The following is a 69,606-nucleotide window of genomic DNA, read 5'->3' as shown; positions in this document are numbered from 1 at the left end:
CCTCCAGGACAGATGGGAACGTGGGGCTGCAGAGGCTGAGAGACTGAATGCACTTCATTCACTCGTCCAGTGTTTCTCTGTAAATACAAATTAACTCTTGCTATGTGCCAGCCAGTGTCCCAGCAGGGGACAATAGGCACAGACCTGATGGAGACAGGGAGGACTTTCAGGGAGCAGGGGGAGCGTGTGAGGGAGGCCCTCACCAAGGCGGGGTCAGGGAAGCCTTTCCTGAGGTCAGACCCGCACGTGCAAAGGCCCTGGGCAGGAGAAGCACCAGGCACCAGAGCACGTGTGGAGGCAGCCAGTCAGGCGAGGGGGAGAGGAGGGCGGTGGGGCTGAGGGGTCATTTGCTTCAACCAAATGGCGTCAGCTGAGCTGCTGCGGGAGATGCTTGTCCAGCAATTCCACAATAAAATACTCAGGGCCTCGGCCCTGGTGGCCTCAGCCCCACCCAGGTCAGTCCGCATGAGTGCCAGGGCCAGCCTGCCTGGACCTGTTCCCGTTATGTATCACAAGTGTCCAGATGTAGCTGTCGGACACCCTGCTTGTTGCTCTGGGAGTCTGTGTGGCAGGACTTGGACGGGCCACGCAGGGGTGCTGGGAGTTTCTGCTCCCCGACGTCTGGGAAGACTTGAGGCTCCCCGTCATCTGGGGCGTCCCCTGCAGTTGATGCCTCCGTCAGCGGGAATCTCGGCTGGGACACACGCCCGTGGCTCCACATGTGGCTAGGCGTCCTGCAGTCAGCACCCCAAGAGAGGGCAGGGGAGCTGAGTCACCTTCACGACTGAGACTCTGGGGTCGCCTGGTGTCACTTCCGCCACAATCATAGGCCACCAGATTCCAGAAGAGGAGACAGAGACCCTCCCCCCCCACAGAGGGAGGGATCACAGCCGTGCTGGAGAAGGGCCTGGAGCTGGGAGAGGCCCGTGTGGCCTTCTTCGGAAAACGCCATCCACCTCTTGTGTGGCCGCCCGGTCAGGCCCAGAGCCACATGCAGCCACCCATGGCCCCCACCTGCCAGGCCTTTCAGGGACCGTTTTGCTCCACCAGGCAGGTGGGCATCGAGCCCCTAAATCAGCCCTAAGTTCTGCTGTGGTCCTACCAGCTGGGTGGACTCTCTGTCCCTTCTGTTTCCAAGGTCTGTGTTCAGCAGGAGTTTGAATCTCTAGCAACTGGGACCCCTGGGATGGGGAGGGGGTCCCCAAGCAGACACCTGCGGGAACACGTGTGCACCCCACACACACCCCTCCAGGGTTTGCCCAGGACGGGGTTCGGGTGAGGGACTCCCTGCTCAGAACCTGGAGGTGGGAAGCGCGCGTGCTCCTGGCTGAGCCCCCGCAGCCCAGCCGGCTCTCGACTCACGCCGCTGCTCCAGCTCCTCCCTCCTGCTGACCTCCCGGCCGGCTCTCCAGGTAAGAGCCCCTGCCCCCTGCCCACTGCCCCCTTAGCTGTTTGGGGCCCACAGGAGCCACACTAATGACCCCCTCAGCAGGCAGGCCTGGTGCCCAGACAGCTTGGGTGGGCCTGCTGTGTTCGACCCTCCTTGAACCTGGCGGGCTCTCCCATGCTGAGCAGCCCCCCGGGGGCACAGACTTCCTGTCCCACCTGCCTCCCTTGGAAAGTCAGCTTTTCCATGGCCTCCCCTGGCTGATGGGAAAGGAGGTGGATGAAGGGTGGGAATCTCAGGCCTGCTGGGGTCTGAGGGCGAGTCCCCTATATTCACTCCAGGGAAACCATCCCACTTCCCACAGGGACAGCTGAGAGGGCAAGGGATGCCAGCCTCCCCTGGCCTGGGTGCCTCGGTGGGGTGGGGGCTCGGGGAGAAAGCCCCAGTCAGCCCTGCTCCGGGAGACAACAGCCCCTGAAGCGGTTTAGCTCCTGCAGGCAGGATGACTGAGCCCCCAGGGCCCTCCTGGACCACCTGGCCCCGCTCTCTCATTTCCAGTCAGTGAGGGGCTTTGCTAAGGGTGCCTCGAGGCTGGGCGTGCCTGGAGCCCCTCAGCCCTCCCCTCTCGGCAGGCTCTATGCTTGCAGCGCACACACCCACCCTGGGCTGTCTCTGCAGACCTAGCATCTGCACAAATAGTGCTTAGTGTCTAAAGCAGACCCAGGGCAGCCAGCTCCAGGCAGCGAGTCTCGACCGTGTCTGGAGAGTGTGAGAGTTCTTCGGGGGGCTCGGGGCCCACTGAGCCGTGCTGGGGGCAGCAGGGGAGTGGCAGGTGAGATGGGCAGAGGCGGAGCAGGAAGGGCCGTGAGTGGGAAGATGGGGCGTCTGGACCACTCCTTGGCCCCAGACACCCTGCAGCTCCTCAGGCCCCCACCTGGGACCCTTTGGGGCCCAATGCACTCCCCCAGGCCTCTGCTGCACTTCAGCACCCCTCGGAGACGGCCTGTGGTTCACTGCCAGAGCTGGTGGTGCCTGGGTTGTCTGGGATGGTGGGAGGAGGGCTGCCCTGCAGGCCAGTCTTTGTGGGGCAGTGGGGCGGCTCACAGAAGCTTCATGACGCTCAGCACTCACACCCAGGGGCCTGCAGGTGGCTTGTCAGCAGCATCATTGTGCCACGTACGGGTGGTCATACTGAATATGCACGAGCCAGTGTGGAGACCACGGTGGCCAGTGTGAATAATGCTGTCCTGCTATTGATCATAAACTTCTCTGACGTCTCCCTGTGGCTTGATTAATAGTTGGGCTGGGCATCCCAGGGAAACTGAAACTTCTCCACTTTAGGGAATTGCAGTGAAAGTTCCCTCCTCCTGAAGGTTCTTCGTCACCACGTATAACCTATTTGGATTTTATAAAATCACCACATTTCATTAATAAGGAATGGAGCACTTACAGGTGACACTGTATTTAAATATGATTAACTCATCTGGCTTTAATGCGAGTGGAAGACATCGTCTGATGTTCCATAAGGAGAAGAAGACTGCTGGATTGGAGAGAGGAGGGCCTGAAGCTGATGAAATTCCTGCCATCAAGAAAAATTCCTCGTTGGAGAGAGAATATAGCATAAAAATAGCCAACCGCAGCACAGCTAAATGCACCTCACTAGGGCGAGGAGGCGACGGGGCGGGGGGCGGGGGGCGGGAGATGCGGGCTCTTCCTGCTCTCCCGGGACCCTCACGTTGACCCTGCGCTGGGAAGTGCTGGGCTGGGGGCCAGCGGAGCACTCTCGAAGCGGAGAGCAGGCCCATTTTTAACTGGTGTTATTCATTAGCAGTTTTACTCAGCCGGCTGGCAGAGCCCCAACCCAGCCACTGCTGCCTCCATGGCTGGGGGGACGCGGGACTCTGGGCCAACGTCCCTCAGGGCCGGGCACGGTGCACCATGCACACCTTCCTCGCTAGGCTCTGGGGGCCTTCCCTGGGGACTCCACACCCCTGGAGCTCACACCACCACTCCCCAGGCCCTGCCCAAGGCAAGGGTGTGACCCAGAAGCTGGGGCCAGCCCTCACTTCAGGAGACTTCAGAGCCTCAGACAGGGAGATGGGGTTGAGGGGCGGATAAATAATATTTGCAACAGTTTCAAAGGTCAGAAATCCCCACATGTAAATTGCGGACCCTGAGCGTGTCCTCTACCGGGGGTGACCAACGGCCCAGCGAAGCCACCCTGGAGGCTCTGCCCTGGAAACCTCTTGACCGTGTCACCAGCATGAGCAGATTCTCTGAGCTGTGCCCCAGCCTGAATCCCAGCTCGTTTCAGCTCCGTATTTACATGCTGAAGGCCGCGAGCGCCCGCGGCATGTCCATCATGGGCCACACTGATTTTAGGTGATTTGGTTTCCTCCTTAAATAGCATTCAAGGGAGCCAGCAAACTGTCACCTCCCCAAACAAATTCCTGATGGATTAAAATGGGCCTCAGATACAGCTCGCTCCAGAACGATCCTTTCCCATATCGCAAATTAAACTCTTCATGTGCACTGTGTCACTCAGCCCCCAATACAGGGCCTACCTTCAGACCAAGGCGACAATGCCCACACTTTAAAATCCTCTCTGCTTTGTTGTCTCTTGCCTGGAAAATTATTGCAGAGGTGCAAACACTACATTTCACGCCATATAATTCCCTGAGACTGGGCTAATAAAATGTCTCATAAACCTAAAAATGGGGCCGGCCCCGTGGCTTGGCGGTTGGGTGCGCGCGCTCCGCTGCTGGTGGCCCGGGGTTCGGATCCCAGGCGCGCACCCGACGCACCGCTTCTCTGGCCATGCTGAGGCCGCGTCCCACATATAACAACTGGAAGGATGTGCAGTTATGACATACAACTATCTACTGGGGCTTTGGGGGGAAAAATAAATAAATAAATAAAATTATAAACCTAAAAAAGGTGCTCCAATAACCTAGGGCACTAGGAGAAAGGAGTGGATCCTGGGGACGGTGTGACACCCGTTCCTGGTCCTGGTCCCACATGCTCCTTCCTTGTGACAAACGTGCCCTTGTGACATGAAGTGTCAGCCACGGGGGCCACTGGCGTGGTCACGTGGGACTCCTCACACTCTCTTTGCAACATCTGTGTAAATCTGAGACTATTCTAAAAGTTAAAAGTGTATTTAAACATCCAGACAACAAGTCAATAAAGAAATAGTGGACTTAAATGAAAAACGGGATGAGATGGACCTAGTAGACATATACAGAGCACTCCATCCAAAAACATCTGACTACATATTCTTCTCAAGCACACATGGAACATTCTCAAGGATAGACCATATGTTGGGAAACAAAGCAAGCCTCAATAAATTTAAGATTGAAATCATAACAAACATCTTTTCAGACCATAATGCTATGAAACTGGAAATCAACCACACACAAAAAAACTGGGAAAGTGACAAAAATGTGGAGATTAAACAACATGCTACTGAACAACCAATGGATCATTGATGAAATTAAAGGAGAAATCAAAAAATATCTGGAAACAAACAAAAATGAAAATATGCCATACCAAATCATATGGGATGCAGCAAAAGCGGTCCTGAGAGGGAAACTCATAGCGATACAAGCCCACCTTAACAAACAAGAAAAAGCCCAAATAAGCAACCTTAAATTACACCTAACAGAACTAGAAAAGAAGAACAAACAAAGCCCAAAGTCAGCAGAAGGAGAGAAATAATAAAAATCAGAGCAGAAATAAAGGAAATTGAGACCAAAAAAAAAAAAAAAACAGTAGAAAGGATTAATGAAACAAAGAGTTGGTTCTTTGAGAAGGTAAACAAAATTGACAAACCCTTAGCCAGACTTACTAAGAAAAAAAGAGAAAAGACTCAAGTAAATAAAATTAGAAATGAAAGAGGGGAAATTACAATGGATACCACGGAAATACAAAGGATTATAAGAGAATACTATGAGAAATTATATGCCAACAAATTGGACAATCTAGAAGAAATGGACAAATTCTTAGACTCATACAACCTCCCAAAACTGAACCAAGATGAAATGGAGAATCCGAATAGACCAACCACAAGTGAAGAGATTGAAATAGTAATCAAAAACCTCCCCAAAAATAAAAGTCCAGGACCAGATGGCTTCTCTGGTGAATTTTACCAAACATTCAAAGAAGATTTAATACCCATCCTTCTCAAACTATTCCAAAAAATAGAGGAAGATGGAACACTTCCTAAATCATTCTACGAGGCCAACATCACCCTGATACCAAAGCCAGACAAAGACAATACAAAGAAGGAAAATTACAGGCCAATATCGCTGATGAACATAGATGCAAAAATCCTCAACAAAATATTGGCAAGCCGAATACAGCAATACATTAAAAAGATCATACACCATGATCAAGTGGGATTTATACCAGGGACGCAAGGATGGTTCAACATCCGCAAATCAATCAACGTGATACACCACATCAACAAAACAAAGAATAAAAACCACATGGTCACCTCAATAGATGCAGAGAAGGCATTTGACAAGATACAGCATCCATTTATGATAAAAACTCTCAACAAAATGGGAATAGAAGGACAGTATCTCAACATAATAAAGGCTATTTATGCCAAACCCACAGCCAACATCATACTCAATGGGGAAAGACTGAAAGCCATTCCTCCGAGAACAGGAACGAGGCAGGGCTGCCCACTCTCGCCACTCCTATTCAACATAGTACTGGAGGTTTTGGCCAGAGCAATTAGGCAAGAAAAAGGAATAAAAGGAATCCAAATAGGCAATGAAGAAGTGAAACTCTCACTATTTGCAGATGACGTGATTTTATATATAGAAAACCCTAAAGAATCTGTTGGAAAACTATTAGAAATAATCAACAACTACAGCGAAGTCGCAGGGTACAAAATCAATCTACAAAAATCAGTTGCATTTCTGTATGCTAATAATGAACTAACAGAAAGAGAGCTCAAAAAGATAATACCATTTACAATTGCATCAAAAAGAATAAAATATCTAGGAATAAATCTTACCAAGGAGGTGAAAGGCCTATACAATGAAAACTACAAGACATTATTGAAAGAAATTGAAGATGACATAAATGGAAAGACATCCCACGCACAAGGATTGGAAGAATAAACATAGTTAAAATGTCTATATTACCTAAAGCAATCTACAGATTCAATGCAATCCCAATCAGAATCCCAATGACATTCTTCACGGAAATAGAAAAAAGAATACTAAAATTCATATGGAGCAACAAAAGACCCCGAATAGCTAAAGCAATCCTAAGAAAAAAGAACAAATCTGGAGGAATCACGATCCCTGACTTCAAAACATACTACAAAGCAATAGTAATCAAAACAGCATGGTACTGGTACAAAAACAGACACACAGGTCAATGGAACAGAATTGAAATCCCAGAAATAAAACCACACATATACGGACAGCTAATTTTCGATAAAGGAGCTAACAACATACAATGGAGAAAGGAAAGTCTCTTCAATAAATGGCGTTGGGAAAACTGGACAGCCACATGCAAAAGAATGAAAGTGGACCATTTGCTATTGCCATTTACAAAAATTAACTCAAAATGGATCAAAGACCTGAAGGTGAGACCTGAAACTATAAAACTCATAGAAGAAAATATAGGCAACACACTATTTGCCATTGGTCATAAAGGAATATTTTCGGATGACATGCCTACCCAGACTGGGGAAACTAAAGAAAAAATAAACAAGTGGGACTTCATCTGATTAAGGAGCTTCTGCAAGACAAACGAAACCAGAATCAAGATGAACAGACAACCCACCAGCTGGGACAGAATATTTGCAAAACATACATCTGACAAGGGGTTAATCTCCATAATATATAAAGAACTCACACAACTGAACAACAAAAAAACAAACAACCCGATCAAAAAATGGGCAGAGGAAATGAACAGACACTTCTCCAAAGAAGATATACAGATGGCCAATAGGCACATGAAAAGATGTTCAACGTCACTGATCATCAGGGAAATGCAAATCAAAACTACACTAAGATATCACCTTATACCCATTGGGATGGCTATAATCACCAAGACAAAAAACAACAAATGTTGGAGAGGTTGTGGAGAAACAGGAACCCTCATACACAGCTGGTGGGAATGCAAATTGGTGCAGCCTCTATGGAAAACGGTATGGAGATTCCTCAAAGAATTAAAAATAGAAATACCCTATGATCCAGCCATCCCACTATTGGGAATCTATCCAACAAACCTGAAATCAACAATCCAAAGAGGCTTGTGCACCCCTATGTTCATTGCAGCATTATTCACTATAGCCAAGACATGGAAGCAACCCAAGTGTCCCTGGACTGATGATTGGATAAAGAAGATGTGGTATATATATACCATGGAATACTACTCAGACATAAAAAAAAGACAAAATCGTCCCATTTGCAGCAACATGGATGGGCCTGGAGGGTATTATGTTAAGTGAAGTAAGCCAGAAAGAGAAAGACAAACACTGTATGATCTCACTCATATGTGGAATATAAACCGACACATGGACAGAGAAAACTGTATTGTGGTTACCAGGGGCAATAGGGGTGGGGGTGGGCACAAGGGGTGAAGGGAGACATATATATGGTGATGGACAAAGAAAATGTACAACCCAAAATTCACAATGTTATAAACTATTAAAACATCAATTTAAAAAAGTGTATTTAAAAACAAGAAAGAGGAAAATAAAACAATTCAAACCTTCGCTGAGGAAAATAGTGGTTTTCCAGAGACTTGGAGGGCTTTGCTTTAGTTGAAGTTTGTAGACTTCAGCCCGAACTCGGAAGGAGAACAGGACCCCCAGCCCAGACCCCTGCGCTGGGTCTGCCATTTTATGACGTGTGCAGGAGCCAGTGACAACAGTAAAATCCCAAAGTGACAAATGCAGGTTCCTGGGCTGCCCCCCATTAATTGGTCGGTGTGAGTGGCGGGTGGTTGTGGGTGTTGCAAATGTGCAGTGAGGGCTGAGAACACTGACTTAAGACCCCGTTGGCCACGACAAAGACGAGATGTTTAAATTAATGGGGCTGCTGTGCAGTGAACGGCATGGGAGGAGGACGTAGGGGACACTGGGGATCCCCACTGTTGGCCAGGCTGGGGTGGCAGGGACGGGGGTGGGAGAAGACACCTGCTGAAGGACTGGGGGTTGGGGAGAGACACCGAGGGCCAAGGGGCTCCCCGGAGAGGAGGGTGGACCCCCACCGCTCGGGAGCAGTGTCCTTGTGGGTGGCCCCGCCCAGTCCAGAGGAACCAGAGGGAGCATGTGGCGTGGGAAGTACAGGAAGAACCAGCACAGAAAGCACCTGAGGGCTCCCCAGGGCCTGGGTGCAGGGCAGGGCCTGGGGAGGGCTGGCACCCCCTCACCACTCTGGGGCTGGGACTGTCAAGTGGGAAGCCTCTCCAGGTGACAGACAAGAGCTGGACCCACATGCACCCCCCAGCTAGGCGCTTCCATGAGCCGCCGTGGGGACAGGCCCACGTGGGTGAGGGGCCCGGCACTGGCCGGCTGGCCTGGGAGCTCCTGCCCGCACAGAGCAGTGTAGACAGAGCCAGCGCCCTGCTGCTCCTCATCCCTCAGGACACCAGGGAAGACCATGGAGCAGCAGCGTCACCGGATGAGGTGCTGTGAGGGCTGCCTGCCTCCCTTCCTGCTGGAAGAAGGGCTCAGGCCGCAGTCAGCCGTCCAGTAACACTGCCCTCAAGCCCTGGGAGAGGACCGAGCTAAACCCAGAGGGGCTGCTGGCGTTGTCTCGAGCTCTTCCTTCAGGCGGGCCCCTGAGAGTCCGAGGTGGGGAGTTCAGGGTGTTGTATCCCACAGACCCCCAGAATCACTGGGGCCCCCAATCAGGGCAGATCAGGGCTGTAGTCCAAGGCCCTCAGGGTGATGGTAGGACCTTCTCTATGCTCTGAGCATCATCCCTCCACTGCACAGAGTATGCAGATTGTCGTGTCCTGAGCTGCCCGTCCATTCAGCACATCTCCACTGAGAGCCACCTCTGGGCCAGGCCCAGCTGGGTGTGCGGACCTGATGAACAAAATGGGCAGGGTCCTCACTCATGGGCCCAGAGTCCAGTGGGAGAGACCAGTTTTAATCAAATGGTCACCAGCCTTAATGTGACATGCAACTGTAATACCTGCTTTGAGAGAATATGACAGAGAGGTCATGCCTAACCAGAGGTCTTCCTGGAAGAGGCAACATTTTAGCTGAGAATGGAAGGATGGGTCGAGATTAACTGGGAGGGAGGAGCGTGGCTCAGTCCAGGAGGTCAGTGTGGTCAGAGGCTGGAGAGAAGCAGGGCCAGGCCAGGGGAGGTGTTTGGTCTGTTTCTAAGAGCAACAGAGAGCCGTTAGCAGGCTTTAAACTCGGGGGGTGGGGGGAGGTGATATAATCAGCTCATGCTTGCCAAAGATCATGGCTGTGGAGGCTGGATTGGAGGGGGGCAGGCAAGGGAGGGAGCAGGGAGACAGGGGGCTGTTATGTGTTCTGTGCTGGTGAAAAAGTCTTGTACCAGGAAGGGGGAAGGAGATGGAGCATAGTGGACAGACACCAGAGATGTTTAGGAGCTAAATCAGTAGGATGAGCACCAGCCCCTTCTCAGTAGGTCACTGTATCCGTGACCGCGGCATTTCCTCTCATTCCCATGTCTGTGGGTTTGTTGGGCTGGTCCAGCTGGCTCCAGGCCATGGGCTGGGCTCTGCTCTCCTCACGGGGTTTCCAATTCTTCTGGGACAGCAGGCTACAGAACAGTCCTCCTCGCAGTGCTGGCAGCCACCTACGCACAATTGAGGCCTCTGCTTTTGTCAGGTTCACCCAAGTCCCACTGGCCGACAGAAGTCACACAGCCAAGCTCCCACCGTGAGGTCCCCACAGAGGCCGTGGGATTATGATGCTGCCACTGGGGACGAAGAAGTTGGCCCACCCCAGGGTCTCTGACCGGGAGCATGTCCCACTTCCTAGTCATTCAGAGGACTCTGCAGGAGGGAACTAGCAACCTTTATTATAGGTAAGAGGAAAAGTTTCGTAAAGTGGAGGTATTGGCATCAAATCGACTCATGGGGCAAATGTTCATTAGGAAAATAAATCATCTTAAAAGGCCCCACTCCCCTGGGTTTGTCCAACGCCAGCGCAAACCCGGGCCAAATGAACCAAGAAATCCTGGCGAGAGCAGCTGAACTACCGGCCCTCTGAGGCTGTTTGTGTGGGAGAACAGGCCTGTTGAGTTCGAGTCCAGCTAAGAGGCTTGGAAGGACGGCTGCCTCAGCTTTCACTCCAAGGGGTCGAAAAAGGACCGAGATTTCCCATCAGTCAAGATTTTAGGAGCAGAGCAGAGCCAAGGAGGGGTGCCAATGTCAGTCCCCAAGTGCCCTCCCTCCGCGCCTGCCCACCGGGCCCGCAGCGGCCGCGGCCTTACAGTAACCACCCGATGATGCTCGACACAAAGAGATTGCTTTCCGGGAAAACTGCTGACACGCAGGACTCTGGCAAAGAGACAGCTTGAGGGAGAGGGGCCTCCTGGATCCATACGACACGTGATGGCTCAGACTATAATCAATTTCCAACTCTTGAAACGAAAATAGTCTTGATTTATGAAATTCCACAAGTCAGGTCTTTTCTTCATCGCCTGGCATTATGAGCAGTGGCGTCTTCCCAGGCAGCCCGCCTGGCGCAAGGGTAGCTTCAGACAGTCCAATCCAGACCCTCCCAGGCACCTGCCCATGCCAGCCCCTCAGTGCTGACCTCCAAACACAACAGAAGGCACCCGAGCATTGGTGTCCCTGCGGGAACCCAGCCACGGCCACATGCTACGTTTCAGGGACACCGTTTCTGTGCTTTTCGTCACTTTCATTAGCTCACTTCTTTGAAACCTTGTGTGTGCCAGCTGGGGTCAGCAGTGGTCTGAGACTGACTCTGACCTCAGGGGGTCGCTGCCCAGCACGTGGAAAGACGACCGATTAACAGAAAGCAATTGCCTCCACTCCACTGACCGGGACAAACAAGTTTGTATCCGGGGGTCTGATGAAGATCTACGGGGAACATCGGCTTCTACCCCTTTTAAAACCATCTAATGACATTCCATCTGCAATCTTTGGTCACTAATGTGAGCCCGTCAGCTCATTATAAATCAGCTATTTGAAGCAAAGTTCAGACGACTTATGTCAACACATACCCAGATCCACCAGACAGATAAAGTGGAGGGAACACGGATGAATCATTTTATTACCCTAGGGTGGTGAGGCCTTTCTGAGCGCCACAAAGGAAAAGATTGATATATTTGACTACGCAAAAATGTAAAATGTCTGTATGGTTAACGATACCATAAACCAAAATTAAAATCAAATGGCAAACGAGAGAAAGTGTTTCACTATATAGAAACGGCTGTCAGCGCTCTCATGAAGCAACCAGCTTTGACAGACAAGTGCACCCACAGAGAAACGTGCAGAAGACTTGAACAGGCATCTCAGCAACTATGTTACGGCCAATAAGCTTGTGACAAATGCTTGACTTCACTTGAGTCAAAGAAATGCAATGAAAGCATCCATGACATTCCATTTATCTTCTGTTAAACTGGCAAATAATGTTTTAAATTGGAAAACCAATTCTGGGCAAAGAACAGAGAAAAGCCGCCCTCAGCACCCTCACCTGGTAGAAGTATCAATTGGCGTGGTTTTTTTTGGAGAGAGGGAGACAGGGCAGTGGGGTGCATTTTTGCACAATGTACCCAAATCCCAGTAAGGGTCATAGAAATACGTCCTAAGAAAGTAAGTTTCTGCATGACGATTTTTAGGCAAGAATAGTCATTATATATAGTACCCAAAACTGGAAACAATCCACACAAGTTAAATAAGTTATGGTAGAATGGTCTGTAGCCACTGAAAATACTGTCGAAGAATACTTATTGGCACGGAACGGTATCCACAATGCACTGCTGGGTGGAATACGAGAGAGCTACAAAAGCAGTGGGCACCACGTGCACGGTTTCACAAGAGAGGAGCGAGTAATTACACACACAGATCGGCAAGGGCTTGTGGACACCAGTCATCCCTGAAAACGTGCTCAGGTGACCAAGGGACCTTCGTAAAATTTCTGGCTGCAAACCTGAAGAAATCACGAGATGAGGTGGTCAGTCTCCTGGCTGACATGCTGACTAGTCATCTTTCCGTCCCCATTGATCTTGCTCTCTGAATCACTCTCAATTGAGTGGTTTGGGATCATAATGCAGAGAGGCACGCACTTGATGGCTGACAGACGAGAAAGTCAGGCACCCGCCTCTCAGCTGGCACCGGATCCAGCAAGTCCATCTCTGCAATAACAGAGGAGACAGCAGGGAGCAGGGGCAGGACCACGGCCACAGTGTTTCCCCTGCAGTTAAAACGGACTTTTTAAAGGTGGTGCGAGTGGTGGAGAGGTATGAGGGCAGCCTCCTCCACCTGCCCTTTCAGATGTGTCAAGATGGTGCACGCCTGAGCACCCGGCCCGCCCGGGTTGGAATTCCAGCTCTGTGCTCACCAGCAATGGGCCCCTGGGCAAGCTGCTTAACCTCATTGTTTTATCCTGATCTGTAACATCGGGGAAATAATCATGTCTGCCCAATATCACAGGGTTAGAGTCCACTTTGCAAGTATTTGATAAACACTCGTGGCTACTGTTAACCTCAGGGTTGTTACTATATTTATTCAAGCACAACACAACCTCTTTCCAAGGTAATTTTGCTTGTTGGATAAAGATTATAAAAATCCAGTTGTCATACGCATACCCTAGACCCATCAACTCTGCTGCACCTCCCGCACCCATCAGAAGTGCACACAGAGGCTCAACAATGCATGCACCCCAAGGTGCGTGGCGGCACTATTCACAACAGCCCCAGACTGGAAACAGCCCAAACGCTATGAACAACTGAATGGATAACTTATACAATGGCATACAATACAGCAATGCAAATATACAGCCTTCAACTGTATGCAACAACCTGGATGGATTTTGCAAACATAAGGTTGCATGAAAGAAGCCAGACACACAGCATGAACATTGAGTGATTCCACTGAGATAAAGTACAAAACAGGCAAAGCAGGAAAACAGTATGGTGGTTCCTTAGAAAATTAAGCATAGAACTACCCTATGGTCCAGCTATTCCACTTCTGAGTATACCCTCAAAAGCGTGACAGCAGGGTCTTGAAGAGATATCTGCACACCCATGTTCATTGCAGCATTATTCACCAGAGGTAGAAGCAGCCCAGTGTCCATCAACAGCTGAAAAGATAAAGTGTGGTATATCCCTACGATGGACAATAATTTAGCCTTAAAAAAGGAAGGAAATTCTGATATATGCTACAATATGGACGAACCTTGAAGACATCATGCTCAGTGAAATTAGCCAAACACAAAAGCTCAAATATTGTCAATTCCAATGCTCCAAGGTTACAAAGCAAGGTCACTTTCCACGCAGAGCACCCGGTGCTTGCCTCGCTGTCCAAGGTTCTGGAGCTCAGCAGAGTGCGGGACCAGCAGCAAGCCAGACGCCTCTGTGCTTCTGCTCTGGGCCTTCCCTCTGGGTCCCGGGGCCCTGACCAGGTTCCTGCCCGTCCCCTGCTGACCTGCCTACCTATCCACGCCTGCAGACACCAGCAAAGATGCTCCACTGTCCTCTCACTGCTGCAGCCAGGATGGCAGACAGGACCCAGCCTGGGCAGCCTTTCTCAACAGGCTCTGAGGCCCAGGGTGGCCGGCGCACCCCTGAGCCAAGGGCACAGAGAAGCCGGCTCCTACCCCATGTACACCTGCTCCTTCTTCCCCAGAGCCCCTTCCTCAAAGGGCAGGCTTCCTTCCTGGCCACACCTCCCTGGCCTTTTTCAGGGACAGAGAAGGAGGGGAGGAGGGTCCTGGGCAGCCAGGCGATTTCCTCGCCTTCCTGGCGTCATCCGCCTTCTCAGCTGCGTCATCTCTGAGCACTTGCTCCTCGTCAGCTACGAGAGAGAGGCCCGCTGTACAGAGATGCAGACAAAGTTTCCAGGGATTCTGCTGACTTTAGCCAAAAGAGAAGGAAAAAGAGCCAAGAGCTGAGGGCCAGCAGCAGGATGCAGAGAACCGAAGGGACAGCAAGGCTTCGCTGCAAATGGCAGGTGGATACAGAGGTCACTCCTCCCTGTGCCCCAGCATCCCGGGGTCTCTGGGCCCATCCGTCCACCTGCTGCTCCCCCTGCTCAGGGTGCGGTCAGGGCCGTGGGGGCCATGCGAATCCCAGACCTCCCGCTCCTCCGAGAGATACTGCTTCAGGGGAGTCCCGGGAAGGCAATGTGCGCACAGCGGCAGACACGAACCCTCTCCGGGCGGCTGGTCTCAGCCAGGGCGCGGCTGCCCTCTCCTGGCCCAGTGAGGCACTGCCCAGAGGGGCTCAAGGACAGGGTCACTGTTGGGTTCTCCGTGTCCCTGGCACCCCATGTTCTTATGACAGAAAGGGAAACTTTTTAAAAGGATGATGGGGCTTTAGGGTCCAGATCCCTTGTTTTCAACATGCGGAAACTGAGGCTGAGAGAATCTAGGAAACTCGGCAAGGGCAGGCACAAGGCTCTGATGCCTGAGAAAGGCTGTGGGAGAAGCAAAAACATGAATGGCGGTGTCAGCGCAGGGCCCCAAGCTGCAGTTTGCCCTCACCCAGGGCGCCCGGCTGGAGGAGCCCGGCCCGAAGGCCAGCCGGCTGAGGGTCAGGAATACATCCACGTCATTCCACCGGCTGTCCCTGTGCTGAGTCCTGGACACGACCTGGCCGTACCTCCTCAGGGTCGTGTGGAGCGGGGACCTCACCGCTCTCAAAGCCCCAGGGTGCCTGAAATGTGCATGTTCCCTGGACTAGGAACCCGCATTTTACCGGCTCCTCTGTCTCCCTGCATTCAGGAGCTGCAGGTTCAGGACTCAGTGGCCCCCGCTTGGCACGCCCGAGGCTGCGTCTGTGGATATGTGACCCTAGACTGGAGGGAGTGACCCCCAGGGGGGCTGTTTGCAATGGAGTCTTCCCGGGGCCTTGTCCTTGGTCTGCGGTGCGAGGCCCCGCCCACCGGGAAATGGGCAGCGGCTCCCCCGTGGGTGTCCTGACCCCAGGACTCCTGTTATTGCCAGGATGGGTGTTGTGTCACAGACAGCCCAGCCTTCCCAGCACCCCACTCCTGACCTCTCCACGGCCGTTTCTCACTGTTGGAGCAGAGCAGGCCCCAGGTCTGCCCTTGGGGACGTCTGGCGCAGGAGGGCAGCCCCACCATGGCCCGCGCAGGGAGGAGGCTTCGCCGTTCCAGGTCTTCCACCAATGGCGTTAGGATTCCGGGCACAGGCACCCACAGCCCGTCTGCACCCCGAGGCTCACCCAGTCCTCTGTTACAGATGGTCCTGGTGTCAGCGCAGGTTCCCCTCGGCCCAGGACCCGTCACTACTGCTCCCAGAATCCCCGCTAACTCCCGAACTGCCAAGTGGCCTGCACACCAACCTCGCCCTCCCATGCCCCTCTCAGGAGCAAGGCCTGTGAGCTGGGCATCAGGTCTCCTTGGAGCAGCACCGTGGCCTTATTTCTGCTGCACCGTTAGAGCTTCATGTACTAACAAATGATGCTCGGGCCAGACTCCAGCATGACCAAGACGTCACACAGTTCTGGATCACATAGGGCAGCTCAGTCTCCAAGTGGACGACATTCGATGGGGGGGGCTGTGTTGGGTTTAGTTGGATTCGCTGCATATAGACCCATTAGAAGAGGAGAAAAGTGTTTTTTGATAGACTCTCGAAATATCAGCTTCTGCAGCTGCAGCTGTACCTTCCAACAGGAGAACAGGCTCTTTTCCTCAAGAATGACGGAACACTGCTTAAGAAGATGTTCTCTTTCAGCGGATCCCAACTGAACCAAGTTACTGAGACACCTGTCCCAGGGCTGGGCCTGCCCACGGCCTTCCCTCCACGGTGGCACAGAGACGGCTGGGGTCCTGTGTGGGTTCTCCAGCGGGCCTGTTGGTCAGCTGGGCGTTGCTCAAGGCGCCTTTCTACCCTGCCTAGACTGCGGGCCATGGCCTCTCTGCTCCCCAGCCTGAGGGCGGCCTGGGTGGGCCCGCAGATCCCCCTCTTTGATTCTCCTGGCCCCTCCCTTCTGGGCAGCAGGGTCTGCATTATGTGACCTAATGGGCCTGGAGAATGCCCGGGTTTGTTTACAAAGCAGGTGCAAATAGGGCCAAGCCAGCTCTCTCATGTCCTTTGATTCTTTCTCAGATTGTCAGACGTATAACACCCATATACACAGAAGAATACTCGTAGCTGATAGGCAGGTTCCAAGCCCACACTATGAGGTGCCCAGTGGGAGGTGGGCCGGGAAGGGAGGGACAGCGGAGGTAAGAAGGACCCTCTGTTGGGACCCCCCAGGGCCACCTGGAGGCAGCCTTCCCGGAGCCAAGACATCGATTCTATGTCTCCCTGAAAGTGTGAGCAGCAGGCAGCTGGCAGGAGCCCATGGACGGGTGGGCGGGCAGAGGCCGGAGAAGAGCTGGTGGGAGCAGCAGCGAGGTGACGGCCACACGGCCGGCACCACTCGCTATGTGAGACCCGTGTGCTCACAGTGACAACCCCAGACTGAAGTGACAACCCCAGACTGAAGTGACACAGCAGACGCCGGGGAGCCAACTCAAAAAGGCAGAAACGGAGCATTTGTGCAGCCTTTCCTGTGTGAACTGTAGGCCCGGGGCTGGTGGGGAGCTTCTCTTTGTGGAGGGACTCAGCTGATAGAGGGGGAGGACCGAGGGATGAGCATGTCCCCCACCCTCTCAGCCCCCGTGAGTCAATGTGCCAGGACCGAGGGTCCCTGGCTGCACACATCCCGGGAAGTGAGGCCCAGACGCTGACCTGCCCCGAGTAGACCCGCGTCCACAAAGCACACATTATCTTTCGCAGAGAGACCTGGAGCCCCGATAACGCTGCAACGTGGATGGACCTCGGAAACTCGGTGCTGCGTGAAAGAAGCCAGACACAAAGGCCACAGAGCGAGGGTCCTTTTCTGGGAAACGTCCAGAACAGGCCAATCCAGAGACAGAAGGTGGGTTAGTGGTGCCAGGGGCTGGGGATGGGGGATGGGAGTGACTGCTATTGGGCACGGGGATTCTTTTCGGGGGTGATGGAATGTTCTGGAACTAGACAGAGGTGATGATTATATGACGCGGTGAAGGTGGTAAATGCCGCTAAATTGTACTCGTTACAATGGTAGGTTTTGTGTTATGGGTATTTACTGTGATAAAAACAGTAAACTGATGGATAAATGAAAACGTGCCAGTCTCTGATCCTGCGAGATCCGACTTCCAACGCAGAGGAGAGCGGGTCCGAGGCCGTGGGGGCACAGTCCTGGCAGGAAAGTCGAGTCGGGACCGTGACTCCCTTTCTTCAACCAAAAATAGTGCCAGGAAAAGAGGAAGGAGAGACAGTGATGACGGGAGAGCCTAGAGGCTGAGGGACGGAGGAGCCGGGAGAGATGCGGTCCCGATTCAGAGGAACCAAGGGAACAACAGCCTCGCACCGAGGCCGCGACTCCTTCCCAGTGTTGGGGACCCGAGGACGCTGACGGCACTCAGGGCTGCACGTCTACAGGGCCAGACGGAAAGAGAAGTGCAGCAGATTCCAGGACTCTGAGACTCACTCCCAATAAACGGGGAGGGGCCGGGGGAGGAGGTGGGAGTGGGGGTGGAGCTGGGGCAGGGGCGGGGCGGGGGTGGGGGAGCCCAGCTGCTGCGTGGGTCATAGGTACATCGGCACATTGCCCTCTTCTCTCTATTTTGTATGTGTTTAAATTTTTCCAAAAGAAAAGGTTGTAAAGTGGGAAGCGCGGACACAACACTGAGCAGACAGGAAGCCCCCGGTCTGGCGGCCCCGTCTGTACCCCGGCTGGCTCGCGTCTGTGCGAGGTCAGTGGTTCCGAGGGACTCAGCCCAGCTGTGCTGATGACCCCCGTGTGTGGCTCACATTCTTCCCCTTATACCTTTGGCAGGATAAGAAACACAGAAGGAAAACACAGCTGACTGAAAACCACGCAGACCTGGGGTGGGCGGCCCTGGTGGGCCCAGCTGTTTTGCGCCTTGTAAATGACCACAGGCCACGTCCAGGCGCTCGGGGTTCACAGCGCTTGGCCGGTTGCCCAGACGGAGGCGCCAGGCAAGGCGGCGAGGGTAAGATTCCTTCTTTTTAGTCACCACGTGTCCCACGTCGCTCACCCTCCGTGGCCACTGCCTAGGGCCCTCAACAGGCAGGTGACCCCCAGGGACAAAAGGGAAGGAAGCCGGGGCCCACCCAGCAGAGCCAGGACACAGAACAGACGTCCGGCACAAAACTTTCCGTTGGCTTGTCCCTCAGACGTGCCTCCGCCCTCACGGGGTCCAGGCACTGGGAGGTCCCCAGTGCCCCAGCCCTGCTCATGGTGTCTCCTCTTCTCGCCTCAGGCTGGATTTTCCACGGTGGCCGTGGGCCCTCATGGGAGGGGCAAGGAAATGGGGCTGCTGCCCACGAGACCTTCTGTTCTAGGCCCTGTGGGCAAGCGGCCTCATCCTCTCCTCCCTTCAAAGCCCAGGGCTCCAAACCACTGCACCGTCCAGGCCCCATGACCCGCAGGGGCGGGCCTCACGTGCCCAGAGCCTCAGCTACCTCTCAGCCCCCACAGCCACCCCGGGAGCTGGAGGGGTTGGTGGCCCACTTTATAGACAGGCAAACGAAGAGCAGAGGCCCGCAGTGCTTGCCCAAGGCCTGACTCCCTGCCGGCCCCAGCCCACACCCTACACACCCCCGGCCTGTCTTGAGAACCGCACGGCCCACACACAAGACCCAACTCTTTGGGAGTTGCCCAAAGAAAGAATGATGGCTTGTCAAACATTTCCACTCTAGCTCCCCATGACAGGTCGTTGTGAAACCCTGGTGGCCCCGTGTGACCTGCCATTTCCTGAGCACAGAGGCGTTGGCTCTGAGCAGTTCTGAGGTCACAATATCTGAGGAAGTGGCCTTGATGTGAGGGTGACAAGGCCACGAGCAGTTAGGAACCAGCGAAGCCTGGCCCCTTCCACGAGGGTCCATCCCAGGGAGATGCCCCACGAGGGGGTCTGCCGGCCCTGCAGGGGGATGGCCCCTCGCACAGACAGGCCCTCCCACCCACGCCCCTGTAGGAACCTCCTCTGACCCTCAGGGGCTGGGGGCCACCAGGACCTCTCGGAGGCCCCCAGAGCCTCGGAAGCTTCCAGGCTGGTCCACACTCCCCAAGAGCCCAAGGCCGGGCCCCCCTTTCTGGATGGAGACCAGCCTCTCCCCTCGGGCACTAGCTGGTGAGCCCCCCTCCGCAAAGGAGTCAGTGAGGTGCCCGCTCTGTGCCCACCGTGTCCCAGCAGCACCAGCCTCGCTGTTCACTGGAATTCTCAAGGTGCGAGGAAAGGCCCCCGGCCACCGTCCTGGGGACCGCTGCCCAGACTGGCCCTCTCTGAGGCACAGACTACATGCTTCTCGCTGTGTGGCCGGCACTGTGCCCAGTGCCGCAACCCCTCACACACAGACACACACACGTGCACTGGCACACCTTCACACACCCGCACGCTCACCCACATTCGTTCTCTCGCAGTAGCTGAGTTCCACGGCCGAGAGCTGCCCTTTCAGATTTCCCACTAGGTGGAGCATTAAAACCCTTGGGTTTTGTTTTTCAAACTTTGTGCATCTAGACCAGCACAGTCCAATAAAAATAAAATGGGGCAGGGATGTAAGTTTACATGAAACAAGTGAAATTAATTTTAATAATATCATTTAATTTAATCCAACATACCAAAAAATCATCATTTCAACATGTAATCAATGTAGGGAATTATCAATGAGAAGTTTTACTTTCCCCTTTTCTATTAAGTCTTCAAAACCCAGTGTGTGTTTCACGCTTACAGCACATCTAAATTCAGATAATTTTTATCAGAAATCGTTGATTGTGCTTAAATTTCATAACATTTTTAGTAAAAAATGACCCTCATTTACCTAAGTTGTCCCAAACATACTCAAAAGTTTTCAGTAACTGCACTGAGTATCAGTTTAAAATTTTAAATTTAACTTAAATTAATTAACGAGGCAGCCCACCTGGGTTAATAGCCATGAGATGATGTTATCAGCAAGGACTCCGAGGCCAGACGGGCTGGGGCACCAGGTGGGCCCGGCTGCCCTCGGAGGTCTGTATTGACGGGGACTTGGGAAGTCCTGCAATGAGGCGCCGGGCTCCCCGAAAACTGCCTGGCCCCCGATCTTTCTTCCCCTGGGAGCCCTGGTGACAGCTCAGGGAGCCGGAGTTCCACCCTTCTTTCCTCACCACCTCTTCTGCGTCTACCGCGGAGACCCACTGTGACGGCTGGGCCCCGACTCTGTGTCCCCCACCCTCAGGCCCAGGCTTGCACGTTGTCGCTGGATGACTTGTGTAAAAGCCGATGACTGCCCCTGATCCATGGCCTGGGGAGTGGAGGTGGGACAGGGGCACTCTGAAAACCACAGGTCAGACCCCTCCCACCTCCCACACTTCCCCCTGCTATAGGATAAAGGCCTGTGGGTGTTGTGTGCCCAACCCTGACACCGTCGCCTCCCCTGGCTGCCTTCTCTCACTCCCAGCTCCTTCCTGGCACAGGGCCTTTGCACGGGCTGCTCGCCCACCCTCATTCTCAGACCCTGAGCCAGGTGAGGGCCTGGGACAGGTGAGCACTTGGCTCCTTGTCACTCCTATCACACCATCACGACTTGTGACGGTAGTTGAATCTCAGATTGCCATCTCACCCAGTGGCGCCTGCTGCTCCAGGAGGGACCGCTGGCTTTGCTCTTCACTGTGTCCCAGAAGTAGGATGAGGTAGAAGCTGGAGAAGCACTAGGAAGAACCAGTGGACAGAGATTTTGACAAGAGCCCCCCAGGACCACACCCTAACCCTGGAGAGCATGGTGCTGCCGTGCCCACCGAGCTGGGCAGGAGGACCTGACCCAGGCCTGGCACAGGCTCCTGCCCACTGCCCCACTGCCCGCAGATGGAGGCGGGCGCGCCGCCCCGGGAGCCTCACGGGCAGTGTGTGGAGGTCAGGCGTCCAGGCAGGAGCTCAGGGCCCAGGAACCTGGGTGAGAACCTCACTCTCTGCTTGCTGGCAGGGGGTCCCCGTTCTTGGGTGTCAGGTCTGTGAAACGGGCTGAAATGCTCTTCTCTCTGGCTGTCCTGAGGAGCTCCCAGGCCCTTCATCCATTTGTCCAAAACTGTGTCTGAAACCTGATGGCTGTCAGGACTGGTGGGACAGAAGACGCGTCCCTGGTCAGCATGGCACTCTCCACAAAGTACCCCAAACAGCAGAAAAGCTGCAGTGACCAGGAGCTAGCAGGTGAGCCCGGGGGCAGCCCCACCCCGTGGAAGGGAGGCCCGCTGAGACCCCAGGGTGAGAAGGCACCAGGCGGAGGGGCTGGAGGGCCCACGGAGCAGACGCAGAGAGGGAGGGACAGGAAGGTGTCTGGGGGAAGGAGGGTGCTTTAGCGAGCGGCCGAGTGACCACAGATCGTGCAGGTCCTTCATGGTGGGCAGAATGGTGGCCCCCAATGATACCCGCATCCTAATGCCAGGAATCTGTCACCTTACCTGGCCCAGAGTCTGCACCTTGAGATGGGAGATGATCCTGATGATCTGAGTGGGCCCATGTTATCTCGAGAGTCCTGAGAAGAGGGAGGCAGGAAGATCAGAGTCAGAGAAGATGCGACGAGGGAAACAGAGGTCAGGTGATGCAAGGAAGAGGCCACAAGCCAAGGGATGTGGTGGCCTCTAGAAGCTGGAACAGGCAAGGCTTCTCCTCTGGAGCCTCCAGAAGGAACTCCATCCTGTGGACACCTGAGCCCAGTGGGACCGGGTGGGACTTGGGCCTCCAGAACTGTCAGAGGGGTGATTTGTCACAGCTGCAGCAGGAGACACACCCTGCCTTCAGGGAAAGGTTCTCTAAGCGCTGTAAGCTCTCCGGGAGCCAGGGGGGTTTAAGCAGGACAGTGATCAGCCTAAGTGGTGTTTCCTAAACACGAGCACATGGTGGGAGAAGGACCCCAGGGCCAGCGTTATTGACGGCTCACAGTGCCCTGGGTACCTCGTGGTGTTGTCTCATTAACCCTCCTACAGCCCTGCTGGGTCCCCATCTACAGACGGACAAACTGAGGCCCGGGGTCCTCCCTGTGCACCAGCCCTCGTGGTGGGCACTGGATCTCAGAGAAGCCCAGATGGGTCGCTACCGTCTGTGGGTGTATGTACGTGCCTTACGTGGCTTTGTCAACAGGCTCTCTTCTTTAGTCTCAAACGTGGCCTTGAGTCCCCTCGCTTGGGAAGCCCGTCAGGCTGGTCAGGTTGTCCTCGGTTCCGTGAGTCAAGTTCCGGTGGTCTGTCCAGGCTGAGCTGTGCCCAGCTTCCCAAGTGGCTTCTTCTCTGAAGCGTTTAGGAGCCTTTCCTGGGGCTGATGGAGCTTAACTGTGGGTGCTGGTGGGACACCCAGGCAGGAGAGGCAGACGCCCCAACCAGTGACAGGTGGTGGCGTCACCTGCGCGGGCTGGGGATTTCTGTGACTTCTGGACCTGCCCCTCCTGGGACTTCCAGGCTGGTTGGCAATTGTGTTTTCTAATGATTGACCCACTCTTAGAATTTACCTGACTTCCAGGTGCCTTGAAACGTTTACCTAAGGAGGGCTGGGGAGGGGCTCTGGCCCCCGTGCACATATTAGTCATTTCAGGCAGCTGCTGGGGTTCGCGGGCTTTCTGGAAGGAGTCTGAGTGTCTCTGAACACACAGCTTGGAGTCTGCACCTGTCACAGAGAGCTGAGTTTCTCCTCTGACACAAACTGGCTTGTGCCCACGACAGTCTGGGACACGGCTTTCCTGGCTGCCAGAAAATCAGGCACCTGGTTCTCATAGAGGCCGCCAGGAGCCCCTGTGTCTCCTCGCAGGCTGAGACCAGCCGGGAAAGCTCTCTCAAGCTGCCCCAGGGCAGAAACCTCCCTTCTTCCTGTCCTGGTAATTTTCCAGAGCTGAAAATTTCCTCTCGGGGTAGGAAGGACATTCAGCCACTGACAGCTCAACCAGAAACGTTTCTACCCGACCAGAAGTCACAGCTGCCCAGAGCGCGATCCAGGACGTGACTCAGCAGCACAAGGGAAGCAGGCAGGGCGGGGGCGGAGGCAGCTCCGGGGCGGGGCGGGGACACCAGCTGCTGGGGCACTGCCCTCTCGGGGTGCATCCAGAGCCAGGGCGGGGGGATGCTGGGTGGTCTGGCCTCCCCCCACCTTTCAGACCACACGCCTCTCTGGCATTGACAGGGCATGGAACATTCCGGGGAAGGTGACTTGAGTGGGCAAAGCCTCAGGACCCTGGCCGAAGGTGGGAGAGAGGCCCCCAAGAGGTAATTCGTTCCCAGTTGGCCTGCGGCAGGAAATCGGGGGAAGCGGAGGTGTCGGGTGATGCAGGCTCTCTCAGCCAGAGTCTCAGGACTCCGGCTCCGTGCAGGTTGACGGTGACTGTGCAGCTGCAGTCTGTCCAGCTTGCCCCACAATGACGCTGCACCACACCAAAACAAAAACCAGTCGAGTGTGACGCTGAACCTCCGTCCTGTAGTCCTTCTCCACCCTCAGAACAATGGCAGTGGGTCCCCCGCCCCGGGGGTAGGAGGCCCCACATGGAAAGTGACGGGAAGCGAGTCCCACGTTCGGGTGGGAGCCCTCGGGACCCAGCGCGCCTGCTCCTCTTCCCCTGACCTGGCAGCTGCACCTCAGCCTCTGCACGGCACCCACGGGGGCCTGCCCGGGACAGAGCCCCTGGGACCTTGGGCCTGGGCCTAGGCCTGCTCGTTACGACGGCACGACTGGGTCTGTGTTGCAGACCCACCTCAGAACTGGCGCAGCTCCAGAAGCCCAGCTAACTGAGCCCCCTCTTCTAAGAACTTTCCAGGCAATTCAGTATTTGGATATTTTTAAGGAAATTTCTTTATTGTTATCTAAATACGTCACTATCAAAAAAAGGAAATGCCATCCAAACCACACTCCTGCCAGTTTCACCAGAGAGAGCAGATGATTCCGGAACTTGGGGCAAGGACCCAGCCAGACCTCCGGTCCAGAGAGAGGAACAGTGCATCCTCCTGCCTCCTGCAGGGAGGTGCCCTGACTGTCTCCAGGCCCGAGTCTCCACCAACAGTAGGAACAGTGCAGACCGTGTCCCCACATCCCCTTGTCCCCATGTCACCCTGTCCCTGCGTCCCTGCCAGCCACTTAACGTTACAAGTGGTCTGAATAGAGTCCCACGGAGTCCACACATGTCAGCAGTGCCCAGGTACATGCTTCCAGAATCACCCGTGCAGAGGCCCAGCCTTTGCTCTCCTCCCCAGAGATACGGGTAAAGATTTAAATGCAAATCCGTATATTATGACCTACTTTCATTACAAACCATCTCCCCACTCCCAGGTAACAGCCTGTGGTGTAGAGCAGACACTTAGAAAGAGCGCTTTGGGAACCCACGGCTCTGCATGGTAAGCAGAGCCAGGCCATTGTGGGGATGGGGAGTGAGAGCAGGCTGAGCCCCGACCCCGAGGGGCAGCGACTGGGACTGGCCCGCATGTTCCTTGGTGGGCGCGTCCTAGGAACTCCATCCACCACGCACCATGCAAGTCTCGCTGCTTTTCCTCCTTCAGCTTAGAAGTTAATGTTGCCCCAACCAAGACAAAGAGACAACGAAAAGCTGGTCCTGGGCCGGCCACCCTCTGCCCGCCCACCGCTGCTGCGCCCAGGACAACAGCTGCTGAAATGCAATTTCCTCGTTGGGCCTGGTCCTGCTGGGGTGTGGTCAGCTCCGGAAAGCAGTGCCAGGAGGCGTTGGGGGTGGGGGGATTGCTGCTCTGCCATGAGGAGGCGAGACACCGATGTGAAGCTGGAAGTCGGAATTGACGAGGAAAACGAGCCTCCGTGAAGTGGGAGCACCCTCAGTGCAACTACAGCTGCTAGAAGCATGTACGCAGCAGTGGCCTGGCAGGTCCACACCACCCACCCACGCCCAGGTGTCCCTCCCCCAACCTGCCAGGAGCTGGGGGGGCTTTGTGTAAGAAGCAGCTGAGCCGAGTGTGGGACGTGTGGGGCTGCTCAGAAATGGCTTCCCGGGGCTCAGTCACAGTGAGGAGCCCAGGGAGAGCAGCGGTGACAAAGGGTGACACAGTGACCAGCAGGGTGGCCCCGTCCTCCCCTGCAGCCTGGCCCATTCTGGGTGCCCTTCCCTTCCCGGCACCTTCCCTCCTCAGGGCCCACCGAGGCCTCAGAACAGGGGGTGCGGGGGCAGGGGAGGCAAAGCCCCCATCCCTGCATCCTCCACACCAGCTCTGCTTGGATCTGTCTTATTGACCGGGGTTCTGCATAAGAGTTCAGTTCTGTCACTTTATAAGTGGGGAAACTGAGTCTCTGAGGAGGCTTGTGACTTGCCCATGGCCTCCTGAAAAGCAAGGACCAGGACCTTTGTGGTTTGGCCTTTAGGCACCTTCCTAAGGGACCTGCCTGCCAGTGCCATGCAGCCTGCTCCCAGACTCCAGCCAGCCCCCAGCCCTCAGTCCTGGCGCAGGGGGGGAGGATGCCCTCCGTCCACTTGGGCTGCTCCTGCTGGGTCACCCTGGTGCCCGGGCCAGGCTGTCCTTCCAGGATCCTCTCCAGATGGTGGGACCCAGGGACTTCCTCCTGACTCTGGGCACGAGTTGACCTCTAGCTTAACCTTCCCGGGTAGAAGGACACCTGGGGAGGGGTCAACAGCCTTGGCCTGGCTTCTTGGGTGCTGCTGGCAGCTGCCAGGATCACTGGGAATACGCTGATGCTCCCTCCCCTCCCTCACGTCCAGGCCACCCTCTCCTCCATTGGCGGCTCCTTCCCAGTCTCCTCCCACCCAGAGGGCCCTTGGTCTCAGATATATGCGACCTAATTGCCACAAATGACATCCCATTTCTCACCTCCAGGCTTGACTGTCCCTGAAACCCAGAGCTGGATGTCCAGCTGCTGACCCACTGTCTGCTCTGGGTGTCCAGCAGATATCTCAGATCTACCTAACTTGGAAACTTTGACTTCCTCCCAGCTCTGCTCTGCCCCCGTCCTCTTCATCTCGTGGATGACCCTCTCTCCTTCACCCCCCACGTCTGCTCCAAGAGGGAGTCCTGGGCCCTACCTCCAAAACACCTGTCGAATCCTCGGCCTTCTCTTCATCCCTCCTGCCCCCACTGCCTCTTGCCTGATCTCCCTGCATCCATTCTGGTCCCCTGCCCCTACCAGTCTGACTCCATGCTGTGACATCTCCTAAGAACACACTTCAAATCGTGTCACAACACAGTCACAACGTTTCAGTGGCTCTCCATTGTTTTCCAGATAAAGTTCAAGCTCTTTACCATGTGGTGGGAGGAGGGCTGGCATAAGGGAGACCTCCATACATCATCGTCTTCATCTTCATCATCACCGTCACCCTCACCATCATCATCGTCACCATTATCACCATCACCATCATCACCATCACCATCATCACCATCACCATCACCATCATCACCATCTTCACCATCACCGTCACCATCGTCACTAGCATTGCTATCACCGTCATCACCATCACCACCATCACCTTCATCGTCACCATCATCATAGTTTGCCAGCAAAGCAAGGGAGCATCTCCCTAGAAGTAGGATCCAGGAGGCAGAGACACCCCCAGACAGTGCTTCTGTCACTGTGAGCGAGGCCTGGGCAGGAGGAAATTACCACCTCCCAGGCCATGTAGAGACATAATTAATGAAGGTTACGAGGAAAATATTTATCAGCACTGCTGAGGTTTTTCCGTTTCCCTAATCTGAGGCAACCGGCTGTGAGTCACTTGTCACTAGAAGTTGAGTTCTCCAGGCCGGGCAGCCCCCACCTTGCTCAGCCAAGTGTGAAGCCTGCCGTCAGGAGCCCCGCCCGGCACAACTGCCCTACACCAGCTCCTTAAGCCTGAATGATATCCCACTGTGTGGGTGTGTGTGTTTTGTTTATCCACCATCCACTGACACTTGAGTGGCTTCTATCTCTTGGCTGTTGTGAATTTGCTGCTATGAACACGGATGTGCAAATATCTTTTCAAGTCCCTGCATTCCATTCTCTTGGGGGTACACCCAGAAGTGGGATTGTCAAATCATATGGGAATTCTGTTGTTAGTTTTCTGAGGAATCGACAGATTGTTTTCCATGGTGGCTGCACCATTTTACATTCCCACCAGCAGGTGTACTTTCAAGAAGCCACCAGAGGGTAGAGGAGGGCGTGGTGTGCTCCTGAGAAATGCTGACATAATGCCCTGGAAAATGAAGTCCTAGCTAAGATCGAGCCTCCCAGAGCGGCTCCAGCCCTCACAGGAGCCAGGCTCCCACGTCACCTGCTGGCATGGAAAGAACTTCCAGAAAGGGCAGGAGGCAGAGGGCAAACCCGGATTGCAACTTGGCAGGGGCGGGGCTTCCAGGTGAAGGGCTGGCTCCCAGCTCACCTGAAGCAGCTGGAGGAAGGGGACTTCTCTGTGAATAGCTGCCGAGGAGGGTGTCCAGGTGGGGGCTAGGACCCCTGGTGGGCAGGTGTCAGCCCCCGTAGTCTCCCAGCCTGAGAGCTGCAGCTCCCAGCATATCCGCTAGATTCTCCCCCTGAGACATTCTCTGTGTCACTTGGCTTGGCCGGCCATGCCTGCCTGGGGCAGCCCCTTCTCCCGGGAGTGGCACCTCCACCCATCCAGAATCTGCCAGGGCCTCCTACAGGGGATGGGGTAGGGTGGGGACACCTGCTCTGGGGTTCCAGGCCTGGGATTTGGGGAGGGGAGGGAGCATCCTCCTGCGGATGTAAAGGGGGCATAAGTGGAGCCTGGCTTGGAGCTGGGGACACGGCAGGAACACGTTGGAGGCCGTGGTCGTAGGAGATGGGGACTCCTGAACTAGGACAGGGTGAGGGCGGGGGGCAGGGGGCAAGATCATACCTGGGGCACAGCCCAAGTAACACATTGGATAGTGACACCACTGGGCAAGTGGAGAGGGAGGGAGAAAGAGAAGAGGGAGAAGGAGGAGGGAGGGAAGGGAGGACCTAGGGAAGAAGGAGGGAGAGACAGAGGGAGGGAAGGAGGGAAGGAGGAGGAGGAAGGAGTTGGAGAGAGCAGCTGTGGGTTTGAGGAGAAAGGGCCTGAAGGATGCAGCTGAGCCCCCCTTCCCTCGGTGTGTGGCGTGTTGACTGGACGACTCTGGGAGATGCCCAGCGCCTGAGGCTGGGCCTGGCTCAGGACAGAGACATGCATGGGAGGTGATGGCGGTGGTAATTGCTTGGTGCAAGAGGCCACCCAGGGAGCTGGTGCCACAGTGGAGAAATATCCCCAGCCTTAGGATGGGAGCCCGTCCTCAGAAACGTGGAGTCCTGGGCCCAGGCTGGATGCCCTCCTGGCTCAGCTGTTCATGGAAAAGTCCCCTCCTCCTGGTGCTTCTGGAGTGCTAAGCTGGGGTCCCTTGGCTTCTGGGGTGCCTGGGCTCCCTCTACATACCCAGCCCTGCACCCCAGTGGATTTCTTAGGACAAAAGAATACCCGCGCAGTGGGCCAAGTTAGGGGTGTCTAGGAAAAGCCAGCACTGCCCTCTCCCAGGGCCGACAATGGGGCCCACCTTATGCTAAAACAGGTGCCACGCTGCAGGGCACAGCTGCTGGGCCCCTCGATCTTTGACGCATCAGCACAGCACACATGCGTCTCCTTCTGGAACAAAGTCCGAGCTCCGAGTTAATGGCTGCAGGGTGCTCCCGAGCAGGTCTCCCGTGATGTACCCTCTGCTCCCCGAGCGAGGACCAGGCAGGGTGCAGTGTGCTGCATCAGGGGTGACATGCAGTCTGAATTTTAATAAGCCGTGCAGATTAGTCCCCTGAAGGCTGTGGCAGGTAACCCACAACCAGTCCCTGCTGATGTCACCCGTGCCAGCTCCTTCCAGGACCTCTGAAACCTCTCCCCAGATCACAAGGAGCAAAGCGGGGTGTGAGCACGTAGTCTGTCCGCGCTGACCAGCCCCGGAACACGGCACCCAGCCCGTGTCCACGATGGGGCGTGGCTGTCAGCGTGAGGATGGTGATGACCCTGGTGATGAGGGTGTGGCAACATGGACAACGTGGGCGCAGAGTGCTGGGGAGAGTTCATCTCTCAAGCTGTGCGTGGTGAACGCGGACGTCGTGCCAAGACGGGGGAGAAACGTGAAAAACAGGACAGCAGGCGCTGTGTTTGTGCCATGGGGCCAGGAGCGAATTTTCCTCCTTAAAAATTTCCTTCAACACTGTTATAACGTTGCTTTTGCCATAAATAAAACTCCTGGGACAAAAGGAGGAGACAGAGAGAGAGACAAATGAGAAAGAGAGAGAGAGTGAGACAGAGACAGAGAGATGATGTCACAGACAGGGGAGAAGAGAATACAGGGAGAGAGAATACAGGGTTGGACCTGAGGAGGGGCGTGGGGTGTCCTGGCCGAGGGGTCTGGGGTCTCCAGGGAACCCTGGCGGGGGACACTGGGGAGGGGCAGGGACATGACAATGAACGAGGTGAGGACCACGTGCAAAAGAGCAACCTCTGGGTGGTCGCCCGGCTGGTCGATAATTCTTTCTGAAACGCTGAAGATGCACAAGGGGGGTGCCTGCACTGGCGCCCGGCACAGCCCCCTGGAGCTGACATCTGGGGGGCGTGGCAGGCACCGCACAAATACACACAGATCCAGCCCGGGGACCACTGGGGACAGCGGCAGGCAGAGGCGACAGGAACGTGAGCCTCGGAGGGACAGTGGAGAGAGGAGAATGGGAGAAGTGAATGACTCCAGAAATGTTTGGGAAGGATGGGATGTGGGCAGAAGGGGAGATCGGCAACTTCAGTGTTCTCTCCTGAGCTGTCACTGAGGAAGACGGGGACAGCGGGAGGGTGCAGGTTGGTCCGAGGAGGAGGCCCTGGGCCGTGATGGAGGTCTGGGGGACAGCTGGAGGGACCACATGGACACCTCACAGGGACACGTGCAGGAAGTCAGGGGGCTCTAAGGGTGGAAGTTGGAGGACACCCAGTGCAGACATGGGTTTGGGGCGTGTGGACAGAGAAAAGCTAGCCTGGGACCCAGCAATGCCTGCCTCAAAGGCTGAGGGGACAGAGAGACAGCAGAGAAGGACACAGGGCGTCTGAGGCCTTGAAGGGCAAGGGGTGCAAGTTCCCAGGACGTGGCTGCTCTCCTGGGAAAGAGGAAAGCTGGGGCCCCACGGATCAGCGGAAGAGGGTGGAGGGTGGGTCTCCGCCAGATGAAGCTGGGTGAATAGTGTTTGGGGGTCCCGGGGATGGATGGAGCTGCCGGGAGCAGGATCAGTTCAGGGAAGGGAAGGGGTGGGGGTGCGGCTTCATCCTAAGAGACAGAGGCAGGGTCTGCACAGGAGGAGGATGTGGGGGCCTGGCCCCAGACACCAGGGTGCCCAGGTTCGGAGGTGACCTCAGCAGGTCCACTGGCCCTCCAGGAGCATCTGGAAGGGTTTGTGGGAAGCATTTCTGAGGGAACGGAGCGGTGGACAGCAGAGAGGGGTCCAGGCCTGGCCCAGTCCAGGCAGGAGGGGGTACCGCCAGGGGAGGGGGTGGGAGAGCTAGGCAGGGGTGTCTCTGGAGTCCTTGCTGAGGAGGCCGGCTGGCACCCTTGGGCCCCAGGAAGTCACCCCACTTCCTGCGATGGAACACCATCTGGGACCCGGAAATTAAGCTGACTCTTCCAGTCCCCTCGGGGTCTCCACATTCCTGGGATTCAATAGAACATTCAGGTCTCTCAGCAAGCCAGAAAATTGCATTTCTACCCTGGGGTGGGAACACGAAAATTCTCCTACATGGGAAAGTGCCCAGTTCCTCCTGGCCACGTCATCACGGAGAGTTTTGAAGATTTTCTCACCACCAAGTGAGTTTAGATGCTGTCATCCACCCTCTCTAAGAACTCGCCGGAGCATGCCCGGCCCACTGGACCGGCACATTTGGGTCAGAGCAGGTTGGCTCAAGCTGGACAGGGTCCTGGTGGGTGCCACAGTTTCCGGGCCCTGCGGATAGCAGGCACTTCTCAGGAAGGACTCTCAGGACCAGAGGGCACCCCTCTTGTGTGCCCCTGGGCTTTCTCCTGACCTCTCCCAGGGGACTTGCAGTGGCCTCAGCCAGGAGCTCTCTGCAAGAAGCCAGGGAGCTTGGAGAGGGCCAGGCTGGTCACTCTGCCCCAAAGCAAGGCTCTTCAGGGACACACACAACCTCGGGCAAAGTCCCAAAGTCTCAGCTGGTCCCTCGAGGTTCACCCTGGGCCCAGGGACCTCCATCGGGGTCTCCGCTCTGCCTGCCGTGCTTGCGTTCCCCATGCATGCCCTATAAGCTCCTCTTGTCCTCCAGACTCAGTGGTCCCTCCGAGGAGAGGCCCAGCAGTGTGTTTGCAGGCCCTCTGCCCTTCATCCACAGCACCCACTGATTCTAGTGGGCGGCTGCAGAGCCCTCTCAGATGTGGCCTGCCCTCCCACCCATCTCCTAGCGCTTATTGAGCACTGCCGGATGGAGCCGACCACCACCTTGTCTCAGCTCCTTCCCTGAGTCAGAAGCCCCCAGAGGTTGGTTTCCCAGTTGGGAATTTGTCCCTCATTTTCCAGGAGGGCAGGTGGCTGGCAAATTACCCCAGAGGGGCTCTCAACTCCCTGCAGCTGGTCAGCCGGGGTGGAGCGAGGCTGTCCAGGATGCCTGGCCACAGTTGCCCCTCTGATGGTTGAAAAGGTCATGGGTGGGGGAGGAAATGCACCAAGGGCTCAGGCCACTGAGTGACCTGGCTCAGCCAGGTCCGTGTCCTGGTGACTCAGTGAGCATGGTCGGCAGGAAAGGGCCGTCCCAGGTAGCAGTTCTGGGACCATGATAAGGCCATTCTGAGCGGAGGGGACACTGGGGGCCGGCTCCAGGCTATGGATGCCCAGGACGTCTCCCAGGGCTGGGGAAACTGAGGCAGCCCCTTGTGATCATGTCTCGTGAGTGTGCATCCCCTCCTCCCCACCCCCATTGTCTCAGCGGGGCCTGGGTATCAGACGCTGGATGATCAGCTTCTTGAAGGTTCTCCCAGGGAGCGTGACCCTGGCAGGAGCCACGGTAAAGCCTACACCCATGAAATGGTGAAGAGCCCCAGAGCCCAGCTATTCAGCTTCCAGGGGTGGAGGAGAGGAAAGAGAGGAGACATGGTTCTGGAGGACTTCCTGGAGGAGGCAGGATAGAGATTTGCATAGTCAGCAAAGGAGGACATTTTCAAGAACACTGCAAGTGCATAGGCATGGTGGGGGTAGGGGGGGGATGACCCACAGGTGTTTGTGGTGCAAGGAGGGTCCTGACTGTAGCAGAGAGGGTGGGTGGAGCCACTGGAAGGTGAGGCCAGCAGGGCAGGCCTGGAAGGGAGCCAAGAGCCAGGCCCCGGGTGGGGGGGGGTGAGCTCCAGCCCCAGGCCAGAGGGAGACACAGGACAAGGACACTGACCAAGGGAGGCACAGGGCCAGAGGGGCCCAGGGAATCAGAGGCCGAGTGCAGGACAGACCACACTGGCTCCGTGGGAGAAGCAGAGGCCGCCTGTCTCTCTGCATCCAGGTCTGTCCCTTCCTGGAAACTTTTGCTCCTTTCTGTTAATTGTCACGAGCAGCAGCCAGGACACTTGGCTCCTGGGGAGGTGGCTGCTTGGGGGTGAAGATGCTGAAGGCAGGGCCTTGGCAGCAGGGAAGGCCCCTCACTTTGCTGAGGTTCCCAAGAAAATAGAACACAAAGAAGTGCCCAAGCAGGGCTGCAAATAAGTGTCGATAATTTGAATGTTTGCACATAACGTTTTTAATACAAAAACACCCCCATGCAACGTAATCTTGCTAGTCAGAAGGCAGTTACAGGGCTTACAGACAGTACTGTGTATCACAGGCGGGTGGGCTGGATGGCAGAGCCAGGGGGAAGGCTTGCCGGCCCCTTGCCCGTAGGTCCCATGGCTGCACACGCAGTTGTGTTTGAAACTGACGTAACCACTCACCTGTTGTGAAGTCCCGCTGGAATGTGAGGTCTCCGCCAAACGGGCTTTCTGACCCTACTCCACTCCCAGACAGGCGGGGCAGGCGCCAGGCAGGCCGGGGCAGTTCCGGATGCCCTCTAGCTGGCAAAGACATTTGCCTCTTTATAGAAGTGAGTGCAGAAGGACCGCACAAGTGGATCCACAGTTAAATTCAAATGATCCTTATAGGGAAATGCCGGGCGGCTGCCGCCACGGGTCTGGACCAGGGCTGGGCTCAGCGGGCGCTGGGAGTCTGGCTCAGCTCTCCCTGCAGCTCCCGCAATGCCTGTGCCACAGAGCCACCCCCACGGAGTCTGCCTTTCCCGGAACCTAGGGTGCCCCAGGTGCCCTCAAATTGTGTTCTCAGAACTCGGAGCTGTCTGGCTAGACAGAGAACTCCAGACTCCATCTTTTTCTACCCGAAACCTAATCTCTAACTCTAGGATCTCTGAGCAAGGACCAGTGAGCTGGTGGCTTCTAACGAGAACATGATACTGCTTCTGCTGCCCAGACGCAGAAGCCTGAGCTGTCACAGGTAGAACAAGCCAGACCCAAATGCTGGTGAATGAGGGTCTCTGTTCTCCTGGGCCCAGAGCTCCCATCGCCGCCCCGAGAAGGGCAGCCAGCACGTCGTCATTCCTGTGGGAATCGGTGCATCTGTAACCCCAGGAAGAATCTCCCTGGTCTGCCAGCGCTTTGGAAGGATGCCTGGGACCTGGGCAACGGAATCAGATTCCCCAGCACTGCTTTTAAAGGTGGCAGATACTCTGAAAAAGACAAAGATGGAATTGAAACTCCATCTCCGGAGAGCCACTTTGCTGCGGGAGATACAGAGGGAGGAACAGGGGGGATGTTTGTGGCCCAGAGACGGCTCCTCACGACTTGCCAGGCTGCTGTCACACAGACCAGTCAGCAGGCACTTGCGCAGAGCTGGCCAGGGTCCCAGCCCAGCAAGGCCACCATCTCAATTCACGTCAGGTGAGCAAAGCAGCAGGTGGAACACGGAGTGGCTGCTAACGACCACGACAGCTCGCACGGAGGGCTTCTGCGTGTGCATGCCCAGCACGACACCAAGCACTGTGAGAAGGGTGGGAAACCAAGGCCCAGGGAAGCTAATCAAGTGCCCCAGGCAAAGGTCAGCAAGTGGCCGCGGAGGGCCCCAAGGGCCCCTGGCCATACTCTACTCCAAAGGGGCTTTCCCTCCCTAGGGTGGAATTATGAATTTGAAGACAGAAGATGCTTTTTACCATTCGTGGACTCATGCTAACAAAGACCCTCCCGGTGGTCCACGCCCTCCCCTCCCCTGACAATCTTAATCCCGCCATGAAGCTTTGCCTTCTGGGAAGTTTGGATGACTTCAGGCTGAGTCTCTTCCTGGGACCACGCTGACCTCATGCCTCTCTTCTTTGTAAGCCATGTACCAGCTGTCAGCCCACACCTGGACTGCACCTTTCCTGAACATAGCGTCTAATAGAGCGAGAGAGCTCACACACCTGTACTCTGTAACTGAGGATGAGAAACTGTTTTGCCTTGAGCCTGATAGATCCCCTTAACCTTCAGCAAAATCCTCTTTCTTCATGCAAAACAGTCAAATCATAACCTTAGGTATTTTTTTAAAACTTTCTCCTGAACCGCCACTGCATGGTCACAGCCTCGACTTTGCTCCCAATGTGTCTTCATCATTTCCGAGACTTGGTGTCGATTGTCATTAGGGTGAAATGGCCTCCTTGGGAGATCAAGAAGGGAAGAACATTGGCAGTTTCAAATGATTCAACGAATCATTTTGCAATCATATATGCAAAACTCACCAAAATAGAAATGACCACAAAACACCACAGTAACATAGGATTTTAAGCATTCTTCAAATAAAGCATTCCTAGCTGAGCCGGTCCCTTTCGGATACCATGCCCCGTGTCCCGTTTTCCAGGCCAGAACCCCAGACAGGGGCTTCGAGGATCAGGGGGTGCTTCTGGTTTGGCCATTAACCTGTCCCAGGACCTGGAGAAAGTTTCTCTCTCTCCACTTCTCTTCTGATCTCAGGAGGAGACACACTTCCCCCAAGGCGAGATGTCGGTAAAGCCAGCTGAAGTTCCAGGAGAGAGGGCTGTGTTGGTACCAGCTTGCACATTTCAGTTCTCTGGGAAGCCTCCAAAGATGATGTCAGAGGGCAGTGACTGACCACAGACATGTACAGCGGCTGTTCCGCGCCTGCTGGAGATGCCCCAACTCTCAGCAGTGCATCCCCCGCAGGACCACGGTGGGGGGTGGGGGATGAGGGGGAGGGACTTGGGTTCTTTCCTTCTTTTCCTTTTAATTATTTTCTCTCTAGACAGAACCCTGCCGGGATAGAACTTATTGAGTTCGGAATGTTCCAGGGCACTTTATCAGGCTGCCCTTGTTCTCAGAGGCTGCTGTGCTCTGTGGGTGACCTCTCAGGCCTCCTCCTTGCCCCTCCTAATTCCTCCGAGGGGAGGAGGACGAGGATAGAGCTGACGGCAGCCTGGAGTCTGGGCCAGCTCTCTGGTCCCCCTTCCCACCCCAGGGCACGGCCGTGCGGGCAGGCTGCACAGGGTGTGGTCTCAGGGCACACAGGTGCTCCCAGGGGCCTCTCAAGGCACCTGGGCATGGTGGGCCGGTGGGGGGACTTTAAGGATGGCAGGCCTGCATTCTGCATTAATATGCCTCAAATGTTTGCTTCCAATTTACCTTTCAAATCATGTCTGTGGACCCCTGGTGGGGAAACCGTCCAACACGATGGTCAGTTTGCTGGTGCCGACAGGGAAGGGCCATGAGCCCAGCCTTGGGGGGCCAGTGTTTGCCCAAGGTGGACCAGGGCCCTGTGGCATGTGGCGGAAGGGCCAGTGCCTAGACAGGACTGCCAACAGCAGTGAGCCACAGTGAGAGCTGGGTTCTCTCCTTCCTTCTCACCCCACGGAGCTGATCACACCCAGGAGAAAGTCTCTGTGAGTGTCTGACACCAGCCAACGTCCTTTTGCAAACCAGGAGGGAGCAGGTCTGAGGCTAACAACCCTCAGCAGACAGCCTTATTTGGCTAGAATTTAATACTGCTTTCTGTTTTTTTAATCTATTTTCATTTATTTTACCTCTCTACGGTAATGACAGGGATTTCTGTTTTTTTAAATAAACTTAACCTTTTAGTAAAATACATGCATTGTTCAAAGGAAAAACATTGTGTAAATAATGGTTTCAAGGAATATAATCCAAAATGAAATCTGGAAACAAGTCCAATCCTGCTTCCGACATTTGAAATGCTTTCACAACATCCGCATCAGAAGGTTGGCTAGCTCTGCTCACATGCCCCCCCATGATGGGGAACTCACCACCTACCAAAGGCATCTCGAGTCAGCTCCACTGGAAAATGCTGCTCCCAGCAGGTTCCTCACTGAGGCCAGGTCCGCAGAGCAGCTTGATGCCCTTTCCTCATGGGGAGTCTTTGCAGAGCCGGATCCCATCTGCTCTTGGCAGCCTCCTCTTCCAGGTTCCGCCTGCAGTTCCTCATCCTCTTGGAGGGAACTTCTCCCTCCAGGAACAACAGTTAGTGTTTGTTGGGAGATTCCAGGAATAGAGGCCAATATTCCAGGAGCAGCTGGACCTCACCCCAGCTTCCGGGAGTGGAGGCTCGCATGGAGACAGCCTAGAGGCCCAGGACATCACCAGGGACTCCCAGGACCAGACAAGTGGGCACAAGCCTCTCCCTCTGAAGGAAGAGCATTTCATAAATAACTGCGCCCTGTGGGCATTCTCCCATGAGCCCCTGCACCTCCTCTGGCTGTGCCTCTCCCCCCTCCCCCACCCCCACAGGAAGAGGCCAGCCCCCCCACACCTCCTCTGTGGTACCATGGGTTATCAGCCTGAAGTCAGTTTCGGTCATTTCTCCCTTGCCTAACTTGTCTTAGGCTTCAAACACACGCACGGGTGACTTTTGTACACTTCTTTTAAAATAAATCCATTTTACGGAAACGAAAAAGGAAAAAAATTGTGGAGTGTTATTGTGATCAGCTGTTAATACATTAACTTGGTGACCCTATGAACCCTTATCTGGGGCAACCTCATCCCTGTTTCATTCTATTTAATGTTTTCAATGGCCCTTTGAGGAAGTGCTATCATCCCCTGGGTTCTACGGATGAGGATGCTGAGGTTCAGAGAGAATAAGCAATATGTTCAAGGTCACAGAGCAGGAAATACTGGCAGGAATTCAAATAGGACCTCCTGTTGATGGTGATGGGTCTGGTACCCCCTCCTGCCTGACATCAGTGCTGACGTCAAAAAGAGGATCATTTTACCGAAAAGGCAACAGGCAGGAAACACTGGATTCCCCCAGGAGAGAGTGCGTCCCCCTCACCATGCTCCCAGGGCACATCCCCACACTGCCGCCCCCCGCAACTCCCAAGGGCGTCGGGGGCGCACCCGAAGAGGCGCACACAGGTGGGGCATCCCAGGCTGGATCTAGGGGCCAGACCAAGGCCGGCAGTGAGCTTGGCGGGGGCCGCCACTCTCCTGCCCCTCCCGCAGCACCGCCGCGCCTCCACCCCGGCCCCCACCCGGTCACTGGTGGCCTTTCCGGAGGTTAGGGCGGGAAACTTCACTTCCTCCCATGTCCTCTCCCACGGCCTCGATCCCACACCCTTGGGTTGGAAGTCTGAGTCAGTTCGAAACTGAGTCGCCGCGTGGCCTGGGGAGCCGACTTCACCGCTCGGCTCTCGGTTTCCCGGCCTGTAGCTTGGGGATGCTGGTCTCTCGGGGTTGGGGAGCGATTAGTCAGTGGAAGGCGCGCGGCCCCGCGCCGGGCTCCGAGGGCGCGCTCGGCTCCTAGGCGATGGCGAGCTGCGGGGTGGAAAGGCGTCGTGGCCCCAGGCCCCAGTCTCTCTGCTGGCACCCCTCACTCTCTCCAGTCTCAGGCCCCTTCCTCTCAGCTCCTCCCCGGGCCCCGCCCCTCGCCCTGCAGCCCCGCCCGCCCCCGCCCCCCCTCGCAGCGCGCTCCCGCAGCTGTCACTTTAGTGGGCGGGCCCGGGAGCTCGGAGGGGCCGGGCTCCGCCCGCACGGCGCAGCCATTGGCTGGCGCAGGTGAGGCCAGACGGCCTCCCGTCTGCGCCAGGGGCGGGCCGGGAGCGGATGAATGAAGCCGGAGTGGGCTGCGAGCGGCCGCCAGAGCGTGGTGCGCAGCGCGGCAGCAGGGCGCTCGGACGGTGAGTGCTCCCCGGAGCGCGGGCCGCGGAGGGTCGGGGCGCCTTCCTGGGGGCGCCGCCCAGGTTCGCCGGGCCCGACCTGCTGACGTCAGGAGCGCAGCAGGTACCCGCGGACGTTGGGCGAGTGGCCAGCAGGATCAAGGTGGCGCCGGCGCTGGCGCGGGGGTGGGGGAGGATGCCGGGCGGGATGCCGAGCCGGGCCCCGGCAGTGCGCCCAGAGCGGTCCTCCGGCGGGAGGGCGGGACCGAGCGCGGACAGGCGCCCCACTGCCCGGCTGCCTCCGGGGAATCGGATGCCAAGTGCGTCCCATCTAGCTGCCAGCTCTCCAGGCAGGAAGCCTCCGAGCAGGCGGGCGCAGGGGGAAGGGGATGAGTGGTGGTTGGGGCTCAGGCGGGGATGGAAGGAGCGGCCAGAGCAGGTAGCGAGCAGGTGGCCGGCCGCGCACGCAGGCGCAGGTCACGTGGGTCGGGCCAGGGACAGAGGAGCCTCCCGGAGCTGCAGAGTTGCGGAGGACCCCCCACCTCCGGCGTACGCAGCTGTGCTGAGTCAAGGAGAAAATCGTCAGCACTGAAGTTTCTCGTGGGCGGTCGCGCTTCGTTCGCCTCAGCCGCGCTCCGGGCACCTCCGGGAGGGGAGCGCGGGCGGAGCTACCCGCGCGGGCCGGGCTACCGGGCGAGCGCGCGGGGCTGGTCCCCAGCCGCGGAGATGCCGGCCTTGCCCCTGTCCCCGTCCCGCCACGCGAGGTTCCCACGCCCGGCACAGAGCCTTGGCTGGGACCTCGGGGGCCCCGGGGTGCAGGCAGAGGGCGGGGGAGGATGGTAACGAGGGTGCGGGCCCCCCCTCGGAGCCCGGTGGGCACACTTGGCCCCGGGCCGGGAAACCCGGGAAACCGAGGCAGACGCTGGGACTTCCACCTCCGCGGAGCGAGCGTCTGCCGGGTGGAACCGGTTGGGGAGAAGCCGGCTGGGGCAGTGCGGGTCAGTGCCCCCGCATGCTGCCGGCAGACTCGGCAGTGGGACCTGTGTCTGCCGGACACGCTAAGACCCGCGGCAGTTTTCCACAGGAGGGAACCAGCTTCCCCGTCCCTGCTCCTCACTCTGCTCTCCGGAACTTTCGTTTCCTGTCTAATCAGGAACTGGCCGTGGGGAGCCCAGCTGGGACCCGTGAGCCGCAAGCGTGGTGGTGCTATGAAGTTTTCATGCTGTGCTGGGCGGGCACCTGGTTTTACCGGCTCCGTATATGAATCTAACAATAGCAATCATAATAATGACAACAGGAGCTGTTTACTGACTACTTGGCATGTGCCAGGCCCTGCCCAAGTGCTTTGAGCGCTATTATTTCGTTTAATCCTTACAAGAGCAGCATGAGTTCTTGTGAGGTCACACGGCTAGTTCGAGGTGGGGAGGTCTGAATCCAGGTTTGTGTGACTCCGGACATTTCACAGCTCAGGGGGGAGAATTCGACCCAGGAGAGCCAGGCCTGACACAGAGCAGTGTCCCAAAAGGTGGGCCTGTGGCTAAGGGGACAAGAGCCTTTGGGGGGGTGGCCAGTGTCCGTGGGACGCAGGGAGGATGCCTGTTGGGGAGCGAGCCTGCACCGCCCGGCTTTCCCAGGTGCTGCTGGAGGGAAGGAGGAAGGGGCCTCCGTTGGACCCCCGCACTCCTGAGCTCCCAGCATCGGGACCTGTCCTGCTTTCCTGTTGGGCAGGGCAGGCAGATGCTACCTGGAAATTCTTCACCCAACTACTTCGTTCTGGGTGGCTGTGACCTAATTCGCGGTTCCTTGGGCGTGGCCCCTGAAGCAGGTGCTGGACAGGTCCCGATCAAGCGCCTCCCCCGAGCCGCGGTAAGGTGGCCAGTGCCTGGAGGCCCGGCAGGATGGTTGTGTGAATGAGGTCTTGGGGCTGCCCTCTATCCTCATTAGGGATCCCAATTGCAGGTGACTCAGCTCAGAGTAGGTCTCCCGGGGCCTTGATGGACCCTGGCGTTGACAAACCCATGACTGCAGTTTGGGTTCTAGGTCAATGTCTGGCTTCCAAACAGCAAAGGTTTCCTCAGCTCATTGTGAAATCCAAGTTGACTTACCAGCTTAGCATCGTCTCTACAGTGCCCTCCATCTGGAAGTCTCTGTGAGCGTTAATCCATTTCCCAGGTCAGCATTGCTGAGCCAGTATCAATTCATAGCTTTGTGGACTCAGGCGCTGGAGCGAATCCCTGCTTACTGTGGCGAGTCTGAATCCCTGAGGCCTCCGCGTGGGTCACAGGCAGGTAGCTGGAGCAGAGCCTGGTGCTTGAGGATGAGAGGGAGCTGGGCTGGGGCAGCTGGCCAGCGGGGGACCCAGAGGACTCGCCCGGCCAGACTCCTGCTTCTTCTGTTGTTTCATCCAGCCGGGGTGTGGACAGAGACCACGAAAATATTCCCTCCCAAGCCGCGTGGCCTCCTGTTCTCAGGAGCTCCTTGTCTGCTTTTGGAAGGGGAAGCACAATAATCCTCAGAACGTCAAGGCTGCACTTGTCCCTGGACATTCAGCTGCATGTCTGGCCTCAGCATGGTCGTGGTGGATGTGAGAGGTGACCACAGGGTAGGACCCGGTCTCCAACTCAGCAGGTAATAGGACAGGCTTCCCGGATTCCGCCCTGGGGAGCAGGAGGGAGGCACCAGCTCAAGCCTCAGGTGACTGCGGCTCTCGTGTGGCGTGGTGGAGCCCGGGCCCTGCCGAGAGGGAAGGGGAGGAAACCGGCCTGGCTGCCAGCTCACTGGACCCCAGCTTGTGTCCCCTCACAGGCTGAGGGGGACTCTTCCTGCTCTGGGCCCGGCTCACCCCACAGCCTGCTGTCCTCAGATGCCCCCTGTTTCCCCCTTGGTGGCCACGGCTCAGCCCCCTCCCCACCAGTGTTACACAGAATTAGTCTCTCGGACCACATTTCCAGGGGTGGGTGGACGCTTTCACAAACCACGTGTCTTTTGCAAAAGCCACTCACAGTGTGGCCAGATGAGGCCCACTGAGGACCAAGGGCGGGGCAGGGCTTGCTAACCAAGGCCTAGCCAGCTCCATTGACCAGTGTCCAGAGAGTCACAGGCTCCTGGGCTGTGGGGCTTCCAACAGGTCCTCTCCTCCCATGCGGGCCAGCTCCACAGGAGCACCCTTGCCCAGGGTGCCGCCTGTTCTCGGTGGCTGTTTTATCTGGGAAGCCTTGGAGGTACCTGGGGCATCACTCCTCGACCCAGCCGGAGAGGGTGGCACCCAGTCCCACCCCGGGCTTGCTTGGGGCCCTTGCATTTTGTTGTGGGGGTCTACCTCCCAGCAAGCACCGTGGGCCTGATATTTGGATCCACAGGCCTAAGAGGCCATGTGGAAGTGGCTGAGCCCAACCTGTGCCCAGCAGGGCCGTCGTGTGGACAGAGCCTGCTCCCCCCAGCACCCCCAACCCTATGAGGGCCCTTCTGCAAGTCTGTGTTTCTCATGAGCCCCAAGTGGTGCCTGGACCCACTCTCTCTTCTCCGTGACGTCAGTTACAATAGGGAAACTGCGGCCCAGAGAGGCCCAGGATGGCCTGAGGTGGGAGCACCTGCCTGGCTCCGAGGCAGCTCCTCTGCATCCTCCCCCTGCTCTCGCACCTGCCCTGGGATGGCATGGGGGCCTGTTTTGTTCTCAGCTCTGTGGATCAAATGTTAGGAGTCGGAAAGATGAATAAACTTGTACACACCTCCCTCCAGCTCCTCCTGCCCTCCCCTCACTCCTGGGCTTGAGCCTAGGAGACAAGGGTGGGAGCAGGGACGTCCACACTGCAAGGGTGGGAGCAGGGACGTCCACACTGAGACAGCAGGACACTCCCTGAGGGACGGGCTCTTCCGGGCTCTCTCTGAGACAATCCTTCATTGTTGGCCTCCATGCGAAGCAGCTGGCTTCCTGCCCGCTCACCTGTGTGTGGTCACCAGGTATGCAAATTGGGGTATACCAGGCGCTGCTGTGGCCACCCAGATCCCGCCACCGGGTGTCTGTCCCATAAATAGCTTTGAGTCTCATCTTCGAGAAGTGAAAGCCCCTTCCACTCACCCACTCAGAGGAAGAGACAGCAGGATGGATGTAGGAGGCCAGAGAAAGGAGCTGCCTGGAGAGTCCTCGGGCCATGGGGGGAAAGACCGAGGGTCATGAGGGTGGGGCAGGGGAGGGGACGGCCCACGACTCAGCAGTGGTGCAGGGGCTCCGGCAGGGGCTGCTGTGTTGGTGTGGGACATGTCACAGTGGTGTGGGTTGTGCCTGGCAGCCTCCGAGCCATCAGGTGCAGCGAGAATCTACTGGTTGGAGCATAACGGGAAAAAGAAATGAACCCTGCGATTCTTCCCCTGCTTCCAAGCTCCCTGTGGTGTTCAGGATGGAGACTATGAGCGCCCCTAATGTGGCCTTTGCTCGGCCAGAGCTGCTGCAGCCAGACTATCCCACAGGGAGCCAGGCAGCCGAGAACCAGGGGCCAACACTCAAGGCTTAAAGTATTACTCTCGGCAATCCTGCGTCCTTCCTACCTGCCCTGCTTTGCAGATGGCCTCCAACTGGAAAGTGAGCACGTGCATGAGGCCCTGCGTGCGCGAGCACTGCGGACGTCAGTGAGCAGAGACAGGGTGCGCGTGTCACAGCTGCTTCAGGCCTTTATTGACACTGGATCCCAGTTCTCACAGACTGGGCTATGGGGAGCCACCCACACGGGGCCATTGGCTTCTCACAGTGCAGCTGTCTGGGGCTTGTGAGGAGGAGGGTGGGGGAGGAAGGGGAAAGGTTTGAGGAGAGGGGATGCCTCAAAGTGCAGCTGGTGGGCCAGGCCAGCGTGTGGGAGTTGGAAGAGAATTGTGGTCTCTTCCTAAAAGTGTGCGTGTGCACACACACACAAGTGCATACACACGCATGCACACACGCACACCCTCCCCCTCCCCACCGAAGCCCCAGGTGTGGAGCCCCTATCTGGAGCTCAAGGGCACACATTATCCTCCCGCTAATCCCTCTCACCTAATCCTGCAGGGCTGTGACTCTCCCCAGGGGGACGAGGCCGAGGGCCTCTGGCAGTAAGACAGAGACCCCCACAGACGCCTCCTCCTGCCTCCCGCCTGCCTGGGGACTGGCCAGGGGATGGGGTAAAATTCCCCTCAGAGAGTGGGCTCCCTGCGAGAGCTTCGTGCTGTGTGGCCGGAGGAGGAGGGTTGCTCTCTCTCCTTGAACACACGGACATGTTTTCAGCTTGTGTGTCTCTCAGGCCAGGAAAGTTATCTAAGGCTTCATTAGAGCTTCTCCAGACTCGGATGTTCTCCCACAGGAATGAAGGGAGCAGAGCAGCAGGGAGGGGTTAGGCCAAGCGGTGAGCAGGTGCCCCAGGCCCCAGCGGCCACAGTGGCTGAGGGGGAGGGGGCTTGGCAGAGGCAGCAGCCGGCTCCACTCCCCAGGGGGCCTCCTTCCTGCTGTCATCTCAGTTTGGGGATCACATGGCACCCGGGAGAACTTATCCCTTGTCCTGGGGCAGCAGTCGAGCACAGGCTGTGGGGAACCCCCAGCTTGGGGGGAAAGTCACCGTCCCTAACATGGGAGCAAAGGACCTGCCTCCCTTAATGGGGGGATTTCGGTGGGTCTGTGTGTGCACGGGAGAGGGCCCGGCCCCAGCCGGGCCCACGGAGTATTCATAAACGGCGATGGTGGCAGGGTCCTGTCAGATGCCTCTTTCCCGCAGCCCTGTCCCCGGGCCTGTGTGGCAGCGCGGGATCAGCTCCAAGCGGCTTGTCTCCTGCCTCCCCCTGCTCTCCACAGCCTGGGCTGTTCGGATGGGCAGCCGTGGGCAGCTGGCAACTGGCTCTTAAATAACTGCCCCAGGGGTAGGGGCTGTGGCTCCTCGTGGACAGGACGGTGTCCTGGGGGTCCCCAAGCCCCAATGCCAGTGCAGGCCCTGCACACAGCAGGTGTTGGAATAGAGCTGCTGCTGCATTGGGCAGGGCTCTGCAGAGGACACAGCCAATGGGACAGAGATATACAAAAAGATTTACTATAAGAGCTTGGCCCACGTGATTCTGGAGGCTAGCAAGTCCAAGATCTGCTGTGGGCCAGCTGGGGACTCAGGAGAGGGGAAGCTCCCAGTCTGAAAGCTGGACCCAGCCGCTGTGGCGAAAATGCCCTTGTGCCTCACGTGGCTCCACTGTCCTGCAGGACCCATTTCTGCAGCCGACCCGTGCCGAGAGATTACCTCTTCGTGCACACACACGGCAAGGCCTCCGTTGAGTCCCAGCCAAGCGTCAACATAACCGTCTGTGCGTCCACTCCTGGAGCAGAACCTCCCTGTCCCCCGCTTCCTAACAGAAGGACACGCCGAGCACACGTTGGTGCCTAGAAGTTGCCACGTGAAATCTTGGTACAAACTCGGGACTTTCCTCTGGAAGACCGTGGAAGCAGGACCGTCCTTGCGGCTGTGAGACTCCAGGTGTCGCACAGCCTGGACTCGCTCAGGATCTGGCCCCCGCCTGCTGCCGAGCAAACATCCCGGATGCCACCTGTTCCATCTTTGGCTGGAGGGCCCATCCTTCCCCTTTCTGACTCTGCTATTAAGGGCAAAAGCCTTCCAGAGAGAGAATCTGGCCTTCCAACCAGGAACTCGGTACTTGGAGCAGAGCTCTGGGCGTCATAAACGACGATAATAAGAGGTTGGATAGGCACTGTCATCTGCAAGCTGACTTGACTGAGAAATGGCCTGGCACAGAGAAGGTGGGAATGCACCCCACAGTCAGGCTGCTGTGGGTCCTGGAGACTCGTCAGAAGCGGTCTCCTGATGGAACCGCCAAGGAGGCCTCGGGGCTGATGGATCAGAGTGGCGCCACTGAACTCAGCCTGTGCAGGTGTAACCGCCGGCGGTCGCCTGGCTAACATCTGAGATTGGATTTTCAATTTGCCACTTTAAATGTATGTGATATGTGTGATTTGGGGTTGAGCTTTAAATATTTATGTCAGATCCAGAGCTTTTCATTCAGGTAACGTTCTAGCACTCACTTGGAGCTGTTTGTTGGGGCTTCGTTGTGGCTTTTATTTCAAATAGGAGGTGCTCTGTTTGCTCGTGGCCATTCCTAACTCTCCTCAACCCTGCTGGAGGTCTGGCCCCTTCTGTCACCGGTCACCTGTTTGTCCTGCAGCGGCCAGGCTGAGGGTGAAACAAGCCCAGTGCTGGGGGTACAGAGGGGGCAGGTGTCAGACAGTGCCGGTGTCTTGGTCTTGGGTCTTTAGATCACTTGCTGGGAACACCCACCTGGGACTCCGAGGTGCTCCTCAGCACTGACCCTCCATCCCCACAGGCCACTGGGCCGCCTCTCTGAGCACCCTGCCGCCCTGGCCAGCCCCTTGGCCTGGTTGGGGCTCCTTCCCTTTGGGATCTGTCCCCGCCCAAGGATGAGGTCCAGTGCTCTGTTGTTTGTGTGTGTGCGCACGTGTGTGTTTGTGTGTGCGAGGGTGAGGACGGTTATGTGTGCACATGGTGTGCACACAGATATATGTCGGCACACCGTGTGCACCTGTGCGTGCGTGTGCACGTGTAGATGCATCGAGGAAGACGACTAGAGGAAAGCACAGCACACGGCTAACACACGATGGCCTCTGGGCCCTGGGATTTCCCGTGAGGTCGAGCCTGTCCCGTAGTTTCCGCGTCTCTGGTCGCCAGCTCTTCTGAGTTGCGGGGCTGGTGGGTGGCAGAGCCGTCCTGTCTCAGGGCTTGTCGCTCTCATCTATGCTGTATGCGGCGATCCGAGTGCTTGCCGTAAATGTGCGCTGGGTCCATCTTGGCTTCAGAAGCCAGTCGGTTCCGTGTGGAGGAGTATCGCCTTCCGCTCCTCTTGCAAGCTTTGACTGTTCTTCTCACAACGTGAACATCACCCTTCCTTAGGCCTTCTCCCTCCAGCTCCTCTCACACTGTGCCTGCCATGCCAGCCTGCACAGAGGTGGTGGCACTATAAATAAAGGCCGGGCGTGGTCCCTGGTGCCCGAAGAATGGCCTCGGTGGAATTTCTGCTGTCTGCGCACCGCCTCCAGATACGGTGGCCGACAGCCTGGCAGCACCAGTTCCAGAGTAAACAGCCGGCCCCGTGTGTAAATGCCATTGGTCACAGGTCTTTCAATAAAGTGTCAGTGGGGACGGCTGTGACGCACACACACGGGCTCTGAAGCCAGATGGTGTGGATTGGATGCTAACTGCTGCGTGGCTTTGGGAAAATTGCTGACCCCTCTGGGCCAGCTTCGCTTCCCTGTAAGATGGGCCGTGGCCAGGTGTGCACCAGCGACCTGCACACAGAACCTGGGAATGTGTGATGTTGCGGTGAGGACGATGCTGAGGCGTCACCGTGGAGTGGGGTCTTCAAAGCTCACGGTGTTCCTCGACCAGTGACATTGGCACCCACGGCCCGTCCCGGGGAAGGCCAGAGAGGAGCCAGGGTTGGGGGGTGGCTTAAGTTAGCTAAGAGGGCACGACCTTCCACTTGCACAGAGGAACATGGTGGTAGCCACTTGCCCGCTGCCTCGGGGAGATGGCTTTGCGGACAGGGCCAAGGAGCAGGCGGAGGCTGTGGCGGAAAGACCGGGAGCCCCCAGCCCCTGGGGCTCAATCCGCAGGGGTGGGGATCACTGTGCCACCCTCTGGAGGGGCGTGGGGAGGGGCTGGCGCTGTCAGATCTCTTCAAACGCGAAACTGCCCCTCCCCAGCCCTGGGTATGGACCCACCCAGGCTCCTCGTCCCATCACCCCAGGTCGGTTCCGCTGTGTCTGCGAGGACAACACAAGATAAAGCCATTCTTTGATTTAAAAACAAACAACAAACAAAAACCAGCCACCTGCCCTCCAAGTGCTGAAGGATCTGTTGGTGGCTGCGAAGGCCTCTTTGCTCTCTGTCCACAAACGCCCCTGCCAAGGGCAGCGCTCCTGGTGTCCCCTCCCTGCCCACAGCCCAGGGCAGTGGTGAGTGACGCCCGCCCACCTTGCTCACCTCCTGTTCTGAGCATCTGTCTGTTCCGCTCAGACTCCACCTCCCCCCAGGTCTGTGGCTCCTGGATCCGGCCATATGTGACCCCTCGTTGCCTCCTCCAGGGCAGTGGGAGTGTCCCAGGGCCGCTGTAACAAAGCACACAAACCAGGGGACATAACAGCACAGAGATGTGTCGTCCCCCAGCTCTGGAGATTGGAAGTCTGAAGTCTAGGCTCCAGGGGAGGCTCCTTCCTGCCTCTCCCAGCTTCTGGGGGCCCCAGGTGTCCCCTGGGTTGTGGCCTCATCCCTTCCATCTCCACCTCCATCGTCATGTGGCTTCTCTGTGTCCTCTTCTAAGGACACTTGTCACTGGACTTAGGCCCACACCAGTCGAGGATGACCTCATCTCAAATCTTGAATCACATCTGCAAAGATACTGTTTCCAAATAAGGTTACACTCAGAGTGTCTGGGTGGAAGTGCCTTTGTTGGGGGGGCCATCATTTGCCCCCTTCCAGGTCCCCAGTGAGGGCCCAACACAGCAATGTTCCATGACTAGTTGCCTTGAAGAAATCTCAGCCTAAAATTTGAGCTGAAAGACAACTGTGGAGGCGACGCCAGCCCTCCTGGCAGCAGCATCTCCCAGGGTCGGCCCCACGCCCCAGCGTCCCCGTGTGCGGTGGGGGTGTGGGTGGAAGTGAGGCCCTGAGGCCAGTTGCGTCTGGGTCTGAGGACCCCTCGAGGCCCCGAGTCGCTGCTACTGGGGCCCCAGCCCTCGGTGAGGCCAGCAGGCAGCTCCCCCACGCCTCTGAGTGCAAGCCGGTGGTGTTTCTCGTGCCTCCGTGGCATGATCTTCTCCAGAGTGACCGTGCTTCAGACACGTTGGAGCCTCTGAACGTGAAGTGGCCCAACCCAAACGGTGACAGTGTGTCAGTGTCCTGGGGCTGCCGGACAGAGAGCCACAGACAGTTATCTCCATTCTGGAGGCCGGGAGTCCAAGCCACGGGTGTGGGTGGGGTGTTCCTTCTGAGGCGGGAAAGGAGACTTAGCTCCTGGCCTCTCTCCTTGGTGTGGACGGCTGTCACGTTCACACTGTGCTCTTCCCGTGTGCATGTCTGTGGCCAAATTTCCCCTTTCTAAGGACACCAGTCCTAGTGGACCAGGGCCCGCCCTGACGACCTCATTTTCCCCAAGTCCCGTCTTTAAAGGCCCGGTCTCCAAGCACGCTCACTTTCTGAGTGCTAGGGTTCGGGTCCGACAGTCTCTTCTTTGGGGAGGACACAGCTCCGCCCATGGGAAGTATGTTGCATTTGCCAGAAGACCCTCATGCAGGGCACCCAGGAGCTGTGTGAGTACGGTGAAGACCAAAGGTTTTCTATCATGGTGACTGCATGTGCGTGTTGACTGGTTTATTTCTGGTGGAAAACTAGCCTTTTTCCTCTTAAGATGCACCTGGAGTCCTAGGCAGCCTTGGGGCATCCGGGAGGAGCTGTTTAGCCGGCAGAAGCTGCCGCCCGTTCTAAAAGCAGGTGTTGGGGGGCGCTGGGGATACACAGGGAGCCCCCAGGAGCCTCGTGATGCAGCGATGTCTCAACTAAGGCCGAGCTCCTTCTGGTCGGTGGGGCAAGCAGTGGGAAGTGAGGGCCCAATCAGGCGACAGGACAGGGCCGGCGGGAGTTCAGCAGGAAGGTGGGATGTTGGTGCTGTTAACTTGTCCCCAGAGACTGGTGCAGACTGTGCCTTGGTTTAGCGTTTTGAAAAACCTGCCACAGGCAGGGAACGCAGCTGCCGTGGAACGAGTAAGGCCCAGTGCCGCCAGCCCTCTCTCCAGCGTCGCCAGCCCTCTCTCCAGCGCAACCCCAGAGCTGGTGTGCCTCCTGGGCTGGGGTCCGGGCCTCGGCGCTTATCCCTCTCCTCATTTCCCACACTCTACAGCTCTGGACTAGGAGGCATTTCTCCTTCATGCTAAAGGGCAGCTAAAGCTGGTGGGTGTGAGTTTAGGGGAGAATCCAGGCTCAGCGGAGAGAGTGTGTCCACGTGGGGAGGCTCTCAGGCTCTGCCAGCTGCAAATGGCAGAACCCACAGCTCACACTGGCCGAGCAAAGCCATGGGGCAGAGTGCAGGTCAGGGTGATTCAGGGGCTCACACGGGTGTCTGACTCGGTCCTGCCGTGTCTCAGCTCTGCTCACCCCTTGCGGCATCGCTCAGGTGGGCTGTGCCCTATGACTCATCGGGGCACATGCCCTCCCCCTGCCGAGCTGTGGCGACAGACGTGCTGCCCCAAGTGTGGGTCCAGGTGGGGCCCTGGATTTGGGGAGGGGACTGCTCAGGGCGGGTCAACTCCACCAGACTGGGTACCAGGTAGGCAGAGCCACTGGCTACCCTGAAGGACAGGGTGTGCACAAGCATTCTCACCAAGATGTAAATGCGTTCAAGGGTAGATGCAAGTTTGCTCACCATAAATTCTTCTCACAGAACAAACCGGCCCCTGGAATACCGTTTCACAACTTCCGTTGCTGGCACTGTCACCCCCTCGGCAGAGATGCCCCAACACTCGATGGGGGACAAGCCCTTCATCTCGATGCCGCAGCTGGTCTTCCCCAGCCCACCCTCGGCCGGGGACAGCGGGTGTGGCCGCACCCCCCCCAGCAGGCGGGCGTCCCTCAGCTCGCCCCTGAGCCACAGCACCCTGCCTTCCGCTGCCCATAGCCCCCTGGACTCCTGCAGCCGGCCGCTGTGCAAGCCGCCAGCCGAGAAGCTTGGGCCCCCGGCGGCCCGTGAGGTGCGCTACGTGTCTGCCGGACCACAGAACCCGGCGTGTGGCTGGTGGGCCTTCACCCCCGAGTGCCTGCAGGCCTTCAACACACCCAGGGGCTTCCTGTTCTTCCTGTGCGTGGCCTCCTTCCTGCAGGGCATGACAGTGAACGGCTTCATCAACACTGTCATCACCTCCATCGAGCGCCGCTATGACCTGCTCAGCTACCAGAGCGGCCTCATCGCCAGCTCCTACGACGTGGCCGCCTGCCTCTGCCTCACCTTCGTCAGCTACTTTGGGGGCAGCGGACACAAGCCCCGCTGGCTGGGCTGGGGTGTGCTGGTCATGGGCGCCGGCTCACTGGTGTTCGCGCTGCCCCACTTCGCTGTGGGCCCCTACCAGGTGGAGGTGGACGAGGGCGTTGGGACGTGCCGGGCCAACGGCAGCGTGGCGTGCGGGGACAGCACCTCGGGCCTGTCCAGCTACCGGCTGGTCTTCATGCTGGGCCAGTTCCTGCACGGTGTCGGCGCCACGCCGCTCTACACGCTGGGCGTCACCTACCTGGACGAGAACGTCAAGTCCAGCTACTCGCCCGTCTACATTGGTGAGTGGGGCCAGCCAGGGGATGAGGTGGGTGTAACTGTGGCTGACACTGACCAGGTGCCTCCTTGGAGCCTGGCCTCATCCAAGCCCTTATGTGCATTTCCCCATTGGCCCCACGTGATCACACGTGGTCACCCGTGGCCACAGGTGCTCCTAGGTAAGGTAGCAGGTCCACAGGTGCTCCTAGGTAAGGTAGCAGGTGAGCACAGGCCTTCCGTCACCTGGAGCGCCTCAGGTGGTGGATGTGGTGCGGGGGGGGGGGGGCGGGCAGTCAGGTGCAGAAATGCAGGTGTGTGAGGGGGCCTCTCTTAGGTGGGCCTGTGTGTCTTCTGAGTGTCAGACACTTGTGGGTCCCTGGGTGGTGGAGCAGGGCGTGGTGGGCCCCCAACGCTCTGCTTCCCTTCTAGCCATCTTCTACACCGCGGCCATACTGGGCCCTGCAGCTGGCTACCTAATCGGAGGCGCCCTGCTGAACATTTACACGGAAATAGGCCGACGGTGAGTGACTGGGCTCCATCCTGCCTTTGTGTCGCTCACGCTACAGAGAAAGCACCACACTGTCTGTACAGGACCCGAGGGCCCCTGGGCGGTGGTTCTCGCAGAGCCGGGTGCGCGGCGGGAGTGTCTGTGCCCTTGGACGGCAGCCCCAAGCAGGAAGAAGTGCAGGCCAGCCTTGCTCTGGGGCAACTGGGAGTCTGTGGGTGGCGTTGACAGCCGGCCTGAGGGGGGCAGTGTGGACAGACGGCTTCCCGGAGCTGGGTGGGACCGGGCCACAACTTCTCTAACGCCATTTGCATAACTGAGAGCTGGTTTTCCTGCTGCCAACCTGAGATTCTTTTGTGTGGGGTTTTCCACACCAAGCAATTCTCTCCCCACGCCAGCTGGGTGTCCTAAATTCAACTCCCCGGAGTCAGTGTAGACCCCACAGGTTAAGGGCTCAGTCCCACAAGACCACCCCACTTCAGACACCAGCCAGTACTGGGTCCCTGGGTCACCCACAACTTCTGTCCACCTTGGCCACAAATCGGAGGTCCCCGTGACCCCCTCCTTGGGCTCGATAATTTGCTGGAATGGCTGACAGGCTCAGGAAGGCATTTTACACTCCACTAGGTGTCCAGGTTATCACACAGGGTACAACTCAGGGACGGCCAGGTAGAAGAGATGCCCAGGGCGAGGGGTGGGGTCCACGCCCTCTCGGGGTGCACCCCCTCCCAGTACCTCCTCACACTCACCACCCAGAGCTCCCCAAATCCCTTTGGTCAGGGTTTTTGTGGAGGCTTCGTTACGGGGCACAATTGATTGAATCATTGTCCATGGATGATCGGCAACTTCCCAGAGGCCCGGGTGTGGGGCTGACAGTTGCCGCTCGCTAATCACATGGTCTTTCCATGACCAGCCCCACTGGAAGCCCTCTAGGGTCCCACCAAGAGGCCACATTGGAACAAAAGACACTCCTGTCACCAAGGAAATTCTAAGGGGCTCAGGAGCTCTGTGTCAGGAACCCAGACAGAGACCAAATATGTATTCTTACCATGTCACCTTGTGTTTCTTTCATTTCCTTGTGTCTTTTGTTTGTGATGCTAGTTTTTGTGAATTTGAGCAGGAGAGAGACAGAAAAAAACAGAGCGTCAGGGAAGGAGAGAGGGAGGAATTGTGTCCTCCGACTGAGCGGGCTCTGGGGGCTGGCCCGTCTCCCATGGGAGGGCCCGTCCTGAAGTCTCCCATCTGGGATAGTTTTCCTGGCTGTCTGCTGAGACATGCAGTGGGCACCGCTGCACCAAGGGCTCTCTCTGCAGATGGCCTGCTCCTCATCAAGGTTTCTAGTGCTCTGACCTGGTGGTACAAATGCCACCTCTGGCCTCAGGTTGACTAATACGGTCATTCTGTGCAGAGCGCCCTGAGGTCAGTGGGCTCGTGTCCCTCACTCTCCACACCCTCCCCCGCTCTGGGATCTGGGCCGCTTGGCACGAAGGGGAGACGGGCAGAGCGAGGCCAGCGTGGCCTCTCTGTGGGAGAGCAAGGCGGAGCCCCTGCCCACCTGTTGAGGGCTGCACTGCTGTCTAGTGGCCACACGGGGCGCCGGCGCTCTCTGCGTCCCTTTTGGTCCTTCTGGGCCTTCGGCTGGCCTCTGCCCTCCCCCCTAGATTTCCCCCATTGATGATTCTTTCCCACTTACCTCTGAATTTGAAAGTGCACCTATGTGCAGATTGTGGTCCCAGGCGAGCCCCAGCTGTGCCTTCCGTCCCCTGAGCCTCCTGAAGCCAGGGCACCAGCTGCCCCCGTCCCCACTGCTTTGGGGTGGGCACCTCGTCCTGCTCTTACTGGGAGACCCTGCCTCTCCTGGGCCCCAGCCCGCATGTGGCCTCATTGGGAGGCAGCCCCTGGGGACCCCAGAATGGGCGGGGACCTGAGGCCAGAGTACAGTGGGCCCTCGTGGACTGGTGAGCAGAGGGATGCCCAGCATGTGCCCTGGATGCGTGTGGGCTGGACACTGACCCCAAGTGCCTCTTCCCACAGGACAGAGCTGACCACCGAGAGCCCACTGTGGGTCGGCGCTTGGTGGGTCGGCTTTCTGGGTGCTGGGGCCGCCGCCTTCCTCGTCGCAGTGCCTATCCTCGGCTACCCGCGGCAGCTGCCAGGTGGGTGCCCCTCCGCCCACCGAGTGAGCGGAGGTCCTGCTCCTTCTCCTGGTCATTTGGGAGAGTCTGGGACCTTAGTTTTTTGGGCAGGTGCTGCCACCCTAGAGGGCAGGCCTGGCCAGCTCGTGGGCTCCCTCCACCCCGTGGCCTCTCCCCATTGGGGCCCCGGAAGGAGCTTGTTTCAGCCGGCTCGGGGGGCACAGTGTCCCTTCAATTACTCTCTTTCCCTGTGGCCCCAGGTTGTTCCCTGCTGGCTCTCTCCCACCTCCCTTTCCTGCCAGCCTGTCCCTGTGTGCATCCCCACACTCCAGACCGTCCCTCTGTGCAGCCCCACGCTCCAGCCCGTCCCCCTGTGCAGTCCCACATGACAGCTCTCCCCTCGCCCTCCGTCCACCGGACATTCCCAGACCCTGGAGAGGATGGGGGTGTTGGGGCGGGGAACTCGAGGTGGGCCTCTGGTCCCTGCCTCTCGCTGACGTCTGTGTGCTCCCAGGTTCCCAGCGCTACGTGGTCATGAGAGCGTCTGAAACATACCAGTTAAAGGACAGTGGCCACAAGGCAGCCAGCAACCCTGACTTCGGGAAAACCATCCGAGACCTGCCTCTGTAAGGACCTTCGGGGGTGAATGCGCCTCTCGCCTGCACGTGTGTGCCCCAAAGGCCCTTCGGGGCTCCCACGCATGCTGGGTCTTGGCCCCAAACTAGGAGAGTCCATGTGACCCCTCCAGGGCCAGTGGTGAGGGCAGCTCCGGACCCTCCGTCATGACCTGGCAAACTTAGCTCTCAGCCCCGAAATTGGGCTAAAAGATTGGGGAGCAGCAGACAGACCTCCTGGGCTGCAGCCGCCAAGGGCTGGTCTAGATGAAAGGGCCTCAGCCCTCGCTCTGGCTTATCCTCTGACCATTTCATTAAGCACCACATGCGCGTGGCCCCCGGAGGCTGCAGGCTGGTGCCGCCCTCCTTGCCTCAGGGTATCCAAGGACCCCGGAAGGAGCAGAGCCGTGTGTGACCCTCCTGCCCTCGCCGCCCCCCACCTGCCCCTCCTCTCAGGCATGCGGATATCTGTTTTCTGTCTTCACTCTGGGTTCTCCTGGTCCTCATTGTGCATGACCTGGTCTTGCTTCGTGGTCTTCATGCACAGTCGGGACAGACGGAGGCCTGGGCTGCCAGGGTCTCGGGGACGTGGGGCCTGGGGGGCCCGGCTGCCCAGCGCCCCTCTTCACGTGACCAGGCGTTCCATGGGGGGCTCTCCCGGGGCTGGGGGAGGAGGGCTTTGGATGGCCACCCACCCGAGTCCTTGGTCTCACCGAGCGCCCACTTGTCCCTGCAGCACCCTCAAGTCTGAGCCTGAGAATGGCTGCCTCCAACTGGCCACACTGGGGGCCGGGGCTATTAGCGGCGGGAATGAGCCCCCATTGTCTGTCTTCAACACAGGGAGGCTGAAGGAGTGTCAGTGCCAACGGTGGCCTCCAGGGAAGTCCCCGTGCCGTCCAGGCCTTGCTTCCTCTCTGGAAGTGCTGGGCCGGAGCACACCAACAGCCTGGTCCCCAGTGGACCCAGGACCGTGGGCCAAGTTAAGGAAGTTTATGCCCCAGCTCAGTTCCCCAAACCAGTTGCTGGTAATAAAGTAAATCCCAGAACACCTGCCCTCTACTAAGGTCATGACTAGTTCTCTGAGCAAATGCAACACAAGACTTTCAGCCGAGCCACATACGGGCCGGGATTAAGAAAGGAGTAAGTTTGCATACCACTGGGGAGAGTCACCTCCTGTCCGAGCCTAGCTGAGTGCCCGAAGCCAGGGCAGGTCTGGGCAAGGCCTGGGGAAGTGACCAGCCACAACCAGGGCCCCCACCCCCTCACACACACACGGAGCAGGACCTGAGAGCCCCACCCCCGAGAAGGTGCTGGGGAGGGCTGATGCCCGAGCCCACCGGAGCCCCCACTCGGCCGGCACCCTCTCTGCGTGGCATTTCCTCCACAGCCGTTCTTTCCCTCAGGGACGTGGGACCAAGTGGTTGAGCAGAAAGAAGCCTTTTCAGGGCTCAAGTTTGAAAGTCAATGGAAGGACTCGGGTCCTCCCACTTCAGTCAGGACCAGGATGAGGCTGTGAGGGCTGGTCAGCAGTTAATCTGAGAGAGTCAACGAGCGTCCTGTAGTTGCTGTGTCTGAAAACCCGGGTGGGCGTCCCTCCTTAGTCAGCTCCCTCCTGGCACGTTCCTACTTTCCAGAGTCCAAGTCACTGTTGGCCTGTGTCCTCAAAATGAAGAACAATCTGAGGGTCAAGATGTCCAAAGTCTCTCTGACAAGTGCCGGGAGGTGTCGGGGCTGACCCCTGGACCCCTGGACCCAGGCTCCCTCCCGGGCGAGGATGACTCTGGGGTCTGTGGAAGCCAGTTCTCGGGAGCAGGAGGCACACGGGGACAGACACAGGTGCTTGCCTCCCTTTGTAGAACAGCCCTCAGCTGTAGACTCGGAGAATGTACACAAAGGAGGGCCACTCTCCCAGCCAGCTGGTAGTAGTTGTAATAGCCGGACAGTGGTCACTGAGAGAGTGACCTGTCCTGCCCTGACCCGGGCTCCAGAAAGAAATCTGCCCCCGCCACGTCACTCACACATTCTAGGGACAGGGACATAACCGCCTCAACAAGCTCCTCTGTGCTGGGCCAGGCGCAGGTGTGGAGAAAAGCCGTGTGTGGCCGGGGCGATGGCTGCCCCACAAAGGTTGAGCCGCCTCACTTCCAGACCCTGAGTGGTGGTCATCTGTGTGTTTCCCATTCTGAGCTCTGCCTCCGTCACTGCCCGGAAAGGAGGGGTTTGTTTCGTCCTGTTTCATTTCACTCGTGATGTCTTGATGGTCCCTCAGCATCTTACACGTTTAAACAGCGCACTCGGGTGCCACACTGCTGGGCCCCCAAACCTTAACGAAGCCAGAGCCCAGTGCAGCCAGGAGGGGCCCTCAAGAGCCTTTGTGCTCATCTCCCAAGCGGATGGATGTGGGGCAGGGCCTGGCGCCGAGCCCGCCGCTCTGCTGTGACCCCAGGGGAGCAAGTGGAAGCTGCGGGGTGTGATGTGGCACCTCCAGGTTCACGGCCCACAGCCAACACTCCTGAAACCCATCCTGCAGAGCCACCATCTCGCTCCCCGCTACAGGGAGACAGAGGCTTTGTGCCCGCCTTCCCTCCCCCCCCCGGACAGGCCAGGTCCAAGGGGCGAACACCAAGACCCTTCCTCAGGCCCTGGCTTCACCCCCACCAAGTGCTCCCCAAAAGAGGTTTGGGAGCCAGCCAAGCCCCCCAGGGGCTCCTTGGAGGGGCCTCTCTCTCCAAATCCACAGGGCTTCTGGCCCCTTCTCGAGGGCTGGGGGTGGAGAAGGGCCCCCCTCGGTGTCCCAGTCCCCTGTCGAGGGGGCTTGTCCAGTCCCAGACTTGGAGCCCCACAGCCTCCTGGCTCCCGGTTCAGGCCCCTCTGGTCCTCACAGCTGCCCCTGGAGGTGATTAAATAGTGTCACAGTCACTTGGCGTCTCTCCCCACACCGAAGCCGGAACTCTGGCCAAGGCGGTGATACCGTTCTTCCATGGCCAGATCTAGCAGCTTTCACAACAAGCCACAGGCTCAGATTGGAGGCGCCAGTTCTCCACCTGCCAAAGCCCAGCCTCGCACCCCCTCTTGGTTTCTCTGGAATAGATGTGGGGTGCCCACAGCTCACCTGCATCCCACTCCACTCCCCTCTCAGAACCGGGGCTCTCTGTGCTCAGGTGGGAAGGGCCATGACCTCAGGAAATGGAACTTCCTCACACGCTGGCTCTGGCTCACTCTGACCTCTGTCTCTTCTCTCTGGTCTCCGTTGCCCGCTCCCCTGTCCAGCTCAATCTGGCTCCTCCTGAAGAACCCCACGTTCATCCTGCTCTGCCTGGCTGGGGCCACTGAGACCACTCTCATCGCCGGCATGTCCACCTTTGGCCCCAAGTTCCTCGAGTCCCAGTTCAGCCTGAGTGCCTCGGAAGCTGCCACCTTGTTTGGTGAGAAAACTCTCCAAGTCTTGGGGGTCCCCTGCTTTCTTGTTAGTTCTCAGACGGGGGAGGGTTCTTTGAGCATCTGCTGGAAAGCCCAGATAGCTCCTCCACCCGTGAGCACGTGGGTGTGTGGTCCAGCCAGGCAGGGAGACCCCGAGAGCCAGCCTCTGGGGCTTTCAGACAAGGTGACACTGCTGCTCTGACTATTTACAGAAGCAGAACCGTCCTGCCCCAGGGTGGTGTGGGAAGTGCTGACCACAGTGTGTGCGGCACACTGACCAGCTCTCTCCGCAGGCTCCAAGGGGCTGTGCCACCCTCCTAGCAGGAGCCCGCTCTAGCTGGGGGGCCAGGTTGGGGGGCTCCTGATCACTGCACCGCCCGCCTGCCACCTGGGGCCGCAGCCTCCGTCATCCTTGGCTTGTTGCAGAAGCGGTTTGGGTCGTGATACCCACTGGGCACCCTCGGGCCTGGCCGTCCCCGTGAGCTGGGCAGCCGGTGTCCCAGGGTCTCACAGGACCGTGAGGGTGGAGATTCTGGACCTGCCCAGCCAGAAGCATTCTGTGGCCAGAGGCAGGTTGGCCCTCCCAGGAGAGGGGAACCCTCCTCAGAGCCCCCATTTCTGCCGCTGTTCATGGGGTAGCCCTGTGCTGGGGGCACAGCCTCGGCCTCCCCAAGAACACGCCCGGCAGAAGGTGTGGGGTCGTCACGTACGTGGGGTTAGTGTTGGATGTGGGGCTGATCCTGGCCGTGGGGTCAGCACCACGTGTGGAAGGTGGGGTGCATCTGAGCACATATGGGTCAATGCCAGCCGTGCCCCACCCCTCAGGGAGGAGGGCATCAGGTTAGGGGCCCCACCCCCCCTTCTCTGATTAATGCTCCCAGACACCCCTCCTTCCTGGCCGCTTGGCTGACCCTACATACCCAGACCCCCGCCCACAACTGCTGCCCCTTCCCCACAGTGACCCCCTTTCTCTGTGCCAACACCCCTCTCCTGGAACAGCTGCATCCTCTGGGATCCCCCTTCCTGCACCCCCAGAGCTGGCCTCCATCACTGCTGGGGAGATGAGCCCGCCGAGTCCTGGGGGCTTTGAGGTGGCCTCCACTGCCCCTTAGCGAGCCCCCAGTGCCATGTGCACCTGCCCCTGGGATGGCCTGGGAGCGACATGCCAACTAATCCCAATTTTTCACTAAATGGCAGAGGCTGCAGGGTCTCCAATGTCCCCTCATGCTGGACTTGGCGGAGGCCTTGGTGGGCCTCCTGTCAGCTGGGTCAGGACCTCTCCTCGTCCCAGTCCTGCCCAGCCCCTGCACCAGCAGGCCCCTGACCAAGGCTCTCCCAGGGGGCCCCCGCCCCCCACCCAAGCAGTGGCTGAGAGTGCAGGTCAGGGCCGGGTGCAGTGACTGCCAAGCCCGGTGTTGCCACACGGACAGGGAGTGATCACTCTGGGCCTCAGTTTCCCCATCTGTACAGTAGAGATAATAAGACCCAGTGGGCTAATGGCCCCACCCGCAGGCTCCCGAGGACTCACTGAGCCCGTGCCTGAGCCCCTCCTCTCCCGCAGGGTACCTGGTGGTGCCGGCAGGTGGCGGCGGCACGTTCTTGGGCGGCTTCCTGGTGAACAAGTTCAAGCTCCGCGGCTCAGGTGTCGTCAGGTTCTGCCTGCTCTGCACCCTGACCAGCCTGCTGGCCGCCTCCGTGTTCTCCCTGCACTGCCCCAACGTGCCCATGGCCGGCGTGACGGCCAGCTACGGCGGCAGGTGAGGGCCGGGTGGCACCTGGGTAGAGGGGAGACCCCAGCACACCTGTCAGGGCCCCGACGGTCCCAGGAGGGCGGGGGAGGCAGGGTCAGGACTTGGGGTGAGGTCACTGTTTGGACACCAGCAAGGACGACCCCTCAGCGGGATGCCAATTACACCAATTAAGGGGCATTTATAAACGGCACCTGAGCCTCAGTCTTGTCGTCTGGAGAAGGGGACGGTAATCGCCCCAGCTCCGCGCTGTGTGTTGATGAGAAAGGGGCCCAGGACCGGCTCCAGGCATTGCTGTGTCATGGGAATGTGGGGACCAGCCCATCAGGTGGCATTGTGGGAATCTCTAAAATAGATGCAGGCTACCTGCCCCTGGGCCCTGCGATTCTTCCCCGGGAATGCCCGCGGAGGTGACAGGGCGGGGCTGCAGAGTAGAAGGGTGCGGTTGTCGTGTGGTTGGAGACAGCTGGGATCAGAAAGCACCTAGGAGTTGGTGGCAGGTGGACGGCTGAACTGCCACAGTCCCCACCTGGAGGCTTGGCCACCCTGAGGGGAGGGGGAAGCGCCAAGACTTTACGGTGTAGAGTGGACAAACAGAAGGAGCAGGACAGTGGGCACAGTGTGCTCAATCTGAGCGAAAGAGGGAAAGGGTGCAGTCTGTGGTCGCTGTCGTGTGCACGGATACGTGATCTGTGCAAATGTGCAGGCGCAGGGCGCTGGAGAACAGGGTGCCGGCATGGGGGGTTTGTACTTGGTACCCTTTTGTCATTTTCGCGTGTTGAGCCACGTGAACGCGTGGCCTGTCCACCACGCAGATCAGTTAGGGGACGTTGCACACACGCTGGGGAGCAGCGCGGGGCTGGGTTCGCTTTGCCGTGAGAATTTCCAATGATTCCCTGAGCAAAGGCAATGCAGGGAGCACGGTTCCTCGGGGGCAGCAAACCCAGCGAGTTCATGAACCCACATTCGTGGGCTGGTGGGGATGAGACCGGAGGCTGTGCCTGTGTCCGTGGGGCGCCTTGCCTGGCGCTGGCCTCCGTCCCACCGCCCCGTCATCTCCCACCCGCAGCCTCCCGCCCCGAGGCCCCCTGGAGCTGATGGCCGCCTGCAACGCCGACTGTGGCTGCCGACCGGAACACTACAGCCCCGTGTGTGGCTCCGACGGCCTCATGTACTACTCGCCCTGCCACGCAGGATGCCCAGAGGTGACTGTGCCCGGCCCCGGCGGCCAGAAGGTGAGTGCGGCCGCTGCCCAGTCCCCGTTGGCGCCCGGCCCCGGGCGGGCCCCTGTGCCTTCCTCCTGTAATCAGCGCTCTTGTTGCGCCCCTCAGGTGTACCGAGACTGTAGCTGTGTCTCTCAGAATTGTTCCTCTGGTTTTGGCCATGCCACTGCAGGGAAATGCACTTCAACTTGTCAGAGAAAGCCCCTCCTTCTGGTTTTCATATTCGTTGTAATTATGTTTACCTTCCTCAGCAGCATTCCTGCGCTAACCGCCACCTTACGGTAAGCCATGGGCTGGGTTTGCTCTGTCCGGAACCTTCCCTTGCAGCACGCTGAGGTGGAGCCTTGCAGGTCCTGCGGGGTACGTGCCGGGTCCCCCGGAAAACTGTAGCAGGAAAGAGCTAACGCCACCTGGGGAGGCGGCGATGCGGCCCGGGGCTCAGCTGGGACTCAGCCGCTGGGGTTGGGGTATGACATGGTGAGTGGCCACACTTCCCAGGGCGCTGACGCTGTGGTCTTCCATTTCAGGTGCGTCTGTGACCAGCAGAGATCCTTTGCGCTGGGAATCCAGTGGATTGTGGTTAGAATTTTAGGTACTGTGCAGTGTGAGGAAGCCAGGCACAGTTGTGTAGTGTGTTCACTGCACAAGGGCACCCAGCAGGTGTCTCCTCACCATGCTGGTAGGCATCCCGGCACAAGGCTGTGCACACCTCAGGGAAGGACGCCATTCCCTAACGGTCCGCTAGAGGGACCCATGGTCCTTTATTTGCCCAGAGAGTGCCTTTCCCTCATTAACACGAAGGCTCCATGGGAGTCGGAGATCATGGGGAATCTCCCGGCTGATGCCGAGTCCCCAGAGGAGGGAATGTTTAAGCCCCCTTGGCACTGCCTGAGAACACCAATGGCCAACGCCACTTTCTGAGGGGCTGCACATTACGGGTCTCTGGCACTGCCCACACCGCCCTGTCTGCGCTAGGCGTGTTGGGCAGGGTCCTGAGGGAGTCTCTCTCCTCAGGCGGCATCCCGGGGCCCATCGCCTTCGGCTGGCTGATCGACAAGGCGTGCCTGCTCTGGCAGGACCAGTGCGGGCAGCAGGGCTCCTGCTACGTGTACCACAATGCAGCCATGAGCCGCTACATGCTCATTGCCGGGCTGGTGTACAAGGTGAGGAGGGCTGGCGTCTGCTCCCAGGGGCACTGGAGGGAGCAGGTCCAAGGGTCTACTCCAAAAGGCCAAGGGCCTTCTCCAGCTCGCTAGGGGGTCCGGGCACTCACTCCCCTGGGATCTCCCGGCAGCTTAAACCCCACTGGGCAGGGTGGCTGTGAGCATCGCTCCTGCAGCCGGTTTCCAGAAGCGCATCCTTTCCACGTTTAGAGCCGTCATTGTTGGGCCGCGATGATGTGATGACAGTAGAGGGGACAGTGGGAGAGCAGGCCCCGGGGCCACAGGGCCACCCCCAGGTCACAGCCCAGGCGTTAGGAGTGGCTCCCTGGCCTCCCGGGGCCAGCCCCAGCGCGGCTGGTGGTTTGCCAGTGGCTCTGGTCAGCTAAGGTTTCGGAGACAAAGACCGGCTGCTCCCTGCAGGAGCCACTTCTGGCAGGCGGCTCACTCCTGGGCCGGTCGGCTGCGTGGATCCACATGGACATTACTCTGTTTCCAACCTTAATGAGCCTTAAGCCCATCCTCTTTCTTAGCCTGACCCTGTCTTCAGACTGTTAAGGGAAACTTCGTGCTGTATCTCTTGGCTCATGCTTGGTGGGGAGAAGCACAGCATCTGTATTTTCAACTTCCCCCTATGGAGGAAAGGGCACAAAACCTTGCAAATAAAATGAACTCCTAGGCCAATCCGCTTCTGGAGGGAGGACTCAGGACTGTTCCACTGGCTGGAGCCTCTTGCCTCAAGCCTTTCCCTGAAAGTCCTCGAAAACACAGAGAATTCTCAGCCCCTTTGGTTTATCTCCCAAGGATTAGCATAAAAATAGCCAAGTGGGAGAAGGATTTGTGGCTCTGGGTGAGCAAAGGGTCACTTGTGAAGAGCTCCGCCCTTCCCAGGGAGTGTCCCCTTCCTTCTGTGTTGTGTGGACCCTCTGCCCAGGGCAGCAGATGGTACCCGGGGCTTCTGTCTGCTCAGATAAAACCCCGGGACCTCAGCACAGCCAGCGTGGACCACAGTGGTCAGCGCTGGCTTCTAAAGCTCGTGATAATCTTAACAGGGAGAGCAGAGAGGTACCGCCTCCAAATACCGTCCCACTGATCCATCACCAGGCCACAAAGCAGAAACAGCCTCGCTCGTTAATGCGGTTCAGGCCCCTCAGCCCTGTGATGTTCCAGGAAACAGTGGGTGTTCCTGCTAAAACCGCATCTGCATGTTAAATGTATACGTGGGTATGCAGAGGCCAGCAGGCGTGCCCACATTGCCATATTCAAGGCCGAGGGTGATACCGTCATGACCCGTGAGGTCGGCATGGTGGTTGAAGTTGACATCCCGGCCGGTACTGAACAGCTCCCAGTTAGATTCCTGGGGTTGCCCCAACATCGGACCACAAACTGGCAGCTTAAAACAACAGAAATTGATGTTTTCTGAGTTCTGGAGGCCAGAGGTCCACAATCGAGGTGTCAGCAGCGTCTATTCCTTCTGGGCTCTGAGAGAGAGTCCGTCCCAGCCTCCCCCAGCTCCTGCTGCTGCCGGCAGCCCTCGGTGTCCTTGGCTTGTGGATGCCTCACCCCCATCTCTGCCTCCGTGTTCACACGGCCATCTCCTCTGTGTGTTTCTGTGTCGAATCTCTTTCTCTTTTCTCTTCTGAGGACACCAGTCACTGCATTTGGGGCCCACCCTAATCCAGAGTCATCTCATCTCCAGATCCTTAACTTAATTACATGTACAAAGACCCTTTCCAAATAAAGGTCCCGTTCGCAGGTTTTGGGGGTCAGAACTGGGACATATCTTTTGGGGGGACACTGTTAGCCCACGACAAGCCCTCCCACCTCACCAGTGCCTCTGTTGTTAGTCAAATGGTACTTTTCATTCCTTCACTAACAGCTTGGTGTCCACACCAGGCTGGCCATGCAGGAAAGATGAGTCTTCTCGCCTGAACAGGGGTCCTCAGGACCTCGTGAGAACCCAGGGCCGGGCAGGGGGCTCAGGACTGTGAGCGTCCGGGGCTTCTGGGCGGGTGGCTCTGGTCCAGCGGGCTCCTTTCTCCCCAGGTCCTGGGCTTCCTCTTCTTTGCCGCTGCCTGTGTCCTGTACAAGCCCCCAAAGGGATCTTCCAACGGCCTGGAAGCTTCTCTGCCCAGCCGGTCCTCGGCCTCCGACAACCCTACAGGCCTCCAGGATGACCCCTCAGCCCTCCAGCTCCAGAATAACGTCTGATGGCCCACATGCCCGTCCAGGGGCAGGGGCCAGCCACTCGGCACTTCCAGAGACATTGCCTCATTTCTCCCCAGAAGGGCTGACCCCCTGCTGATTGATCCCCCAGCTCTGAGGACCCTTCCAAAATCTCCCATTGGACCCTCGGGGGACTGAGCCGGGAGGTGAGTCTGAGCCTCAAGGGCACCAAGGAGAAAGAATGTGAGGCACACCTGAAATGGACGTGCCACCCTCCTGGCCCCAGCCGGCCCTGGCCGGAGGGGAACGGGGTGACTGCTCTCCCGCTGGGAAGCATGTGGCCCCGCGGCGCCCGAGGCAGCGCTGCCTTCTCTTCCCTCTCCCTGCTCATTCCACGTTCTCCTGATGTTTCCCAATGGACGCAGCCGGATGGCGTAGACAGGGGCCTCGGGGACCCCGGACACGTTAACGGGGGGCTCTGAAGACAGCCTATGCCATCTGTCCGTAACTCCGTCCGTGCTTATGAAAGTGCAGAAGCACCCTCGGGTTTAGGCAAGACGCTGCCCATCTCTCTTGTTTCTTTTTTAAACGGATGTGTGAAGCTGGTGGCTGCCCGGCAGTTTATAAGTTACTGTTCCCTCCGGGAGATGCAGAAGCATCCACCACGACCTTGGATGCGCCCACAGAACTGGCGCTCGGCTTTCATTGACAGCGCACGGCGCTGTGGGGTCGCTCGATGGAAGGTAGAGAGCACTGACCCCACTGTGGGGGCGCCAGCGGGCCAGCTGGTGCTTCTGAACCGTCCACCGCGTCTTGCACCCGGCCTGGCCCTGACCTCCTGGTGAAGGGGGAGCTGGGTGTGAGGCCGTCCCCAGGGGCGCGGTCCTCGTGGAGCTTCTCCTGGGTGTTTTGTTCAAAACCTGCTGTCGCCTCCTGTCCTCAGAGCTGCACGGCCCCACAGGGGTAAGGGAGCAAAGTGCATAAGCATGTATTTATGGACCTGTATTTTGCATAAACACTTATCTGTAGAGTTTGTTTTTGTCTGATGGTGTGGTGGGCATGGCAGCAAACTCATAGGCACCTGTGTGAATTCTGCCCGGAAGGTGTCGAGACGTCCATGGGATGCGTGTGTGTGGGCACCTCAGCTAAAATTGTGTGTACGTAAATATATTTTAATATTTAAAGCATAGTCCCTGTCCGGTGTGTTTTATTTCTGTGAATTTGCACATCCTTCGTGTGGGTTTTTGTGAGTTTGTGCCCCAAAGTCTGCGGCAGGCTGCCCCGGGATGAGCACTCACTTGGCATGGGGTCATCCCGGGTAGGCGTCCCCCCCTCACCCCTCCAGGACCCCTGCCCCATTGTCACGCATGCATCTCCCCTCTCCAGGGTCCAGTGCCGGGTAGGCTTGCATCCTCAAGCGGGGTCCCACTTTCAGCCCTTTCATGAATGACCTGAAGCACTGGGATTCCGGTCACGGTGGCCGGACATGCCGTTAGCGCTGGAAGAGCGTGCACGAGCGTGTGCGTGCCCACGTGTGTATGCACGTGTGTGAGAAAAGGAATGAAAGGGAGACCAGGCGGTGGGTGGCTCTGTCCCTAAACATCCACATCTGAAGGAGCAGTGACCAGGTTGGGCTATGACCCTGTCGGCTTCGTCTCCTGGAGGGTCAGGACATGGCAATCCGAGTGCTCCCAGATGTTTCTGGGAAGAAGCAATGGTTGAAGCAACACGGAAACGGTCCAGTTGGTGGCCCTGCAGGCTGAGGTGCCTCAGGGCATTGGTCCAGTCTGACCAACACCCGACCCCGAGTCACTGCAATGCCAAAGGCGGAGACCCACCCACCCTGTGCCATTTGAGTGCCCTGAGCAAATGCCCCTGTCTCATAGAATAGGCACATGGGACACCTCTGTCCCCTTGTCCTCTGGGGATGGTCTGTGAAGTCCAGAGGACTGTGGCCTCAGGAATCCTGGGATGTGCCCTTCCTTCCCCAGCGCGGGGCGGAATCAGCTGGTTGAATTCCAGCCCCCAACCAGGGCGGGGCTTCTCGGGCTCATACGCGGGGTGTGAGCTCTGAGCCCAACACCCGGCTCCAGCCCCTCCGGGTGGGCGCCAGGTGGGCGCCAAGGAGCCCAGAACATCTGCAGTTGCAGCCTGTGGGCACTTGGGGGCAGCACAGACTCGTCCTGGGAGTCTGGCTCCCTGGAAACCAGTCCTGCAGGTGCCTGCCCTCGTGGACCGGAGTCCCCGTCCCCGTCCCCAGCTGGGGTCCTGTCCCCACAAATGCGAGCCAAAACAGAAGTCTCTTCCTTCCTCTCCCCCAGGAGATGTTTCTGCAAACGTGGGCTGGACGCCAGTCCTTCTGCGAATCTGGGCCCGGCCACCTCCATGTGCTGGGAGCTGGGCAGGGCCTGGGGTTATGCCATGAGCAGGAAGCAAACAGGCTCCCTGGCCTTACAGACGACATTCAAGGATGATTCGAGTGCCTGCTACACCGGCCCTGTGCTGAGCGACAGCAGAAGCCCTGGGAGACCTGACAGCACACCCAGGCCGGTGGGAGGGCGGGGGGCAGGGGGCACTGGGGCACACAGCTCGGCAGGGGCGCTGGGACTGACCCACAGGCAGCACCAGGGACCCTGACACCCTCGCCCCGACGGAGGAGCCCCCGGCCCCCTTGCAGCACAGGACCTGGAGCTGGCAGCTGCCGGTGCTTCTGCATCCCTTCCCTCCTGTCTCTGCCCTTGAGAGGGGTCCCACCTGGGCGGCGCTTATTTAAGCTCACATTCTTTTAAACAGCTTTATTGAAATAGATCACATGCCATGTAACTCTCCCATGTAAATTGAACAACCCAGCGGGCTGTGGTCTGTTCACAGAATTGTGCAACTATCACCACGGCCAACTGGAGCATTCTCTTTACAGCAAAAAGGGCCCCCTGTGCCATCATCCTCTGGCGGCCACTGAGCCATGCTCCATCTCTGTTCGCCTGGTCTGGGCACTTATTCCCTGTAAGTGGAGTCGAGCTCTGGCCGTGTCCACTGAGCACCACGTTGTGAGGCTCGCCCACATTGTCGCGTGTGTCAGTGCTTTAGTCGTTTTCAAGGCCAAATAATATTCCACCGTGCAGAGTCCCCATTTGTTGATCACACTGTTTAAAGAAGGAAAAGTTCTTGGCTTCTTCCAGCCATTTCCAGGCTGGAATATAAACATTTGGTTGCTGGGACGTTGGAATTATGGTAACACCCTCCAACAGGACTCGGACCCTGCACTACACTGTAGCGTCCTCAGGGGACATGAGCATCCCCCACTCTCCGTGAGGATGCCCTTTCAGCCCCGGAATCCCCCGCGTGCCCTTCCCCAGGCCCCGACAGGCAGGCCTCCTGCCCAGCTCAGACTCGCATCATGCTCAGGCTTCATCTGTGTTTTCTGGTCGGTGAACCTGTGGGTCCTTCGGGAGGATGCCCAGCACCCCACACAAGCGCACACACCCCCCTACACACAGCACACAAACACACAGACGCACACACGCACATGCATGTGCAAACATACACACGGAGCCCACACACGCTCCCTCCCTCTGATGGTCCTGACAGCTGCGTCCACGCCCACCAGCTTCCACTGCACCACCAGGCGGTGAGGCCCACAAGGAGGGAGTCTGCCACGCTCACCGCTGTGACCGCTGGGCCAGACCAGCCAGGGAGGGGCGCCAGGGGCACATAGCAGGGGCAGATGTTGGGAGGGGCAGGAGAAACTTCCTGGGGGGGTGATGTCTACACACATCTTGATGCAGGGGAGGGTGGAGCGGAGTGGTCTGGGAGGGTGAGCAGTCACTGGGGCCCCAAGGAGACAGGGCTTTGGGATGGAGGTGAGGCTAGTGTGTCATGCTGGAGACCCCGCAGACGGCCTGGGTGAGTCGTCCAGACAGTGGGCAGGATAGAGAAAGACGAGGCTGGAGGGGTCAGCACAGAGGATGAGGTCCGCTGCCGACAAACAACAGCAGCTTCAAGTGGAGAGGAGCGTGTTTCCAACGTGAAAACCCCCGAGGGGCCCTAAGGGGCCAGGGGGACGTTGGCCCTCCCCTGCGTCATTGGAAAAAGACCATGCAGCTCAGCCCTTCTCAGCCTGTGTTCCAGGGTGGCAGCCTCGGCTCCTGGCAGCGTGACGGAGACAGAAGGAAAAAATCTGGGCAGGGGGCACGCCAGCTTCTCCTGGAGTTCCAGGAGATCTGTGCAGACAACACTGCTCGATCACACTGGTGTGAACTGAGTCACGTGGTCCCACCGAGGGAAGGAGGCAGGAGAACCAGCCTCATTCCTGCTGGAGCCGTGTGGCATCAAAGCTCCGGTGGAGGTGTCCCATGGGGGACTCCAGGATTGGGGGCAGGAGGAGGAGGCTGCTCACTCGAGCCTGGGAGGAGTGAGGGGTGGGGGAAGAGCCAGTGCACAATGGGGAGGGTGGAGAGGGCAGCACCCGGCCTCTCCAAGGGCCGTTTGTCCCCCAGCCAAAGGTGATCGAAATTGTCCCCATTCTGTGGAAGGGAAGACTGAGGTCCCCGTGATGTTCTCCAAGGTCCCACAGCAATAAATCGGCAGAGGCAGGTGTTATGGCTGAGTGTTTGTGCCCCCCCAGATTCCTGTGCTGACGCCCTGACCCCCAGTGTGATGGTTTTGGGGGGAGGGGCCTTTGGGAGGTGAGCAGGGTCAGATAAGGTCATGAGAGTAGGGCCCCCAGGGTGGGATTAGCGCCCTCATAAGAAGAGGAGAGCAGAGCCCTCTCTCTCTCCACCACGTGAGGACACAGTGAGATGGGCCGTGTGCGAACCAGAAAGAATTTTCACCAGGATCTGACCACGCCAGCACCCCGACCTTGGCCTCCGGCCTCCAGACTATGGGAGACAAATATCTGTAGTTTACAGCTATGGCACCTCAAGCCGACTAAGACAGCAGGATCTCAACTCCCGTCTGCTGGTTCCGAGGCCAGTCCTGGTCTGGTGCCCCACCCTCCCGATGAAGGGAGGACAGAGGGAGGAAAAGAACCCCACATATGCACAGTGAACCCCCGAGCGCTGAGCTGAGACAGCAGTGGGAAGGGGCCCCGAATGTTTCAAGACGGTGTACACGGCCTGGGAGGTCCTCGCAGAGGGGCACTCACAAGCCACTTTGCCTGCCAGGTGACTGGGGCACAAGCTGATCTGCTCTGACATTCAGGCCACCTTCCTGCAGTGGTGAGACTTTGTCATTATTAATGAGGTGGCCGAGCTCAGCTCCCTTCCCACGGGTCACAGGAGGGCCTCCTCATAGCTGACTCTGTGCTGCGTCCCCCCAACCCTGGATCTCTGCAGCTCCCAAGAGTCACCACCCTACCTTGACTCTGGGCCGGGGTGGAGGACCCTGGGCTACCTCTGTGCCACCCCCTGCCTTCCTCACTGATGGCTTGCCGGGCTTGAGATTCAGACCCAGCGAAGGGACAGAGCAGATGGTTTGCAGAGGCAGCCAAAATGGGGAGACAGTAATCTGGTCATAGCATGCCTGGCTCTGGCCCCGGGCCGCCTGGGCCCTGGTGACACAGGGCTGTGTGACTCACAGTGCAGGAAGTGCTACCTCAGAGG

General features: G+C 57.9%; 1 protein-coding gene across 2 annotated transcripts; it reads left to right on the top strand.

The window, feature by feature from the left end:
• Nucleotides 1-38,648: 38,648 nt before the first annotated feature.
• Nucleotides 38,649-65,192, top strand: SLCO4A1 (solute carrier organic anion transporter family member 4A1). 2 transcript variants are annotated; one of them, XM_058562335.1, is made up of 12 exons: nt 38,649-38,726; nt 50,172-51,055; nt 51,462-51,552; nt 53,572-53,693; nt 54,187-54,298; nt 57,557-57,711; nt 59,268-59,463; nt 60,524-60,689; nt 60,786-60,958; nt 61,205-61,269; nt 61,692-61,840; nt 63,884-65,192. In XM_058562335.1, exons 1-12 carry the CDS (start codon nt 38,653-38,655, stop codon nt 64,046-64,048), a joined length of 2,352 nt encoding a protein of 783 aa, XP_058418318.1. In that variant the 5' UTR covers nt 38,649-38,652; the 3' UTR covers nt 64,049-65,192. The 2 variants fall into 2 exon arrangements, with proteins under 2 accessions (XP_058418318.1, XP_058418320.1); XM_058562337.1 differs by lacking the exon at nt 38,649-38,726 and adding an exon at nt 38,745-38,829.
• Nucleotides 65,193-69,606: the final 4,414 nt, after the last annotated feature.

Source organism: Diceros bicornis, chromosome 19 (genome assembly GCF_020826845.1).
Source record: "Diceros bicornis minor isolate mBicDic1 chromosome 19, mDicBic1.mat.cur, whole genome shotgun sequence".
Taxonomy (NCBI): Eukaryota; Metazoa; Chordata; class Mammalia; order Perissodactyla; family Rhinocerotidae; genus Diceros; species Diceros bicornis.
Note: the sequence above shows the minus strand (reverse complement) of the source record. Positions and strands in the feature narration are given on the sequence as shown.

What these genes read in the sequence shown, in the direction of transcription:
- SLCO4A1 (XM_058562335.1), top strand. Translation starts at nt 38,653, where the DNA reads ATGAATGAAGCCGGAGTGGGCTGCGAGCGGCCGCCAGAGCGTGGTGCG. An exon ending in CTACCCGCGGCAGCTGCCAG is followed by an intron (nt 53,694 to 54,186) that starts GTGGGTGCCCCT and finishes GTGTGCTCCCAG; the next exon opens with GTTCCCAGCGCTACGTGGTC. An exon ending in ACGGCCAGCTACGGCGGCAG is followed by an intron (nt 59,464 to 60,523) that starts GTGAGGGCCGGG and finishes TCCCACCCGCAG; the next exon opens with CCTCCCGCCCCGAGGCCCCC.